The sequence below is a fragment of the Lutra lutra genome, chromosome 2, assembly GCF_902655055.1.
Source record: "Lutra lutra chromosome 2, mLutLut1.2, whole genome shotgun sequence".
Lineage (NCBI taxonomy): Eukaryota > Metazoa > Chordata > Mammalia > Carnivora > Mustelidae > Lutra > Lutra lutra.
In genome coordinates, this window is record NC_062279.1 from 189,251,721 (window position 1) to 189,323,809 (window position 72,089).

Here is a 72,089-nt window from a genome sequence, read left to right on the forward strand (position 1 = left end):
GGAGTTCAAGCAATGTTGTCAAATTTCCATTACTCATTTCATTCATATTCTCTCTTTCTCCTGCATGTAGATTTCATTCTTTAATTATGCTCTTTAGATGCAGTAAGGGAGTTGATTTCAGATGGTCCAAATTCAAATGCAATCTACATTGTAATATATGGGAATGAGAGGGTCTATCTTTCCAACCCTGGGAGGAAAACACATAATTGACTTGGCTTTGGTCAGATATTCTTCTCTGAAATAATTTTGTGACCATAGGGATAATGTGTCCTTTTTGAGAATGATAGAGATGATCATTGACACATCATCTTAGACCATATGGAGTTCAGGAAGGCTGATTCCCTAAAGGAATGGATACTGACCAAGAAACATATGTCCACTAAAATTATGTACGGCAGTGACATGAAAATGCATCTTAAATGACTAAAAGTTAACAGAGCTTTTCCAAATAAAAGAAAAACGTGAGAGCTTCTAACAGGTATTGTGGCATGAATATTTCTACATAATTATAAATCTATTTTCAGCTCTGAGCTATCCCAAGTCTATTCTCCTCCCTAAAAGATAATCTGGAAAAACACTACTTATTACTTCAACAGACAAAACATAATCACAAATTAGTGTGAAACACACAGACAAGAGAAAAACTACTAGAACACAACACAAATAGAAGAGAAAACCACTCTGTGGTGCATAGTAAAATACACTATATAGATATTTGTTCCAGAGGAAGGAAATAAAGACATCTAGTGAATTGATAGAGATTTTTTTAATTTAGAATTTTATCTTTCCCTAATTATAGAGTCTAATTTTCTTGAATTAATATTGAATGTTATGATTTGAGGAATCATAGAGCTGATGTGGGGATGAAAAAGTGATTTGAGAGACACATGAGTAGATGAAATATATTGTCAGAAATGAAACAAAGTGAGATAAGAATGGAAGGTCATACCAATATAAGGAAAACTAATTTAGTCAACCCTCATAAAATATTTTTACCAGCCCCTAAGATAAAAAAGAATTAATAAATACACTCAGATGCCACATTATTCCATTCATCGTAGATTTGTTTCTCAACTTGGCCTGTTTCTGTTATCCTTGATTAACTTTTGCCAACTTGTGATAATACTCTATCTTTGTTCCTACAGAATTTTTTTTTTCCCCTGTCTGGGAATATTTAGACTTTCATCTTGTATCCTAGTGTTCTTAAGTTTCAACATAGTGAAATTAAGTATGAGCCTTTTTTTTTTTCCATTTAAAGAGATACTAATTAGGTCCCTTTAATCTGAAAATTCTAATTGTTTGGCTAAAGGCATCTTTCTTCTATTGATTTTTTAAATTATTATTATCTTCTCCACCCATTCACTTTTTTAGTGTTTTTTTTTTTCCAGAACTTCTACTAAATGGCTATTGAAATGTCTGAAAATATGGTGCTGAGAAAATAAAAATCCAATCAAGATAGAATTATCTCCACAAAACAGGGAAAAGAAAGAAAGCTGTTTTATTACAAAATGGTATGTATCTATAGTGCCATGCACATTGTAGGCAGTCTGCAAAAGAGTCTACAAAGTCTAGACAGAATTTCACACACATTAGTTAGGGAGAACAGGAGAAAGAGCAATTTATACACTTCTTATCTCCTTGTGATAGGCTCCTGGATCTCCTGAGGGACTCTTGAGTTTATTTTAGACATCTGTGTATACATTTCTGTGAGTCAGAAGGCCCTTAAAAACAATAGACCAGGCCTACTATCAAGTCTATTATGCTTCTAAGGAGACATACCAAAGGGGACATGATAAAATGTCATAATTTTACTTTTATAGTATGGATGTTAGCTAACATTTACCAAGCAATCAATATTGTCAAATACCTTTTTAAGGACTTTGCATATATTAACTTTGGAGCCCCATAATATTTCTAAGAAATATCTATACTACTACTACTACTACTACTACTATTAGTATCCTAAAAATGAAAAAGAAGCAGAAAGTCTTTTTAAAAATTACTTGTCAAGGTTCATGTAGTTATTAAGAGAAGCTAGGATTTAATTCCTAACAGTCTCAATCCAAAGTACGCAATCATTCCACTCACTACTTCATCATGTATATTTTTCTCTCTTTTTCATTTCTGATAATTATTTTCTTTCTGTCTTCCTAGATCTTTCTTAGTGCACTCTTCCAACTCAATAATTTACTCTGCAGTTGAGTCCATTCTGGATTTTTGTCCTTTAATTTGACTTTTACTCCTACTATCTAGATTTTTTACTATACTTTTTTTTTACTATATTTATTACATTTACTATACTTATTTTACATTTTATAAAATATTCTAAAATCTCTAAGATATTAGTTATTCTTCTATTTTCTCTTGGCTAAGAGTTTTATTACATTTTATTTTTGTTGCTTCTCTTTCTTGGTATTGTTTCTAACAAGTTTCAGTGAAACTTGATGATAGGCATATACTTGAATTTTCTGACTATTCAAATGATTGTGAAGTATGATGTTCAAAGGGATATACTGGTAGCTTACTTTTAAAAGATGGTGGCACTCTGTAATCCATTGACTTTTTATTGTTATTGTTATCTCTTTGGTCCAAACATCTGGTCTCCCTACTTTAAAAAGAAAATAGCTTGCAGTTAAAAACAAATTGCAGGGCGCCTGGGTGGCTCAGTGGGTTAAGCCGCTGCCTTCGGCTCAGGTCATGATCTCAGGGTCCTGGGGTCGAGTCCCGCATTGGGCTCTCTGCTCAGCAGGGAGCCTGCTTCCCTCTCTCTCTCTCTCTCTGCCTGCCTCTCTGTCTACTTGTGATCTCTCTCTGTCAAATAAATAAATAAAATCTTTAAAAATAAATAAATAAATAAATAAAAACAAATTGCAAAAGGAGTGAGATAAAGTTCAAGCAAAAGTATGGAAATGTAGTGCTAGAAAACAATAAATATCATTAAAGTCAAATATCCTGGTCTGCATATGATGAAAATTAAATTTAGAGATGCAGAGTGACTTCCATAAGAAAATATAGTTCTGGGACGCCTGGGTGGCTCAGTTGGTTAAGCTGCTGCCTTCGGCTCAGGTCATGATCCCAGAGTCCTGGGATCGAGTCCCACATCGGGCTCCTTGTTCTGTGGGGAGCCTGCTTCTCCCTCTGCCTGCTGCTCTGTCTGCCTGTGCTCGCTCTCTCTCTCTCTCTCTGACAAATAAATAAATAAAATCTTAAAAAAAAATAAAAGAAAATATAGTTCATTTAAACATTAATCTAGGAATTAAACACAGTCCTTTTTTATTGACAACCCAGAGTTCTGTCACTTCTTAATATCAAATTTTATCAGTCTTAAAGTTTGTCATAAATATATTCAATTAGGGCTTCAAAACAATTCTGATACACGACATTAAATTAATATTCAAAAGAAATTTTATAACTTATATACACATTTATTTTGCAAGGAACATTCATTTGGAGGAAGGGAAACAGACTTCATGAAACATTTCAGCTAAATTATAATCTCTATTTTTTTTTTTTTTTTTTTTTTTTTTTTTACTAAATACCTAGAGTATTCTTCAAACCAAATTTTGATCTGGGAGGTAGAAGAGTACAGAGTCTATGATCCTGAGTTGGGAAATTTGAAATAATCAAAGCTTTACCATCAACTAGCTCCTTGACTTGAGCAAGCATTCAAACTCTCTGGGTTTCAGGTTCTTTATCTGCACATTTAAAAAGTAGTATGGAGACTCTCTGGGGCCCTTCCATCTGTAAGTCATTAATTCAGTCTTATTTAAACTCTACAGAACCCAGAGCTTCTTATTATTAGCTCATTGAATTTGTGTGCTAACCATGGTACATTTTTGTTTAAACAAACCTTGAGACAATTAGGAGATTTGGAATATATATAAGATTTTTTTTTTTTTTCTGTGAGTGGGTTGAAAGCTTCTATATTCTGAGTTTACTACAAATACATTGGTTCTCAGGCATTCATTTGGGTTTTTATATTCTAGATATTTTTTCTATGTATATCTGTCTTAATGTCTATAAAATTGGGATAGTAACAGCACCTAGTTCAGAGAAGTTATAGTGAGGATGAAATTCATAAAACATGCCAAATGATTAAAATATTACCTTGCACATCTAATTCCAAAATGTTAGCTATTATCCTTCACCTCCCCAATGTGGTCATCTTCTCTCTTTGCATAGAAATATTTATGATGTATTAATATTGTATTTGACAGTTGGTAAATAGATCCTATGGTATAGAATGTCGAATATATAAATTAAAGCACTAAACTAATGTTCTAAAGCTAGAGTTCAGATGGATGTTTATCTTTATTTAAAATATGATATATTGATGAATTTTCTGCCTAATACAGAAAATTTCAAGCTAAATCAAAATTTCTCTCTCTTTTCCCCCATCCCACTCCTGTCTCCCCCTTCCTCATTCCTACCATCTTTCAACTTTTCCCAATACCTTATACTGAGTCAAAACCAGGAAGACTGTCCTTATTGGATTGAAAATTTAAAAAGTAAACAAGCTTCAAAAATAAATAATCATATAAGATATTTTCTAGACAATTTTCCTTCTTTCTGTTTTTTCATCTTTCTGCTCTTGAATTTTTATTTTCTTATTACTGTTTCTCAAATCCCTCTCCTTTGGCAACCTCTTGATCCTCTTTTAGGCTGCTAAATGGTAATGACTCTTGCCTCTCTAAGGAGGGAGAAACTGCTTTCCTATCAAAAGTATGATAAAACTCTTAAACACTCCCATTCATATCTGTGTGATAGAGCCAAACTATAAAAAGTAAAAACTAATGGGAATGCAACTTGCTACAGCCATTCTAGAAAACAGTATGGAGTTTCCTCACAATGTTAAGAATAGAGCTACCCTACAACCCAGCAATTTTAATATTGGGTATTTACCCCAGAGATACAGGCATAGTGAAAAGAAGCGAAACCACTCCAATGTTCATAGCAACAATGTCCACAATAGCCAAACTGTGGCAGGAGCCAAGATGCCTTTCAACAGATCAATGGATAAAGAAGATGTGGTACATAGACACAATGGAATATTATTCAGCCATCAGAAATGATGAGCACCCACCATTTGCATCAACATGGATGGAACTGGAAGGGATTATGTCAAGTGAAGTAAGTCAAAAAGAGAAAGACAATTATATGGTTTCACTCATATGTGGAACATAAGCAATAGCACGGAGGACCATAGGGGAAGGGCAGGAAATCTAAAGGGGGCAGAAATCAGAGAGGGAAATGAACCATGAGAGACTATGGACCCTGAGAAACAATCTGGGGGTTTCAGACGGAAGGAGAGGAGAGGGAGGGTATAACAGGATGAAGGGTATTGAAGAGAGCATGTGCTATGATGAGCACTGGGCGTTATACTTAACTAATGAATCATTGAACACTGCATCAAGGAATAATTAAGTACTATACAGTGACTAACTGAACATATTAAAAAATAAACATAAAAAAAGTCAAACTTTAATAGTAAAACTAGCTAAACTAGCTACAAATTAAAGTTTGGAATTGGTAAGCTTCCAGTAGTATCAATAGATTAAAACCTTGTTCAGAAATAAATTACTTAAATAAACCATAGAAAATTGAGAATAAGGCCTTGAAAAAAAAAATCAACATTTAAGCAGAGGGTGAAGTGGAAGGACAGGGTGGTAGGCAAGAAAAGTCATCCAAATTTGGATAAGGGAAAGAAAACAGGCAATGTTTTCTCCTTTTAGTTTTTGTTTGTTGGTTGGTTGGTTTGTTTTTGTTTTTTTAAGATTTTATTTATTTATTTGAGAGAGAGAGAAAAAAAACAAACAAACAAACAGGGGGAGCAGCAGATGGATAGAGACAAAAGCAGGCTCTCCACTGAGCAGGGAGCCTGATGTGTCCTTAATCTCAGGACCCCAGAATCATGATCTGAGCCAAAGGCAGATGTTTAACTGACTGAGCCACCCAGACTCCCCTTCTTTTAGGGTTTTAAATAATTTTATAAAAAGGAACTCGAAATTTTATCGAAAATCCACTGAATAGTCTACTTTTTGATGTTAAAATATATAAAATGTGAATTCGATACTTCCCAATTTTTGCTTTCATTAAGTAACACATTAAAGAACACACTTGAGTAAGTGGAGTCTTTTCTGAAGCTTTAACATGTGCAGTTTTTGGGGGAGGAGTCAAGATGGCGGAGAAGTAGCAGGCTGAGACTACTTCGGGTAGTGGAGATCAGCTAAATAGCTTATCTAAAGATTGCAAACACCTACAAATCCAACGGGAGATTGAAGAGAAGAAGAACAGCAATTCTAGAAACAGAAAATCAACCACTATCTGAAAGGTAGGACTGGCGGAAAAGTGAATCCAAAGCGACGGGAAGATAGACCGTGGGGGGAGGGGACGGCTCCCGGCGAGCAGCAGAGCAACGGAGCAAAATCAGGACTTTTAAAAGTCTGTTCCGCTGAGGGACATCGCTCCAGAGGCTTAACTGGGGTGAAGCCCAGGCGGGGTCAGCGCGGCCTCAGGTCCCGCAGGGTCGCAGAAGGATTGAGGGTGTCTGAGTGTTGCAGAGCTCACAGGTATTGGAACGGGGAAGCCGGCTACAGAGACAGAGCCGAGGAGTGACTCTCAGCTCGGGGTTGCCTTGGACCGGTCGCAGGCACGGTCAGCTCGTGCGCAGCCGGAGGCCAGGGTGGCGGGAGTCATTGGGCGCTGCTCTCTGGGGGCGCACTGAGGAGTGGGGCCCTGGGCTCTCGGCTCCTCTGGGCTGGAGACCAGGAGGCCGCCATCTTCATTCCCGTCCTCCGGACTCTACGGAAAGCGCTCAGGGAACAAAAGCTCCCGAAAGCAAACCCGAGCGGATTACTCAGCGTGGCCCCGGGTAAGGGCGGGGAAACTCCGCCTGGGGCAAAGACGCTTGAGAATCACTACAACAGGCCCCTCCCCCAGAAGATCAACGGGAAACCCAGCCAGGACCAAGTTCACCTACCGAGGAGTCCAGTTTCAATACCAAGGAGAGCAGCGGAATTCCAGAGGAGAAGAAAGCAAAGCACGGAACTCATGGTTTCTCCCCATGATTTTTCAGCCTTGCAGTTAATTTAATTTTTTTTCTTTTTCAATTTTTTTTTCTTTTTCTCTTCTTCTGCTAAATTTTTTTAACTTTTACCGTTTTCTTTTTTAACGTTTTTTAAATAGTTTATCTAATATATATATATATATATATATATATATATATATATATATATTTTCCACTTTTTATATTTTTTCTTTATCGGCTTTCTTTTTTTAAATAGTTTCTTTTTTTTTTTCTTTTTGAACCCCTTTTTATCCCCTTTCTCCCCCCTCACAATTTGGGATCTCTTCTGATTTGGCTAAAGCATATTTTCCTGGGGTTGTTGCCACCCTTTTAGTATTTTACTTGCTCCTTCATAAACACTTATCTGGACAAAATGACAAGGCGGAAAAATTCACAACAAAAAAAAGAACAAGAGGCAGTACCAAAGGCTAGGGACCTAATCAATACAGACATTGGTACTATGTCAGATATAGAGTTCAGAATGACGATTCTCAAGGTTCTAGCCGGGCTTGAAAAAGGCATGGAAGATATTAAAGCAACCCTCTCAGGAGATATAAAAGCCCTTTCTGGAGAAATAAAAGAATTAAATCTAACCAAGTTGAAATCAAAAAAGCTATTAATGAGGTGCAATCAAAAATGGAGGCTCTCACTGCTAGGATAAATGAGGCAGAAGAAAGAATTAGTGATATAGAAGACAAATGACAGAGAATAAAGAAGCTGAACAAAAGAGGGACAAACAGCTACTGGACCATGAGGGGAGAATTCGAGAGATAAGTGACACCATAAGAGGAAACAACATTAGAATAATTGGGATTCCAGAAGAAGAGGAAACAGAGAGGGGAGCAGAAGGTATATTGGAGAGAATTATTGGAGAAAATTTCCCCAATATGGCAAAGGCAAAAAGCATCAAAATTCAAGAGGTTCAGAGAACCCCCCCTCAAAATCAATAAGAATAGGTCCACACCCCGTCACCTAATAGTAAAATTTACAAGTCTTAGTGACAAAGAAAAGATCCTGAAAGCAGCCTGGGAAAAGAAGTCTGTAACGTACAATGGTAAAACTATTAGATTGGCAGCAGACTTATCCACAGAGACCTGGCAGGCCAGAAAGAGCTGGCATGATATATTCACAGTACTAAATGAGAAAAACATGCAGCCAAGAATACTATATCCAGCTAGGCTATCATTGAAAATCGAAGGAGAGATTAAAAGCTTCCAGGACAAACAAAAACTGAAAGAATTTGCAAATACCAAACCAGCTCTACAGGAAATATTGAAAGGGGTCCTCTAAGCAAAGAGAGACCCTAAAAGTAGTAGATCAGAAAGAAACAGAGACAATATACAATAACAGTCACCTTACAGGCAATACAATGGCACTAAATTCATATCTCTCAATACTTACCCTGAATGTTAATGGGCTAAATGCCCCAATCAAAAGACACAGGGTATCAGAATGGAGAAAAAAACAAAACCCATCTATATGTTGCCTACAAGAAACTCATCTTAAACCTGAAGACACCTCCAGATTTAAAGTGAGGGGGTGGAAAAGAATTTACCATGCTAATGGACATCAGAAGAAAGCAGGAGTGGCAATCCTTATATCAGATCAATTAGATTTTAAGCCAAAGACTATAATAAGAGATGAGGAAGGACACTATATCATACTCAAAGGAACTGTCCAACAAGAAGATCTAACAATTTTAAATATCTATGCCCCTAACGTGGGAGCAGCCAACTATATAAACCAATTAATAACAAAATAAAAGAAACACATCGACAAGAATACAATAATAGTAGGGGATTTTAACACTCCCCTCACTGAAATGGACAGATCATCCAAGCAAAAGATCAACAAGGAAATCAAGGCCTTAAATGACACACTGGACCAGATGTACATCAAGATATATTCAGAACATTTCATCCCAAAGCAACAGAATACACATTCTTCTCTAGTGCACATGGAACATTCTCCAGAATAGATCACATTCTTGGTCTTAAATCAAGTCTCAACCAGTATCAAAAGATTGGGATCATTCCCTGCATATTTTCAGACCACAGTGCTCTAAAGCTAGAAGTCAATAACAAGAGGAAATTTGGAAAGAACCCAAATACATGGAGACTAAACAGCATCCTTCTAAAGAATGAATGGGTCAACCAGGAAATTAAAGAAGAATTGAAAAAATTTATGGAAACAAATGATAATGAAAACACAACGGTTCAGAATCTGTGGGACACAACAAAGGTAGTCCTGAGAGGAAAATATATAGTGGTACAAGCCTTTCTCAAGAAACAAGAAAGGTCTCAGGTACACAACCTAACCCTACACCTAAAGGAGCTGGAGAAAGAACAAGAAAGAAACCCTAAACCCAGCAGGAGAAGAGAAATCATAAAGATTAGAGCAGAAATCAATGAAATAGAAACCAAAAAAACAATAGAACAAATCAACGAAACTAGGAGCTGGTTCTTTGAAAGAATTAATAAGATCGATAAACCCCTGGCCAGACTTATCAAAAAGAAAAGAGAAAGGACCCAAATAAATAAAATCATGAATGAAAGAGGAGAGATCACAACGAACACCAAAGAAATACAGACAATTATAAGAACATACTATGAGCAACTCTACGCCAACAAATTGGACAATCTGGAAGAAATGGATGCATTCCTAGAGACATATAAACTACCACAACTGAACCAGGAAGAAATAGAAAGCCTGAACAGACCCATAAGCAGTAAGGAGATTGAAACAGTCATCAAAAATCTCCAAACAAACAAAAGCCCAGGGCCAGATGGCTTCCCGGGGGAATTCTACCAAACATTTAAAGAAGAACTAATTCCTGGGGCGCCTGGGTGGCTCAGTGGGTTAAGCCGCTGCCTTCGGCTCAGGTCATGATCTCGGAGTCCTGGGATCGAGCCCCGCATCGGGCTGTCTGCTCTCTCGGGGAGCCTGCTTCCTCCTCTCTCTCTGCCTGCCTCTCTGCCTGCTTGTGATCTCTCTGTCAAATTAAAAAAAAAAAATCAAATAAAATGCTGACCTTTATTTAAAAAAAAAAAAAAAGAAGAAGAACTAATTCCTATTCTCCTGAAACTGTTCCAAAAAATAGAAATAGAAGGAAAACTTCCAAACTCATTTTATGAGGCCAGCATCACCTTGATCCCAAAACCAGACAAGGATCCCAACAAAAAAGAGAACTACAGACCAATATCCTTGATGAACACAGATGCAAAAATTCTCGCCAAAATACTAGCCAATAGGATTCAACAGTACATTAAAGGGATTATTCACCACGACCAAGTGGGATTTATTCCAGGGCTGCAAGTTTGGTTCAACATCCGCAAATCAATCAATGTGATACAACACATTAATAAAAGAAAGAACAAGAACCATATGATACTCTCCATAGATGCTGGAAAAGCATTTGACAAAGTACAGCATCCCTTCCTGATCAAAACTCTTCAAAGTGTAGGGATAGACAGCACATACCTCAATATTATCAAAGCCATCTATGAAAAACCCACCACAAATATCATTCTCAATGGAGAAAAACTGAAAGCTTTTCCGCTAAGGTCAGGAACACGGCAGGGATGTCCGTTATCACCACTGCTATTCAACATAGTACTAGAAGTCCTAGCCTCGGCAATCAGACAACAAAAGGAAATTAAAGGCATCCAAATCGGCAAAGAAGAAGTCAAACTATCACTCTTTGCAGATGATATGATACTATATGTGGAAAACCCAAAAGACTCCACTCCAAAACTGCTAGAACTTGTACAGGAATTCAGTAACGTGTCAGGATATAAAATCAATGCACAGAAATCAGTTGCATTTCTCTACACCAACAACAAGACAGAAGAAAGAGAAATTAAGGAGTCCATCCCATTTACAATTGCACCCAAAACTATAAGATACCTAGGAATAAACCTAACCAAAGAGACTAAGAATCTATACTCAGAAAACTATAAAGTACTCATGAAAGAAATTGAGGAAGGCACAAAGAAATGGAAAAATGTTCCATGCTCCTGGATTGGAAGAACAAATATAGTGAAAATGTCTATGCTACCTAAAGCAATCTACACATTTAATGCAATTCCTATCAAAGTACCATCCATTTTTTTCAAGGAAATGGAACAAATAATCCTAAAATTTATATGGAACCAGAAAAGACCTCGAATAGCCAAAGGAATATTGAAAAAGAAAGCCAAAGTTGGTGGCATCACAATTCCGGACTTCAAGCTCTATTACAAAGCTGTCATCATCAAGACAGCATGGTACTGGCACAAAAACAGACACATAGATCAATGGAACAGAATAGAGAGCCCAGAAATGGACCCTCAACCTTATGGTCAACTCATCTTCGACAAAGCAGGAAAGAATGTCCAATGGAAAAAAGACAGCCTCTTCAATAAATGGTGTAGGGAAAATTGGACAGCCACATGCAGAAAAATGAAATTGGATCATTTCCTTACACCACACACGAAAATAGACTCAAAATGGATGAAGGATCTCAATGTGAGAAAGGAATCCATCAAAATCCTCGAGGAGAACACAGGCAGCAACCTCTTCGACCTCACCCACAGCAACTTCTTCCTAGGAACATCGCCAAAGGCAAGGGAAGCAAGGGCAAAAATGAACTATTGGGATTTTATCAAGATCAAAAGCTTTTGCACAGCAAAGGAAACAGTGAACAAAACCAAAAGACAACTGACAGAATGGGAGAAGATATTTGCAAATGACATATCATTTAAAGGGCTAGTGTCCAAAATCTATAAAGAACTTAGCAAACTCAACACCCAAAGAACAAATAATCCAATCAAGAAATGGGCAGAAGACATGAACAGACATTTCTGCAAAGAAGACATCCAGATGGCCAACAGACACATGAAAAAGTGCTCCACATCACTCGGCATCAGGGAAATACAAATCAAAACCACAATGAGATATCACCTCACACCAGTCAGAATGGCTAAAATGAACAAGTCAGGAAATGACAGATGCTGGCGAGGATGTGGAGAAAGGGGAACCCTCCTACACTGTTGGTGGGAATGCAAGCTGGTGCAACCACTCTGGAAAACAGCATGGAGGTTCCTCAAAATGTTGAAAATAGAACTACCCTATTACCCAGCAATTGCACTGCTGGGTATTTACCCTAAAGATACAAACGTAGTGATCCGAAGGGGCACGTGCACCCGAATGTTTATAGCAGCAATGTCTACAATAGCCAAACTATGGAAAGAACCTAGATGTCCATCTACAGACGAATGGATAAAGAAGATGTGGTATATATACACAATGGAATACTATGCAGCCATCAAAAGAAATGAAATCTTGCCATTTGCGACGACGTGGATGGAACTAGAGGGTATCATGCTTAGCGAAATAAGTCAATTGGAGAAAGACAACTATCATATGATCTCCCTGATATGAGGGAGAGGAGATGCAACATGGGTGGTTGATGGGGTAGGAGAAGAGTAAATGAAATAAGATGGGATTGGGAGGGAGACAAACCATAAGTGACTCTTAATCTCACAAAACAAACTGAGGGTTGATGGGGGGAGGGGGTTGGGAGAGGGAGATGGGGTTATGGATATTGGGGAGGGTATGAGCTATGGTGAGTGCTGTGAAGTGTGTAAACCTGGCGATTCGCAGACCTGTACCCCTGGGGATAAAAATAAATGTTTATAAAGCTGTAAAAAAAAGAAAAAAAAAAAAAGAAAGGATGAATACCCAAGTTACCCAAGTTTTGTAGCAACATGGATGGGACTGGAAGAGATTATGCTGAGTGAATTAAGTCAAGCAGAAGAGTCAATTATCATATGGTTTCACTTATTTGTGGAGCATAACAAATAGCATGGAGGACAAGGGGAGATGGAGAGGAGAAGGGAGTTGAGGGAAATTGGAAGGGGAGGTGAACCATGAGAGACTATGGACTCTGAAAAACGATCTGAGAATTTTGAAGGGGTGGGGGGTGGGAGGTTGGGGGCACCAGGTGGTGGGTATTGTAGAGGGCACGGATTGCATGGAGCACTGGGTGTGGTGCAAAAATAATGAATACTGTTATGCTGAAAAAATAAAAAAACTAAAAAAAAAAAAACATGTGCAGTTTTTTATTATTTATAGGTGACTTCATAAGTACATTAACATCTAATGATGAGAAATTAGATGGCATTATGGATCACTTAGCTCATTCTCATAATAATTATTTATCTGCTATGCAGGGATAATTATATTTTGGGATTTTCTTTGCTAGTTTGGGAAGAGGTTTCTTGTACATGACAAGTTCTACTTTCATACCTTATATAGTAACTTATAATTACAATATTATGATAATCTTCTGCCATCCATTGTGGTTAAAGCAAGGTCTGAAATGTGTTTTAAGGAATATATCCCAGGATAGATTTTTCTACCTATCTTTTATCTTTAAGTTAAAAGTCCTTGTCATTAACTTACTTTCTCATTTTAATGGTTTCCTCAACAGTTTTTGCAACTTGTAGCTAGTAAATGAGCAGACTGTGGGATAATTACAAAGCTAACTTAGAGTCAGGACACCAAGTTTCCTTTCATAATCCTGTCACTGATACATTGTAAAACTTTAGGGAAACTATTTAACATGTAGGTGAGTTTACCAACAATCCCTAAAATCTTTTCTAATTTAAAATTCTTTGCCATCTAAAGAACTCCTGTAAGTTGACATTATGAAATGTGTTTGAAAGATGTTTCATATCACTAAAACATGACAAATATATAATCATACATCTCACCATTTTCTCCACATTGTTCTGGAAAAAGATATGGCAGGCAGAGAATTGGTAGATAGTCTTTAAAACTTTATTAAAGTTTAGAGTGGAGTCAGTTGGATAAAAATCCTATTCTTTCTGAAGTGAAATCTCTGTCTTTCCTCACCCTGTCAACTCTAGGGAGAAGTACTGCTTTTGCCAAAAGACAGGAAAGCTGTAACAACAATGGAATTCCCATCACCCTGCTACAATCCCTACTGTAATGCTTATGTCAGATGTGACAAATTTTGAAAAGGTCTGTGCAACTAATAGCTAACATGCACCTCTATTCTCCAGACAATCCTAAAGCAAAGAAAAATAGAGTCTTTGATTTTTCTTTGGTGCTGGGTAATACTGTGATGGTACTAAAAGCACCACTATAAAAAAATGCTAATAGGTATTTGTAAACTATCTGAAGATTATGTGTAAAACTATATTTATTTGATAAATGAAGTAAACAGAATATTCAAGTTATTTATAATCTTTATGCATGTGGTATAATCCCATTGGGCAGATTATTGTCAAATTAAGATAGTGCTACTTTATAGTACCCAAAACAAATCATATGTTATAGTAATATGATTTCAAGAATCACTAAGGTGATCTGAATTCTGAGCTAGAATTCTGAAGTCAAGTTCACTTTTCAATTCATTTTCTTATTATACCGTGTGTGATAATAAGCAAGTAATTCAGCAATTCCTGGGAAATTGTTTTATCTCCTGAACAATGCCTATCTGACAAACCGAGAGAATGAAATATTCATATGGATACTAAATAACATTCTAAATAATTGTGTGAGATTTAATTTCAAATCAAAATGGGGTTCTTTTATTTTATCAGTAGTAGTGAGTTGGTTTTTTTTTAAGATTTTATTAATTTATTTGACAGACAGAGAATCACAAGTAGGCGGAGAGACAGAGAGAGAGAGAGGAGGAAGCAGGCTCCCCGCTAAGCATAGAGCCCAATCCAGGGCTTGATCTCAGGACCCCAGGATCATGACCTGAGCCGAAGGCAGAGGCTTTAACCCACTGAGCCACCCAGGTGCCCCAGTAGTAGTGAGTTTTTATCTAATCCCATTTTGGAGTAATAAAGTTGGAAAAAACTCATTAATTCCTGACTTCTTTAAATGTTTTAAAAATCTTCTTTAAATTCCTGACTTCTTTAAACTTCTTAAAATGTTATTGATGCTTCTCTCATTCATCTAAATTAATTAGTAAAAGGACAAATAAAGTTGAATGAAGGATGAGAACACTCATGGTGAATATACCATAACAAAGTCTTGCTGAGTCACTCTACTGTACTGTACAGCAGTACAGCTGACATTAACGTAATATTGTGTATCAACTATACTCAAATAAAATGAAATTCAAGACATTTTCACCTCATAAAGAGTAAAAAAGAAGAACATAGAATCTCTCCCAACTCCAAACACGCTGAATGATCAGAAAGAAAGGAACTGTACTTCTTGACAAGACCAAATTGTAACCAATTCCTAGGCTTATAAGCAGATGAATGGACACTAGGGATGAGGAAAGGTAAGCCATTGTTGCTTTAAATTCAGACTAGCTCAGTTCTTTTCCCCATTTTAAGTAAACTTCAGCATCTATAATCAGATGGAGTTCAATATTATTCATCTGTTCTTAGGCCTCCTGTCATATCTTTTCTAAGCTCCACCTCTGCACTGACAGATGGTTTTTACATAGTATTACAAATAATTTTTCTAGAAATTCTCTTAGTCCTAACTTATATTTAGATGATGGCAGTTTTTGTCTCATCATCTTAGGTGTTTTACAGAATTTCATTTATATTATTGCTGATTTAGGTAGCTCTCTATATTTTGTACACATCAAGATAATATTAATTTATAAATAACAATTTACCATTCTCTGAATGAGCAGTGAAGTCTTTTAAAATATGAAAAAAAAATCTAATGTTGAGAGTTACAGACATAAAGAATCCCTACTACTAAAATATACAGCCCAAAATAAACACAAGGTACTATGTTTACCATGGTTTTATATATATATGTATAATATACATATATATACATATATAAAACTTAATATATTTATATTTTATATATATAATTACATTTTAATATTTAGTTTTAGTATTGCCAATAATGTTTTATCTGCCTACCTCTGGAGATACTATGGATTTTACCACTATTCTTCCAGAAGGTGAATTGAAGAATTTTCCAAGCTATTATGGTAATGATTTAAAGTATTACATAATTTACTTATATTTCTATCTATGTCTGCCATTTAACTTTCCAATAAATAACTTCAAAGACAACAGATTTAAATTTTTTGGCAATGGGCTATGTGAGGCAATGATATTGAAATCTGGAGATAATTACGGTAGTTTATCATTAAAGGTATATTAATTAGGATAGTACTGAGAGAGAGAGAGACAGAGGGAGAGAGAATTTTTGCAGCTAATAATAAAAATCTACATTGGTTTGAATAGTAATATGAGAAATACAGAAAGAAAGGCAAAGAAATAAAGTTAGAATAGCCTCAACAAAATAAATTATTTTATAATACTATCTGGGATCAAGTTATTTGAATTAAAATATTTACTATAAGTCAGATTGATTGATAATTATCATGTTCCCTAAGTTCCAATGTTTAATAACTAGATTTCTCTCTTTATTCCACTATGTACCTTCCAATTTTTATCCCAATAGTACAAATTTTATTTTATTTTATTTTATTTTTTTTAAAGATTTTATTTATTTATTTGACAGACAGAGATTACAAGTAGGCAGAGAGGCAGTCAGAGAGAGAAGGAAGCAGGCTCCCTGCTGAGCAAAGAGCCCGATGTGGGGCTCGATCCCAGGACCCTGGGATCATGACCTGAGCTGAAGGCAGAGGCTTTAACCACCGAGCCACCCAGGTGCCCCAATAGTACAAATTTTAATTGGATATTTTATTTTAAGTGGAATATTAAAAATATGATCTAGGTAGACTATTTTCTTTTTAATGAAATTAAAAATTTTCTTACATACATATATACATGCATGATAATAGACTGTTGAGAATAATTGGGATCTATCTATATCCGGCCTTTGGTTTCATTTTTTTCTAAACCATTCCAAAGATAAGGGTATATCAAATTTCTTCTGAATAATATATATAAAAAGGTTGAAATAACATGAAAGTGTGTACTAAAATTAAAATGTATATTTTAGAGACATATTTAAGCAAAAACTTTCATCTTTGGTAAAAATAGGCAGTGATTTGGCTTTAATTTCTTCACTTCTCATTCAGAAAACCAACTAGGTCATCAAGGATAACAAAAAAGATTTTCAAAACTACATTTTCAGCTAAATTAGGACACAGAAATGCCTCCAAATTTCATATGTGGTAAAAATGTGGCCAGAAAGCAAAGCCAGCTATCGAGACCACATAGGAAGTCAAGGAAGTACTTTGAGGAGGTAAAGTGTCTTGTGGTTGCATATTTCAGATCTCTCTAGTACATATTCACTTCCAGAAGAAAACAAAAAGCCTCATCCTGATAGGAATCTGTAGTAAGTAAAGTTCTTTTCCTGTGAATTGGGAAGAAAGAAGGTGCAAAAGTGTGTGGGAGTGCCCTGAGGTGACTGATCTCATAGTCTCTACCAAATACATCTTCTAAAAGTGACGGCTTCACATTTGAAGAAAGGACTGTGTCTCTTGGTGACAGCAGACTGTAAAAAAATATCAAAGAAAACCCAACTTATCAGTAGAAGTCCCCATGAAATAAAAAAGGTTCTAAGGGTCACAGGAGGGGTGGCTACACAGAGGTGGCATGAATTACCACTGTAATAACAGATAGAGGGAGACCTGAAACTGTGAAGCCTGAAAATTCCCCTCTTTCTACACTCCACTGAAACCTCCTGCTATCAGTACAGGGAAATTAATTCAGTCCAACACAAGTGCTAGAAAAGGAAAACTCAAAAGTCGACAGAAGTAGGCTTGGGCAATATATTTTAAGAAATCAGTAGAACAATTCTAAAGATGATATAATCTCATTAATAAAAGGCTTCAATAACAACAAAAACATGATAACACATTTCCAACATATTTTTGTTTAAAATGAAGCAGTCAGACTTATGAAGTAGTAAAAACAAAAGGTAAACATCCAGAAACTCAAATAACAGTTAAATTGGAAGTAGAATCTTATGATAGAACAACAGTGGAATGTGAAATGAGTTCTGATAAAATGAAAAGAAAGGAGGAAAAATTGATAAAGAATAAATACAAAGAAACACAAAAGAGAATAGACACAATAGAAAGTACAATGAGAACACAGAAGATAAAAAAATATTGATATAATGATATATATATATACAAAAAGAAAGAAATAATGAATTAAAGTTAACATAGATATAGATCATAGGAAAGGGCAATCTAAAGTATGTATTATTAAGAAAAAAGAAAGAAAGAAATAAAAAAGAAAAGAAAAATAATTGAAAATAAGTTTCCTAAAATAACCTAAATTTTGGGGGATCCTCATCTATAGTACAAATCCCAGCATATATAGGATGACATCCACCTCTCATAACATTGGGGCAAATGGAGAAAAATGTAGTTATTACTGAGAATGAGGATAATAATTTATCCATGCCCCATAAATCTCTTGTCTATTTTCAGGATAATATGAATAAATAAACTTATATTTAAATATTATGAATAATATTTAAAGAATTCACCCTTGTTACTAGAGGGATTTCCACTCTAGATTCATGAGAATTTATAAACACATGTCACCAGACACTTGACAGATGAGAACAACAACAGTTTATTTATTAGTCACATATACTCAAAACTTAAGGATTTATAACAAGGTAGAATGTAATAAAGCTAATAAAAAAGGGTTTCTGAATTCTGGTCCATTATGTAAAGAACCTGGAAGTTCTTGTTCTGTCCTAACAACAAGTAAAAACAAAAACCTCTGTTGGGGGGTGCCTGGGTGGCTCAGTGGGTTAAAGCCTCTGCCTTCGGCTCAGGTCATGATCCCAGGGTCCTGGGATTGAGCCCTGCATCGGGTTCTCTGCTCAGCGGGGAGCCTGCTTCCTCCTCTCTCTCTGCCTGCCTCTCTGCCTACTTGTGATCTCTGTCTGTCAAATAAATAAATAAAATCTTTAAAAAAAACAAAACAAAACAAAAAAACTCTTTTGGAATAATGTTGATATAAGAAAGCCAAACTGTAATTGACTTATTGTGGACAAGTCTCAGAGTTCTCCAGGAAACCCAGTCATGGAGGGGAGGGGTGCCCTCACTTTTGTGAGTTTTATCTCCAGACAATTGATCAGGTTTCCAAAGTGAATATCAGCAAAATCCCCCCCTGCTTCTGGCAGAGGGAGGAGAAAAAGAACCATTTTGAAATACTCCAGAGAATTTTTGTAAAAAGTATTGGCCCCAAGAGAAACTACTTTACTAGAGCCTAAACTATTCAGGCTTTTTCAGAGCCTGACTGACTTCTGAGAAGGGATAAACAGTACTTTAGCCTACTCTAGCCATCCTATCCTAAGGGAGGAAACAAAACAAAACAAAACTGTGAAGCATTTATGAAGTTTGGGATTCAGAGATACTTTTTGAATACCTAGACTGAGACTTAATCATAGGACAATAGAATACATCTCATCACACCTTACCATCATGTTACTAAAAGCCTATTAACCACAGCTCTTTAAAAATAGTATGTCATGTCTGGGTATCAAGAAAAAATTACCAGGCATATCAAAAGGCAAAAATAAATAACAATTAAAAAAGACAGTGTAAGCATCAGAACAAGATATGACAGAAATATTGGGATTTTAAAACTGAGAATTTAAAACAACTATGATTAATATGTTAAGTGTGCTAATGGATAAAGTAGACGACATACAAGAATAGATGGGTAATATAAGCATAGAAATGGGAATTCTAAGGAAGAACTAAAATGAAATGCTAATGACCAAAAACACTAAAAGAAGAGTGAATGAAACAAGGAATGCCTTTAGTGGACTTATGAAGTGATTGTATATGGCTGAAGAAAGACTCTGAGCCTAAGGTTGTAGCAATAGAAATTTTGAAAACTGAAACATAAATAGGAAAAATCCTAAAAAGAAAAGAAAAAGAAAAAAAAATGCCAGAGTTACCAAGAACTGTGGGACAACTACAAAATGTGTATTTTACATCTAATGGGAATACCAGAAACAGAAAAAAAGAGAGAAAAGAATAGAAAAAAATATATTTGAAGCAATGATGACAGAGAATTTCCTTAATGTCAAACATGAAACCATAGATCAAGGAAGCTCAGAGAACACTAAACAGGATAAATAATACAAACAAACAAACAAAAAGCAAAAACAAAATCTATCTCTAGACATATTTTATTTGAATTACAGAAAATCAAAAATTTTGAAAGAAGCCAGGGGGAAGAAAATGTGTTACCTATAGAGAAGCAAAAATAATGATTACTTCTGGGGCACCTGGGTGGCTCATTGGGTTAAAGCCTCTGCCTTCAGCTCAGATCATGTTCCCAGGGTCCTGGGATCGGGCCCTGCATCAGGCTATTTGCTCAGCGGGGAGCCTGCTTCCTCCTCTCTCTCTCTGCCTGCCTCTCTGCCTACTTGTGATCTCTATTTGTCAAATAAATAAATAAAATCTTAAAAAAAAATGATTACTTCTCCTTAGAAGCCATACAAACAAGAAGAGACTGAAGGGGAATATCTTAGGTATTAGGAAGGAAAAAAATAGCAACTTAGAATTCTGTATCCTGCAAAACTATCCTTCAAAAGTAAAGGAGAAATAAAAACTTCCAGAAAAACAAAAATTAAGGAATTTTTTGCTAGTAGAGAGTAGTCCTGACTTGAAAGAAATGTTAAAAAGAGTTACTCAGAGAGAATGAAAATAGTAGAGGCGAAGAACTCATATCTGTATAAAGGAAAAAGAAGCATCAGAAATAGCATAAGAGAAAGAACAATAAAATGGTATTATATATATAGATTTATATCTATACATATATCTATTTATGATAAGAATGACAACAATGGTACAAGGAATGGCATCAAGGAATTAGTATTATTTTGAAATTTCTTGATACACAGACATGTAAAATATATATATATATATATATATACATATACACTCATATATCCATGGTGTAGTGTTATTTGAAAGAGGGCTTGGATTATTTGTATTGTAAATTCTATGGGAACCACTAAAAAAGGAATAAGTAGAAGGAAGAGAAGGGGAAAGTGGGGGAGAAGAAGAGAAAGGGAGGGGAGCAGGAGGAAGAGAAAGATAAAATACAAAAAGTGAGGGAAAAAATATTAAATGTTCAATTATACACCATAAAGCAGATAAACAGTAGAAGACAAATTAGGAACAAAGAGAAAGGGCAACAAGTAGGAAACAGTAACCAATATGAAACATATTAATATAACCATGTGAATAATCACTTTGAACTCAGTAGCCTAAATGTACCATTTAAAAGACAGAGATGTCAGAGTGGATAAAAAAACCCTGACCTAATTATATGTTATCTTCAAAAGACCCACTTTAAATTTAAAAACAACTATGGATTAAAAGAAATGGATAGAGACAGATATATCATACTAGCAATAATCAAAGAAAGTGGGAGAATTTTTGTTCATTTCAGACATAATGGGCTTCAGAGCAAAGAAATTTATCAAGGACAAACTGGGGCATTAGATAATGAGGAAGAGGTCAAGAAGACATAACAATCCTTAGTGTGTATAAATTTAACAACAAAGTGCCAGAATATCTGAAACAAAAGCTTATAGAATTGCCAGAATAGATAAATCTATGATCATAGTCAGAGATTACAATTCTTTGTAAATACTAGTTAGATCCAGTGGGCAGAAAATGAGTGAGGACATAGTTTATCCCAAATGTACCACCAGTCAACTGGATAACAGAGAAAAACAAAAACAAAAACAAAAAAACAAAACACAACCCATCTGGGGCCATAAAGCATAGCTTAACAAATTTTCAAGAATTAGAAATCATACAGTGTCTGCTTCCAGACAAAATGGAATTAAATGAGAAATCAAGGAAGATAGGTAGGAAATCCCCAAATACTTGGAGATTGTATTCATTGGGGTTCTTCAAAGAAACAGACCAGCAGGAGAAATTTATTTAGTTATTATGAGGACTTGGCTAATGTGATTACAGAGGCTGAGAAATCCCACGAGCTAATGTCTGAAAACTGGAAAACCAGTACATCCAGAGGTATAATTCACTCCAAGTCTGAGGTCCTGAGAACCATGAGAGTCAATGGTGTATAATTCCCAGTTCAAGGGCTGGAGAAGATAGGATGAGATGTCCCAGCTCAGTCAGTTAGGCTGGAAAAAGGAGGTGATTTCCACCTTGCCTCAGCTTTTGTTTTCTTCAGGCCTTCAATGGACTGTATGATGCCAATCCCCACGGGGGAGAACAATCTACTGAGTCCACTATTCCAAATGCTAATTTCATCTGGAAGGCTCCCATAGACAAACTAAAAAAACATAATAGTGTGGACCCACCAACACCAGGCAAGTTGACACATAAATTAACTATCGCAGAGATTAATCAACATATTTCTAAATAATACCAGGGTCAAAAATAAATCTCAAGAAAAATTTAGAAATATTCTTTATTATATGAAGATGAAAATAAGCTCCTGCAAATTTGTGGAATACAGGAAAAGTAGTGCTTTGAGTAGTGCTTTCCTACCTTAGGGAGGGAAAAAAAAGAAGACCAAATTATAAGTAAACAGCAGAAAAGAGATAATAATTACAGGAGAAATCAACAAAATTAAAACTGGAAATCAGTAGAGAAAATGAAAAGCAAGAGCTGGTTGTTTGAAAGATTGATAAAATAAACAAATTTCTAGCCAATTCAACCAAGGAATAAAAGACAGAAGAAACGAATTACCAATGTTATATGAAAGAGAGAACACCAGTATGTTTCCCATGGACATTAAAAGGACAATATGTGAATATTATAAAGTACTCTATTTCCACATATTTGATTACCCAGGTGAAATGGACCAGTTCCTTGAAAGATACAATCTGCCAAACTCATAGAGGAAGAAATAGACTTTCTGAATAGGTCTCTATTTATTAAGGAAATTGAATATATAATTAATGACCTTTCAAAACAAAAAGGACCAAGTAAAGATGAGTTTATTGGTGAATTGTACCAAACATTTAAGGAAGAAATTATGCCATTTCTCCATAATATTGTCCATAAGATAAAGATAGTGGGAAGAATTCCTAACTTGTTCTAGAAGACTTGATTATTCCAATACCTAACCTGAATAATGACATTACAAGAAAAGAAAACTACAGATTAATGTCTCTTATGAATGTGTATGTAAAATTTTTAAACAAAATATTAGGAAGTTAGAGCAAATAATATATAATAAAAATTGTCAACCATGACTACCTGGAATTTATTCTGGATATGCAAATCTGGTTCAACCTTCAAAAATCAGTTAATATAATCCATTACATCAATAGACTAAAGAAAGTTCATGTAAGTTGATGCAAAAAAGGCATCTGACAAAATTCCAACACCTATTCATGACAAGAAAAAAATAAAAGCAAATACCTCTTAGTAAACTAAGAATTGAGGGGAATTTTTTCAACTCAATAATGACAATCTATAGGCACACCTGAGTGGCTCAGTCATTAAGCATCTGCCTTTGGCTCAGGTCATGATCCCAGGATCCTGGGATAAGTCCAGCATCAGGGGAAGCCTGCTTTTCACTCTCCCACTCCCCTGTCTTGAGTTCCCTCTCTTGCTGTATCTCTCTCTGTCAAATAAATAAATAAAATCTTAAAAAATAATGACAATCTATAAAAGCCTATAACTAATACCATGCTTAAAGCTGAGAAACTCCGTTTTCTCACTAAGATCAGGAACAAGTGTCCCTTCTCATTATTCCCTTTTAACATCATACTGGAAGTCCTAGGTAATGCAGTAAGTACAAAAAATAGAAAGTTTACTAAATAAGAAAAGAGAACAAAACTGTCTTTGTTTGCAGGTGTCATTATTATCTATATAGAAAATCAAGAATAATTGACTGCAGGAACTAACAAGCAACTATAGCAAAATTGCAGGATGCAAAGTTAATATAAAAAAGTGAATTACATTCCTATATACCAACAATGAACAAGTAGAATTTTAATTTAAAAATTCAGCAAGTGTTACGTAGCCAACAAAAAACATGAAATACTTCAGTATAAATCTAACAAAATGAGTACAAGTACTCAAGTATGAGGAAATGAGCACAAGTATGAGGAAAATTACAAAACCCTAAAGATATCAAAGGAGAACTGAATAAATGGAGAGATATTCCATGTTCGTAGACAAGAAGACTCAATTTCAAGATCCATGTTTTTTCTCAAATTGATTTATAGATTATGCACATAATCCCAATCAAAATCCCAACAAATTTTGGGATCATTTTGTGGGTATCAATAAACTTGATTCTAAAGGTTATTTGGAAAGGCAAAAGACCCAGAATAGCCAACACGATATCAAAGGAAAGGCACAAAGTTGGAAGACTGACACCACCGAACTTCAAGACTTACTATAAAGCTATAGGAAATAAAATAGCATAGTATTAGTGAAAAAAGCAGACAAACAGATCAATAGAACAGAACAGGAAACCTAGTAATAGGCCCATAAACACACAGTCAACTAACATTTGGCAAAAGTGAAAGGCAGTATAATGGAACTAATGGTGCTGGAACAACTGGACATCCAAACACACACAAAATTAAATAAGAATAAGAATCTAGACACGGGGCTATACACCCTTCACAGATGTTAACTTATAATGGAAGAGATTTAAATGAAAACTGCAAAACTCTAAAACTCCTGAAATAAAACAGGAAAAAAATCTAAATGATCTGGGCTATGGCAGCTACTTTTTAGGTGCATCAAAGGGCAATCCATGAAGGAAATAATTGCTAAGCTGTACTTCATTAAAATTGAAACTTTCTCTGCAAAAGAAACTCATTAGACAACTCACAGACTGAATGAAACTATTTGGAAAAAAATACATTTGTAAGATATTTTTAAAAGTTTATTTTATGTGTATTTCATATAATTCTTGCTTTTATTCATTCTGCATGCCTTGACTTAAAAATCTATACAAAATTAACTAATTTCTTAAAAAATATCTTACAATTAACAAAACTAATCTTTAAAAAAATGGAGAGAAATACCATGTTCTATGACAGACTCCACTTAAGAAATATGTTTGTTCCCTCTAAGTATTATAGGTATTTAAAATGTTCCCTTGAGCATTTATATTCATTGATTTAAATTTTTAATTTTAATATTAAAAAGATTAGAGGCACACAGAAAAAACTTTAATATATTTGAGACATAGAAAATAAAAGGGAAAGTCATTATCTATCACTCCCCACCAACTTGGTCCTATATATAACAAATTTAATAGTTTGTTGTGTATCATTACATATATTCATTTTTATATTTTCTCTATTTCATGAATTCTAAAATATACTCATGTTTCTCTTATGTGATATTACATTTTTTTTTTAAGATTTTATTTATTTATTTGACGGAGAGATCAAAAGGAGGCAGAGAGGTAGGCAGAGAGGGAGGGTGAAGCAGCCTCCCTCCTGAGCAGATAGCCTGATGTGGGGTTTGATCCCAGGACCCTGAGATCATGACCGGAGCTGAAGGTAGAGACTTAACACACTGAGCCACCCAAGTGCCCAATATTACATAGTTTTATAAAATTGTACGTCAAAGCAGTTTTGAGTTACTTTGTATATCTTTAACCTTCAATCTTAAAGGAAAATTTTGTGTCATGAATTCACTTTAAAGCCACAATTGCTTATAGACAGAATAAACACAGAAATGTGTTTCTTCTCTTCATTGAGTGATCCGGTGCTTCAATAATACAACATATGTCTTAATCCAAAGAAACCACTGGATTTGTTTATTTCCATTTGAAAAGTCTAATTAATTATAAAGAAAAATGGTACAGGGGCACCTGGGTGGCTCAGTGGGTTAAGCTGCTGCCTTCGGCTTAGGTCATGATCTCAGGGTCCTGGGATCGAGCCCCGCATCCGGCTCTTTGCTCATCAGGGAGCCTGCTTCCTCCTCTCTCTCTACCTGCCTCTCTGCCTGCTTGTGATCTCTCTCTGTCAAATAAATAAATAAAATCTTTAGAAAAAAAAAAAAAAGAAAAATGGTACATATTTTTCAATAACAAAAGTGGTTAGGAGCATAGGCTCTGAGTCAGTGCACATTGGCTTCAAATTAGTTCTATCACTTAATAATGTCATTGAGTAAATTAATAAAATAAAAAAATTGCATATTTAATGACCTTTCAAAGCTACAGCTATTCTACCCATGAAATAGAAATAATTATAATCCCTGCACTTAAGGGTTGTTGTGAGTAATGACTGTACAGTAAACATTTAAAACATTGTTCGCCACTTCTAAAAAAATGGCACCTCTCTAAAATATGTATATATACTTTTTCATGAGTACCTTGATGGAAGTCCAATCAAGAGCAATCAGGCTATGAATAATTAAATAGTAAATTAACCCAAGTAAAAATACAAGTGGGTTGTAGAGAAATTATCAAAATAAATTAACGTGCTTCAAACATTGCTGATTTATTCTTCAGATTTAACAAAGGCATATTTTTTGTTAATTTTTAAAGGAACATATTTCAGAGGGCTAAGGACAGAAGATGATCTGAAAAATATTGGCTGTAAGTACAGTGGGTGGAAGCCCACAGGCTTGGTATGTTTGCCAACACTCAGATATGCTCTGCATATACTTTTGTTCATTTTTTCTCTTCTGTGGACTGGTCCTTTTACAAGCCTATAATTATAATGCAGATAAGAAAGACAATGGTTAAGTATGTATTTCTTTACTATAATTCACTCTTTGAATAATCTTTCCTGTCCTTATTCTGATAAATAATACAAGACTTAGACTGAGACACACACAGATGGAAAGATTTATGTCACTAACAATTCAGTTGATAATACAAAAGAATTTCTTGACACTATTTGCAAAAGTACTATTATAGATGTTTCTAGAAACCAGCAAATGTACTTAGATTCATTTTGAATCTATATGAAGAAAGAAGTGTTTACCAAAGCAGGTAATGTAATAATAGACTACATTAACAACAGTATAAATTTCATAAAAAGGGAGTTGAATCTTCTGTTTCACTTTGTTGACAAAATCACCTCCTGGATTATTTTGTTCCTTTTCCCTTGCTATTGGCAATACATAAATCTTTTAAAGAAAAACTAATGTAGTAGCAAATATTTTGAAATGAAAATATACAAAAAAAGATACAAAAAGATACAAAAGATAAAAAAAGATACAAAAGATTTGTTGCTCACACAAAATCTTTGTCTACTTTGTAAAATCAAGTTGTTGTTGTTTTTTTTTTAAAGTATATATGGTCACAGAAGCTCAAGTAAATATTTATAGGTGAAATTCAAAAGTACTAATATTTTGGTTCAGTATCAGTAAGGACTTTCTAGTGGATTTCATGTCTGCAGTCAGATTTATTACTCTAAGAGTTACTCTCTTGCTACCAGAAGTATTTAATCATAGGCCAAATACAGAATCTTTGAAGATTCCCCAAAATCTATTTAAAAAAATAAGATAAAATTATTACAAATAAGAGCATAAATGTCTTTCTAAACTATATATGTACTCACTAGTAAATGTTTATTAAAGTATGGTTTTACCACCCAAGTAAAGTGTATAATTAGTATCTTAAAACAGAAAGATTATTCCATTGTAATACAAAATTCTAAATTTTTAGAAGCATTGGGAAAATTGAGCAGTATCTTTTCCAATTTCAAGGGAAAGTAACAATTTCCCAATCAAATCCTCCTGTGATTGTGATGTTATGGATAAACTTTCCCTTATATTTATTTTTTTTCTGAATTACAGATAGCATTCTTCAGATTATAATAAATATGAATCATGCTAAACACATTTAAAGTGACAGGTAATTGAATCAGTGAACTTAAATTTTGATTAATATTAATTACAAAACCTGAACAACAGAAAGAAATGCACATTTGAAGACATATATGCAGAGCTTCAGATCTGTGGATAAAATTAAAAAACACACAAATATTTATGTAGTGGGACTCTCAGAGGAAAAGAAAAGGGAAGAAAAAACATATTAGAAGATGTAATGACTGATACAACAAATTTAATTTCTTAAAAAACTATGAATACGTAAGTTCACTGAATCCCAAGTAGGATGGACACAAAATGATTCACTCTAAACACATCATTGCTCAAAGACAAGTAAAACTTTTATAAGGAAAATGGCATCATATTCAAAAGAACAACTATACATTTTATATTTCCATACATGGAAACTATTGTTAAATTAATTCAGAAGGCAAAAGAATAACACATTTTATGTTGTGAAAGAAAATAATTGCTACCCAAGAGTTTTATATCAGTCAAAAAAATCCTTTTGAAATAAAAACAAGATAAATATATTCCCAAAATTAAAAAAAAAAAACACTGAGGGAATTTGTTGCTATGAGATTTGTTATACAATAAGTAATAATGGAATTTCTTCAGTCTAATAGGACATGTCACCAGACAGTAACTCTAATCCATAGGAAAAGATAAAACAACAAAGGGAATGGTAATATATTGGAAAACATAAAAGGGTTCATGTAATATTTTCAAAAATTTAACTTAATGTTTTAAGGTTACAGATGATATAAAGCAAAATAACTATCACACTGTTTTGGTGGGTTTATAATACAAATAAATACTGTGTATAATTATAATAAAACAAAAGTAGGGAAAGAAGTAGTAGTGCATTTGAGCAAGATTGCTGTATTTTTTATTTTATTTTATTTTTTTAAGATTTTATTTATTTATTTGACAGAGATCACAAGTAGGCAGAGAGGCAGGCAGAGAGAGAGAAAGGGAATCAGGCTCCCCGCTGAGCAGAGAGCCCGATGTGGGGCTTGATCCCAGGACCCTGGGATCATTTCCCGAGCTGAAGGCAGAGGCTTTAACCTACTGAGCCATCCAGGTGCCCCCCGATTGCTGTATTTTTAAAAAAAGATTTCTTTATTTATTTGAGAGACAGAGAGTGCGAATGTGTGAGCAGGATGTGGGAGCAGAGAGAGAGAGTGAAGGAGAGGATCTCACGCTGACTCTGTGCTGAGTGCTGAGCCCAATGTGGGGCTCCATCTCATGACCCTGAGATTATGACTTGAGTCAAATGCTCAACCTACTGAGCCACCTAGGGGCCCCAGATTACTGTATTTTTTTAAATTATTTACCTAAATTAGTGATAAATTACGAGGTATATTGTAATTTCTTGAGAAACCACTAAGAAAACAAATAAAAAATATAGGTAAAATGTCAGCAGAATTAGAATTGTATACCACTATATTTGTTTAACACAGTGAATTTAGTATATAAACAGGTGAAACGAAGTAGATATAAACAATATAGCAAAATATCAGGCATAAATACAATCATAGGAATGATTATATTAAATGAGGTTAGACTAAACACTCCCATGAAAACTCAGATATTGTCATATAGAGTAAAAGTAGGATCCAACTATTTTTCCAAATATGTTTAAAAGTATTTTAATGGAAAAAATATGTAACATTTTAAAATGGTAAGTGAGTAGGAGTGGTTATATTAATTGATCATACAAAATAAACTTTAAGATAATGAATACTTCTATCCCTATATTCTAGGGATATAAAGGTATGTTTTACAATAACAAAAAGGTCAATATATTGGGAAGATATAACAAATATAAAGATACATGCACTTGACAATAGAGCTTCACATTACATGAAACAAAAAGTGACATCTTTGAAAGGAAAAAGAACTAAGTGATTGTGGTTGCAATTGTAACTCTGCTCTTGATTCTTGATAGATTAGATAAAATATCCTTAAGTATACTTAAGACTAAAGTAAAACTATCAACTAACTTGATTCAACTAATTTTAGAACACTTATTCCAGTGACACAGGATAAAAATTCATTTCAAACACACATGAAATGTTCTCCATGGCAAACCATAAGAGAGGCCATTAAACAAGTCTTAAAAAAATGTAAAAAGATTGAAATCGTTCAAAATGTTTTAACAAGATACAGTTAATTTAAAAAGAATCAGCACAAATGAAGTGGGGAAAATTCCCAAATATTTGGAAATTAAACCATATAATTAGTATTCTGAGTCAAAGGAGAACTCACAAAAGAAGTTAAGAAAATACTGAAAACTAAATAGGAACTGGCAAACCACCATCAAAATTTATGGGATACAATACTTTCTTTTCTTGCCTATTAGCTACATTCTCCAGTTCTACTTTGAATAGACTATCTCAGAGCAGTTATCCTTGCCTTATATCTGATCTTAGAGGGGCAGCTTTTAGTCTTTCACCATAAAGCATGATTTTAGTTATAAGTTTCTCATAGACACCTTTTATTAGGTTGAGAAAGTTCCTCCACAAGCTTGTTTCTTTGACAATGAAGGTATCAAAATAAGTATGTTTATGTTAAATATACCAGAGGGAAATTAAACTCTCAGTAAAGAAATTATACTCTTTGTAAATTGTGTTTACATGTAGAAAAGAGTATCAATACAAAATATCAGAGAGAAAACAGTATTTCCCATTTCCTAAAATCTTTTCTATGTTTCAAATCTCGATGAATACAGAAGTTAAATTGTTTTTGGCTTAAATTGTTCATCTTGCAGTATCCTTTGATTAAATACATTGCAAATTTGTGTAAAGAGGGAGACCTTCTTCTAAGTGATATTCATTTTTTGTAGTATATGGTGATCACTATTCATCTCTAAAACAAAGAAAATACATATTTCACTTGTCTAGAAACTATATTATTTAATATAGATCAGCTATAAACAATGATGAGGTCATAAAAAGAATAAAATCTTTTGGAACTTATAATTATTTGTATTTTATGGGAGGAAAAAGAACAAAATATTTTGGACTTAAATATCAGAAGATAAGTCAACCTAATTAATATGTACTTTCAGCCAAAGATATAGGTTAATTAAGTTTTTGAAAGCTAAATGGTAATTTACTTGTCACTTAAAATACTTTTCTTTTTTTTTTTTTTAAAGATTTTATTTATTTGACAGAGAGAGAGATCACAAGTAGAGAGAGAGAGAGAGGAGGAGGCAGGCTCCCTGCCTGGCAGAGAGCCTTGATGTGGGACTTGATCCCAGAACCCTGAGATCAGGACCCGAGCTGAAGGCAGAGGCTTAACCCACTGAGCCACCCAGGCAGTCCTAAAATACTTTTCTGATGCAAAATTTTCACCTCTTATAAGAATTCTACCTGATATGAATCATGTTTATAAACATAACATTTAAAATTGAGAATGATGCTTAGATATAATTGGCATATGATTCTATCTTGTGAATATGTTTGATAAACACAGAATCTCATTGAAGTCAATTATTTGAATAGATTGCAGTATAAAGGCAAAGTTTCAACATATGGGAATGCTTAGTATTAATTTAATGAAAACAAGAGACAGTGCTACTTCCGTTTATTTTGATAAACTAAATATTTCATATATTTTTATTTTTACATTTTTGTCCAGTGTATATTTCTATATCTACTTAAGAAAAATAACAGTAGGGGCGCCTGGGTGGCTCAGTGGGTTAAAGCCTCTGCCTTCCGCTCAGGTCATGATCTCGGGGTCTTGGGATAAAGCCCCGCATCGGGCTCTCTGCTCAGCGGGGAGCCTGCTTCCCCTTCTCTCTCTAACTGCCTCTCTGCCTACTTGTGATCTCTCTCTCTCTTTCAAATAAATAAATAAAATCTTAAAAAAAAAGAAAAATAACAGTAATATCCGAGCTAATTTAGAGCAAAAATCTTACTATTTCAAGAAGGAAATAGTAAGATTCTTTAAAAATTGCCTTGTAAATCATTTGCTCTTGTAGGCTTACATAATTAATATTACATCCAGAAGTGAAACAGTTTGCTGAGCATTTATGTAAGTTTGAGAAAAGCTATCATGTATTTTATTCAAGACATGCTTTTCCAATTGTTTGGCTTACTTGAGGAATGCTTCAAAATGGGACTTCAATTGTATATTTCTATCTATTTGCCTTTTTTTTTAATGTTGTGAAGAGAAATTTCTTTGGCAGTCTAGTCAAGAGCAGGGACTGTTTTATGTTGAGTAAATCTCGCCTCAGCAGCTAATGTATGTGTGTGTGTGTATACACACACAAACAAATGAGGAACAAAATTGTTTAGTGATGAGGTGAGATTTATTCAAGATGTATGTTTATATGTGTGTGTTTATATATGCATTTACATATATATGTTTATTGTATTATATATTTATATACATATTTATTATATGTTGTTTATACATACATGTTTTGGTCACATGTGTGTGTTTACACATATATGTGTATACATATATACACACAAAGCTATCTCACACTTAACGTTAACATTTATAAACCCTTCCCATGAAACAAATTCCTACCTTATTTATCTTGTCCATATTAAAATTTTTTTCTCAAGAAAGTTTTCTGTATCTACTGACTTCTGTTATATATCATTCTTCTCCCTTTTACCTTCTAAATAAAGATAAAATTTACACCACACTATTGAAAATGTTCTTGTCGATTTTCCCAAGGATTTATTTTCTTTTTTTTTTTTAAGATTTTATTTATTTATTTGACAGAGAGAGATCACAAGTAGACGGAGAGGTAGGCAGAGAGAGAGAGAGAGAGGGAAGCAGGCTCCCTGCTGAGCAGAGAGCCGGATGCGGGACTCGATCCCAGGACCCTGAGATCATGACCTGAGCCGAAGGCAGCGGCTCAACCCACTGAGCCAACCAGGCGCCCAGATTTATTTTCAAATCCAATGGCAAATTCTATGTCACTGTGTCATGATTTGACTTCTAAAAGATTTTGAACACATTATCCATGACACAATTTCTTTACTTGATTTCTGGGAAAAGCCACTATCCTAATTTTTCTCCGATCTCCCGGGACACTAGAAGTTTCTCTTGGGGGTTTTTTCTCCTACAGATCTCTCAGTATATGAGTAACCCAAGGATTAATCCTTGCTCTCTTCCTGGACAGTGCTCTCTCATTAGTAATAACATTTGATCCCTGGCTTCAAATACTACATATACTGCTAATTTTCAATTCATATGTCAACTCTCATTTTTGCCCCTGAGTCCCAGACTTAATATATCTCTTTATTTAAATTTTTCACTAGAGGATAGCTAAAATGGAGTTTATATATCCTTTTCCCATCCCAACCTCTTTTCTCAGTCTTGCTCATACATGCTTGCTACATATTTGATGAAGCCATGATCATAGAATGAAACTTTATTCTTCACGTTCCATCATCTCTAACTCACAATCCAATGGCAAGTTCTGTTTTGATCTACATTCAAAATGTATCTCTAAAAACTTTTATTTACTTTTCAACACTTTCACTCTTACCTTCCAGTCAGTCCCAGGCTCCCCGGCTCCCCCATCTCTCTCTAGGCCAGACTAACATTATCCCTTCATAAATTGTCTCTCCATTTCCAGTCTTATTCTTCTATGTTTGGTCTCCACTCCACAATTCAAGATGAAGAGAAAAGAAAATTTATCCAGCTTTTCTAGCTCTACTACATTTGCTTTTGTTTGCTCACTGATAATTCATTCTACTTCCAATCTTTCAGAATTCTTCAGTATGTAGATTACATAGGAATTGTGTTCTAGTTATATCTCCTCTACTGAAATAATAATTTAAAAAGATGCACACAAATAATTCTCCAGTTTTAAAAATGGGAGGTTGTTCTTATTTATTCATACCATCTTATTTTCCATCTTCTTAAACGCTCTTCCAAAGGCTTTTTTTGTCAATCTTATCTTATCTTTATTTATGGTTTATGGGTATATTACCCATATATTATGGGTATTATGGGTATATTATGATTTATGGGTGTATATATTACATATATTATGCGTGTATATCAACTTACATTTATACAGGTAAAAAGAAATCAGTAATACTAATTTTAGGAATATGAAGTTTTATATATAATTTATAACACATAATCACATACCAGTTCTTTTTAAACTATTTTTATAAAAGTAAAAACGTATAAAATTACACAGGATATATAGTAATTTAAGTTTCTATGCTTTCATATTCACTATTTGAAATTATTTTCTTGAGGAGGTGCATGAGGCAAAGAAACAAACCTTTGATGTCAAGGCTGATGGAGATGGGGAATATAAAAGGGAATCACCACAACCTTCTTATGAGGTACAGATAAAGTCAAGTAACACGTTCTAGGTCACATATTCAGTGGTAGATGGGTCTGTGAATCCTTATTAGCTTATCTTTGCCAACTGTCTGTACTCTGAGATTGAAAACATCATTGAATACTTAAAACATATCATTATCCCATAGCTATTTTTAATAGAAGAGAAAAATGAGGCTCAGAAAAGAGAGGTCAAAACTCAGAATAACAAGAAAGCAAGTAGCAGAGTAAAAATAATTTTTGAGTTCTAGAAATGTTATCAGGATGTCTTTTATATGATACAGGGTTAAACAAAACAGATGTGATCTTGTCCTTCATAAAGATTAGTTTAGTGAAAATTAATATTATAGTCAACTATATTATTCCAATGAAGCTTAATCTCATAAATTATTTTAAGTGGATCAAGGAAGATGAATAAAGACAGGAAATCATTTTTAATCATATGTTTTCATCACTTTCATTTTTACAGATAGCTATTTCAGATGGTTGTTATGATTGAATCATTAAATATTGTACAGCCTGAAAGATCAATGAAAAATTTAATTATAAAAGGACTGCCTTTGATTATTAACCTTTTCATATTTATTGAAAACTGAAATAGTCTTGGGTGTGTCTCTAGTGACAAACATAGTATCTTAGAATCTAAGCATGTCAGAGTTGGACGTTAACTGCATTATTCAGTGACAGAAACCCAATTCAACTGAAGAAAGAATGATTTAAACACACACACACAATTTATTTGAAGAGCACTGGATAACTCAGAGAATTAAGGACAGAGCTTCAGGAAGTGGGGCAGCCTTAAGACAGTCAGGGATTGAATACTTGGATTATTATTGGAAATTTTTTCCTGATTTTTAATTCTTGATATTCATGACTTTTGTGTATATATTTTTTGGCAGAGTTCCTGGGAGTTGTTGAATTATTATTTTGATGCTTTTTATCAGAGAGAAAGAATACTTTCTTGGGTATCTAAGGAAGGAAATAAGAAAATTCTATGGATAAACTCCTTTTGTCATCACTCAAGGTACAGGCACATCTTTGATCATTTTGTCCTGGGCCTTGGATGCTATGATTTTCCCAAACTGATCACATTACAAACTCTAAGTGGTCAGGAGAGTAAGTTCTATGAATAGAAACTGGTGGATAGAGATGCTGGCAGAGAAAAAAGTAGTCACATATTACTTCTTGGTTGCACAACTCATATGACCAACATACATAAACATATTTTTCTCTTACTATATTTTTAAAGAAGATCATCCCCCCACTTTCAATGAAACTAACTAATATACAGTCATGAATGAGCCCCAAAGATAGGCTTTCACAGTAATATTTAACAAATGTATTGAAGACCAAAATAACAATATATCTGTTCTATATGAATTCCTTCCAGTTCTATCTAGAAGTGGCCCTATCATGTTATTATAGCCTATGTCAAAAATACATGTATGCAAATATATTTTAGAAACTGTAATATATATATTATATATATATAATATATATAGCTCTATACATATATAAATATATAAATAAAATATATAAAATATATTATTATATATATAATAATAATATATAAATCTGTTTAGATAGAACAAGAAAAGATCCTATTTTATAGTTTTTATCAATCAAAAAATATATATAGCTTGTTGAACAAGATTTTGTGTTTCATATATTGTTGAGTGAGAGACCCCTGGTCAGGCTTTGTGACTGCAGAGATTCCCTTTCCATGGGGTTCTCAGTGGACACATGAAAGTGGGCACTGGGGAGCATTTCCCTAATGGATACTATACAGCTTTAGCAGCCAATATTACTTTTGTCATGTTTATGACAGCCTGAAATTTGCTCTAATAAGAGTAATAATAAAGTTTATTTTTACATTTTTTATGGTTTCTATGGCAATGCAACACCATAAAAATGGTTGTCTGTTGATTGTTTGAACCTAAGTCCTACCTATGGGATTTCTATTTCAGAAAGCAGTTGGGGTTCTCTACAATCCCTGGACTTTAGTGACAGGATTCTGTTTTCACCTCTGCCATGAAGCAAAGTGAAACTATAAGCAAACCCAACTGATTGGAAGATCTACTTTGCCTTTGTCATGGCTATATTTCCATGAATATGCTTTTCAGGGAATAGTATTCCCAATGATTTTTTTTTTTTTTTTATTGGAAGATCTACTTTGCCTTTGTCATGGCTATATTTCCATGAATATGCTTTTCAGGGAATAGTATTCCCAATGATTTTTTTTTTTTTTTTATTGGAAGATCTACTTTGCCTTTGTCATGGCTATATTTCCATGAATATGCTTTTCAGGGAATAGTATTCCCAATGATTTTTTTTTTTTTTTTTTGGAGGGGGTCTTGATTGTCTAGAGTATTAGTTTGAAAGGGCAGGAATATTCAGGCTAGTTCTATTTCTGTGGGTCTTCCTGAATGCTCATCTTACATCCTACTGAGTTTTCTACCTCTCTGCCTTGTCTCATTCTGATCTTACCAGGAAGCACTGGCTTTAGCTTTTATAATCCAAAGAGGTAGGATTCTTTCACCCCTGCATTCATAAATAACTGGTTTCAGCAGAAATGGCATTTTTTAGTGGAGTCAAATACATGAATGGTTCCCTTTGTTCTTCCTATTTGTTCTCAGGTATGCCAGTGAGGAAAGCAGCCCTTTTGTAGAAAAATCTTGTAGAACGTATACGAAGCAGGCAAGCATTCCAGTATCCTAATATTTTTCTATCAGGTTTCTATAGCAAAGTTCTCCAACAGTGTTCTGGAATTAGGACATGTATGCTGAGATGTGTATTCCCTCAGTCCTCAGGTGGCATGGAACTGTGGAATCTCTGGGCCAGTCTCTGGCCCAGATATTAATTTAGTGACATAAACAAATATAATTTTAGGATATTAATTTAGTGAAATAAGCAAATATAATTTTATTTATACATATATAAATTTATATATATATAAATAATACATATTTATATATATTCATTTCATCATAAATCAAGAAAATTGTATTTGCTTATGTCACTAAATTAATATATGTATATGTGTATAACTGTACACATGTATATATGTATATATATACACACATATATATATTTATATATATATATATGTACAATATAACAAGCACAATTGTCTTCCTATCTACAGATGGAGAAATCCTCCTTATTTATCTACCTCCACCCACTCAGTTTGGTTGGTTTTCCATTTAAGAGTCTTTCATAAAAACACTTTATATGAAATGGCAATTTTTACATTAGCTCGAGTTGCAATGATTGTAGACAGCAGAAACTGATATTAGCTAACAATAAACATGGGATTTATTTTAAGTATATGGGATGATTCTCCGAGTAGTGGGAAAAGGTGCAGAAATTTGAGAAGTTTGGGTGATTATAAGGGTCTGAAATCTGGGACCTGCTACTAGATCATAAGGGAGTCACGAGTCTGACTGATTTGAGGAACACAAATAAAGACAGGATATTACCAAAGAAGACTTAGAACAAAATAAAAACGAAGACCAGATTAAGGCCAGATTAGGTGGACTCTTCGGGTGATATACTAAGTAAAATTTGAGGACATTCCTACATGAGAGAAAAAGCTATTGTTTCACCTAATTTGAAGTCAATTTTTTCTTATAACCTGTCTGTAGGATAGGTTATATTTCAGGTTTTCACAAGTGTCTCCCTATGTCCGAGTGTGTCACACATTGAATGGCAGCTTGTTAGGGATGAGAAAAATGATGACATTATTAGAATTAAGGGCTTTTGAAACTTTTGCATTCTAACACTCAGATGAAATTGAAATGGGGCTGCTGAGTAAAGTTATAACCAGGAAGTGGCAAAGGAGAATAATAAATTATCTTCAATCTAGTTCTCAGGCCTCTATTCTTTATACTGCCCCATAGAGACACATTTTGTTAATAAATTACTTAGCGAACATGAAACTGAACATAAAAACTTGAAATTATGAGTGCTTATTACCTTTAACCTGATTTTCTAGTTAATTTTTTCTTAGGAATCTTATGACAAAAATTTGTATTTATCTTCTCCAAAGTTCTTTGTGGATTGGAAGTGAATAGCACTTCAGCTAGCACTCACCACTCTGAGCAAACACAGAGACATAGAGACCCTCTGTAGTGCAGATAAATCCTATGGTGTACATACTTGAAGTAATAGAAGTTCCCAAAGATTGCATGGGTAAGACTGAAAAAGGTTTTTCTCTTCAAACTCTGCACATTAACAGAAACAGAAAATTCTCTCTTCATAGCAGGAAGCTGGGAGTTTCTTAAATATACTGGACTGGAGCCCTAAAAGGATTTAAGCTGGAGAGATAATTCTGAAGTGGCTGCTTTGTGGCACTAGCAAATGACAAAGAAAGCAAAGCTTCTGAACAGACAGAAATATGGGTGAGAAAGAATTATCCTCTTTTACAAAAAAAATCCTTGCCAACTGGAATTCAAACAAACTCTTATCAGGCAAGCCAGCTGAGGGAGCTGTAATAATCTTATCTTAATGTGACAAGAGTGTTGATAAACATTTCAAAGTCAGATCGAGATTAACAAATAAATAAAATACTACTTGACCAAACTGTATCTCTTTAATAGGAAAGTAGATAGAACTCCACTAAAAACCCATCACTTCTAAAAAATATACTGATGGAGGTCCTTTCATTTTAGGAATAGAAAAATGGGCATTTTAAAAATGCTTGCATTATTTTTAAATATTTGCATTTTTAGAATATTTTGGAGACAATATAAATAGCTATAATACAGATGAATAAAAACTAAACATTTAAGGTTCATGAAAATCAAGAAAGAGTATTCAAGACATTTTTGAAAATGGGGAAAATAATTTAATGCAAGGAGGCTTCCCAGAATTGGTGGGGGGGGAAATCAAGGTATCATTTACAAGACCTACAGCGTGAATGTTCAGGTATTCAAATTTTATAACTATAACTTGGTGATATATTGAAGATCTTTGTACAATAAAATAAGCATTCTATTTTTGAATTATAGAGTCGGTGTTAATCTGTGGAAAATACTGATGTACATTCTTATATAAGGGATTTGAAAGCATTATTAATTTCAAAATGTTCACCTAATTTCTAAAATTTTAGTGGCATATATCAGGATAATAAAATCAAGTTGAAATTACATAATCAATGGATTTGGGGTGAAGGTACGTTTCAATAGTAATTTGGAATCTTTAGTCTTGTCAGTCTGTGCTAAGTCAGGGCTGAGCAATCAACATGAACTGTTAGCAATTACTTTTTTTCCTTGTCTTCTATTTTCCATGTGACTTTTAAATATGGAACTACAACATTTGGATAATGGGTTTTTGTTATATAAAGTTACTGAATTTGCCTATAATTGTCATCTGCTTAATAGTTTGCTTTTTCTGTTATGCTTGCTTTTTCAGAAATATACACTTTCCTCAATTGTTGAGGGCAATATCCACCAATAAACATAAGTATCATGAGAACTCAAATCTTTAGTACAACAAAGATATATGTCAATATATGCATCATGGAAATGAACAAGAGCTACCTGGATCACAAACTGATAACAGGTAAAAAGCAGGGCTGGGCATTGCACAAGGACTTGCAGAATCCTCTAGTTTGTTGATGTCTTCTTATTCTTAAAAAGGTTTATTTATGGCACAGATAAAAAATATATATATTTACTTCTCAGATAACAATCTATATTTTTCATTGAAGGTATCCTGGCAGAATAAGAACCCTAGACCTAAACTAATGAGACCGTATATCCTGGTTTCACCCCAACAGTTTGATTCACTTTTTATACTGTGTAATTATTGAGAGGACCTCTTCACTCCAAAAGTGCTCCGGTTTGTACAATAATGTACACAATCATCTCACCTTCCAGTGTGACTGATTCTTCAACATCGACCTCCATCAAGATTATGGTTACTTTCCCGACATTGTAGTGTATTTCATACAAGACATCTTTGGACTGGCTTAGGTAATCTCTGTAACTTGTTCTTGGCTAAAAGTTATATATATCATAACATACTATCATTGTTCAGTTCACATTATTGTGATAGATCCTGTATATGTTAGAAATTCTTGAGGCTCCATGTAACAAAATAACTATGGGATCACTAATAAAGTATATTTTTAATTAGCTCACATTGCAGGATATATCGAGGTAGATAGTCTCTGGTTTGGCATCAGCTTTATGATACCATCAATAATCCAAACTCCTTCAATTCTGCTATGCATTCCTTTTCCTTTTTCTGGTTCTATGATTGTTATCTCATGTTTGGAAGATGGGTGTCATGGCTTTGGCTTCACGTCCATGTGTGAGACAGTAAGAAAGACAAAATGGGATGTCAACAATGCCTTTCTCCTTTTCTTTTGTTCCTGAGAAATCCCATTGATGCTTATAGGCCATCTTTCTTGTGTGTCTTATCATACTGAACTAGAACATAGGACCATGTGTAACTGTATTGATGGCCTCAAATGAAAATTTCTGACTGACATTTAACTTATATAACACGAGGTAGGAAATCTAAACTGGAATACTATTTTATTCTTATATGTATATTATATATATATTTGTGTGTGTGTGTGTGTGTGTGTGTAGTCATATATATAAATTTTAAGAGAATAAACTTATTCAATTATAAGTCCTAAGGGATTCAACTTATAATGGAACTTTAGACAAATGTTTCACTTTATTTACTTATAAAAATAACATTTATCATCTAATAAGTCAACAAATATTTATGTAATTCACAGTGATAGGTAAAACAGATAGACAAATATAAAATGTGGTCAGATAGATCATATATCACATTCTATTACTAACTTAATATATTTTCATTATTAATTGTTTGAAAATCATATTTATTCATATACTTTCATTCTAAATTTTTTTTTAAAGATTTCATTTATTTATTTGACAGAGAGAAATCACAAGTAGGCAGAGAGGCAGACAAAGAGAGGAGGAAGCAGGCTCCCTGCCGAGCAGAAAGCCCGATGCGGGGCTCGAACCCAGGACCTGGGATCATGACCTGAGCTGAAGGCAGCGGCTTAGCCCACTGAGCCACCCAGGCGCCCCTCATTCTAAATTTTTGACAGCCAAATGTAGTTATTAATATAGTCATTTTATCAGTCAGAAATACATGAATTACTTGGTTTTCTGAAACTCACAGAACTAATTGTTGGCTTTAATTCCTTGTGTTTCTTCTTTTTCCCTTTAAAGTAACAGTAACAAGTCTCAAGTATAAAACCATCGTCGAGGTTTAGAAGCGAGAGCTCATGTGTGCTCTGGTGAAATTAAGAGAAGCTTCAGAGAAACCAGGAATGAAATGCCTATTGAGTAAGAGATAGGTCAGTTAAGAGTAGACACTATCGGACAGATATTTCATTATCAGAATCTATATGCAAAGGAGAATGGGTTGGAAATTTTAGGGACAAAGAAACGATAAATCAGGGGCTCTCCAGTGGCTCAATTATTAGGTGTCTGCCTTTGGCTCAGGTCAAGATCCCAGGGTCCTGGGCTCAAGCCCTGCATCAGGCTCTCCACTCAGTGGGAAGATTGCTTCTCCCTCTCTCACTCCCCCTCTGTGTGTTCCCTCTCTTGCTGTCAAATAAATAAAATCATTAAAAAAAAGATAAATCAGACTAGAAGTTTATTATGATAAAAGAAAAGAAAAGAGTATACCAGGTTGGAAGAAGGCTTTAAGTGATAATAAAGGCATATTGTGGTACTTTCTTGGTTTAGTTATTGTGACTTTAAAACATTTAATTTTACAAAATGTTATAATTTTATTGTTATAAGATGGAAAATCTTCATTACAATTAAAATGTAATTAGAGGGGGACGTGGTGGCTCAGTTGGTTAAGCATTGGGCTTTTGATTTTGGCTCAGGTCATGATCTCAGGGTTGTGAGATTAAGCCCCATGTGGGGCTCCCTGCTCAGCTAGGAGGCTGCTTGAGATTCTCCCTTTGCCCTACCTGCTAGCTGTGCCCTCTCTCTCTCTCTCAAATAAATACATCCTTAAAAAATATATACATAATTAGAATTTTGATTTCTTATAATCAAAATATTAGGAGTGAGAAAAATGGCTTTATTCATATAGGTCATGTGATACAAGTTCAACTCTTTCTGTAGACATTGTGACACTGAACTTTTATGTAAGTGTTCGAAGGTCTGAGTGACTGTCCTAAAGGAAAAACAATTGCAAAAGCAAACAAACAAAAAACACACAGTTTCAACTTTTCAAACAATTTCGAAAAAATATAAAATAGATAACACATAAAACAGATTGTAGAAGAGAGATGTGATTCATAATATACACAACATAATACTATAAGATATTATAAGCCAAGTAGCCCTAACAGGTTTCTTATTGAACACTCTTCAACATTAATAAACTAGACATTCTTTTCAAGTGCACATGGAACATTCTCCAGGGTGGGTGTCATTTTAGGTCATAAAGTATATTTCAGCAACTTGGAAGTATTGAAATTGTACAAAGTATCTTATTCTATCTCAACAGAATAAAATTAGAAATTAATAATAAAAAGAAATTTGGGGGGTCCACAATAATGTGGCAATTAACTTAAATAATCAATTGGCCCAGGAAGAAATCATGAAGAAAATTAGAAAATACTTTGAGGTGAATTAAAATGAAAGTACAACATAGCAAAACTATTGGGATACAGCAAAAGCAATACTTAGCAGGATATTTTTATCTGTAAACACCTCTATTAAAGAAGAAAGATATCAAATTAATAATCTGTAATCCCCATGAGTATAGGACTATGTTTGAATGTCCTTTCACAGTAGTTGCTCCCAGAATTATTTTCTCCTCTGTCTTCAGACAGTAGCTGCAGTAGTTACAGTTGACTGTTGTATGACTGGCAGTTTACCATTAAAAAAGAATGGATTGGGGCACCTGCGTAGCTCAGTAAGTTAAGTGGCTTCCTTCCGCTCAGGTCATGATCCCAGGGTCCCGGGATAGAGTCCTGCCTTTGGCTCTCTGCTCAGTGGGGAGCCTGCTTCTCCCTCTCCCTCTGCCTGACGCTCTGCCTACTTGTGTTCTTTCCATCTCTCGGCCAAATAAATAAAAAAAAATTCTTTAAAAAAATAAAATAAAATAAAATAAAAAAGAATGTATGAGTTTTGCTCATTTTTATAAAGCCTAAGCTAAGTTGAACACTAGGGATTGTCTCAACTTCTCTGACTGACAGTTTTGTTTTCCTTGTCAGGATTATGTGATGTGTTTTTGTGAAGAGTACTTTTGCTTTTAAATAAAACACACTTAAAGGTGAGGATGCATGATGAACATCAAAGTATCCCCTTGAGACTATAATGTGACATGCCTTGCTTTTTGTTTGCTTGCTTTTTAATAGTCTTCACCTTTTAAGAGTTATGTCTTGCTCTTTCATAACATTTTAGTCCACGTAGGTATGGTGATTGCCTTGACTTTCCCTGAGAATAGCCAGTATTGAGCAAAACTTGCCATAATTTTTGTGGAGCTATTTTAAAGCTCTTCTGCCTTCAAGAGTTTTGCACACTAAGTAGTATTTAATAGTGTGCTTTTTCATTTTATAATTGAAATATAGCTGCATCTCACAAATGATGAAAATATGAGTAACCGTAAATCAATATTTTACATTATAAGTAAGGAGTAATGGAAAAAAAATAAGTAAGGAGTTCTGTTTTTAATAAATGACCAATGTGTTGCAGATACCCATGCATGTGTCTTAAATTAAATTTTGTTTCCATGTGAAGAGGATTTTAGAAAGAGTGTGAGCTTTGGACATCTTCTTGAAGGCTTATGTTCTCTTTTGACATAGATTTTTTAAAGGATTACTCTAAACAATTTCTAAATCAATAAGTAATTATCATGGTTCTTTCCAATCAGATAAATATTGACTTAGGCGAAGACATATGCTTTTTCTCTATTTCTGGGAAAGAATGCTGTGATTGCTGTATGCCATCATTTCATGTTAAATAAACTCAGATATTTGTTAAATGAAGTGATACAAAACATTTAAAAGAGACAGACACTGACTATATTGTTTTGTAAGGAGCTATACGAACCTATCCTGGCTTTTTTTCCGCCTGGTCTTTGCATATCAGTTTGTAAGAGATATAGTCAGACAATATATTAGTGTTTTTATTTGAGGCTTTAATAGCAAAGCCTGACAGCATTATCTCTACTGTTTATTTCACTGTAAAATTGGTTTATAGTGATACAATTAGTAATGTTAAGCCTAGATATTATAAGAAGTAGTACTGATTGTTCCACAGTAAAGTTCACTTTATAGTGACATTAATGAACAGTATTTGTGCCATAATGTTTTATGGCATCAAGTAATTTCACTGTAGGAAAATAACACTTATCTTGAATACTCTAATCTCACAGCTAAAGTTTGCATTCAGGGTATATTTTAATTCAATGTCACAGTGACTCACATGCTTTTCTGACCCCCTAAAGTTGTGAGGATTTTTTTTTTAAGCAAAGATATTGCTAGTTATGAACTTTGAAATATTTTGTATTATTAGAATTAGTTTTTTAAAGTTTCTTTTTTCACAATCTTTTGGAATATTTTATGTTCTGCTAATACTGCAAACAAACAAACAAACAAAAAACAAGATATGTTATATAAAAGCCTCAATGCAATGCTTTGATATTCATGCATTTCCAGCTTTAAAGCATGTTTTATGTAAAACGCAAGTACCCTTCACAAAAACATATGATGATACTGACAAATAAGTCAAAATTGTCAGTAAAAGTTGAGAAACACAGTTTTTCCATTTTACTTATGGATTTTTTTCTGTATAAATCACCTTGTGATGATTTCATAACTTGTATTTTATATATCTATTTACTTATTTATAAATATGGTTCTCTTTTTTCAAAATTTTTCAATTTAATTTAATTTAATTTTTTCAGTGTTCTGAAATTCATTATTTGTGCATCACACCCAGTGCTCCATGCAATACGTGCCCTCCTTAATACCCACCACCAGGCTCACCCAACCCCCATCCCCTCCCCTCCAAAATCCTCAGTTTGTTTCTCAGAGTCTACAGTCTTTCATGGTTTGTTTCCCCCTCCAATCCCCCCAACTCACTTCTCCTCTCCATCTCCCAATGTCCTCCATGTTATTCCTTATGCTCCACAAGTAAGTGAAACCATATGGTAATTAACTCTCTCTGCTTGACTTATTTCACTCAGCATAATCTCCTCCAGTCCAGTCCATGTTGATACAAAAGTTGGGTATTCATCCTTTCTGATGGAGGCATAATACTCCATTGTATATATGGACCAAATCTTCTTTATCAATTCATCTGACTTTGGAAAACAGTGTGCAGATTCCTTAAGAAATTTTTTTTCAATTTTAAGTAAACCCCACACCACATGTAGGGCTTGAACTCACAACCTGAGGTCAAAAGTTGCATGCTCTACCAACTGAACCAGACAGGAGCCCCATAGCTTGTATTTTAAATGAATATATTTAAAATATAAGTTTAATTTTAACACATAATATATCTGTACCATCACACATAATATAATAATATACCCAAAGATATATAATGACATTGTTATAAATTGATTTATAGTTACCATACCATAATGTTGACTAAGTGACAAATGAGTTGAATTACTCTTTGTCTGTTATATTTATCAGGATAAGTTAGAATATAGCTTGTTATATAACAGTTCAAAAATCTCAGCTATAGCACACTGAAGACTGCTTCTCACTCATGAAATTCTAGGCAAACTCCTAGATACTTATCTTCCATGTAACAATGATGGAACCTAGGAAAGCTTTCATTATCCTATCACCGAATCAAGTTCCATTCAGTGTGACAGATTACAGAATTCCAGAAGGCATTCAACTGACAATTAAATACTTTGTCTAAGAGACAATAAACATGACCTCTGATCACAACCCACTGGCCAACACTAGTTACACTGCAACTTTCAACTGCATGAAATTGGGAAATAGTTTTCATGTACCCCAAACATGTAGAAAAATGATGTTATAGTTATAAATATCAAAAATCATGGCTAGATGTAACAATTAGAATCAGAGTCAGATATTATAGCTTGAAATACTAGAAATTGTTATTGCCCATCAAAGCATCGGTCTGTGATTAGTTATATTGAATATATATATTCCTTATAATTACTTGTTCTTAAATAAAAACCTATAAACTATTGAATAATTTCCCTTGAAAAGTGGACACTTTCAAATATTTTTCAATTCTTTCTAGACATAAAGATATCATTATATATAGTGCATGATCCATTAGGGAATGGAACATTCTTGTAATCAACTCACTATAAAAGGGCTCAGGATATTCATAAAGATATCACATACCTGGTGGCATGTGGCTTGTTACATTAAATTATATTAAACTGATTTTTAACCTATCAAAAGAAATTATACATCTTAAATTTTGTTATTGGTTAATATCTCTCAGTATTTTACTTGGAAACAATGATTACAATTTGAATCATATATTAGTTACACTAATTTATTTGTGTTGCTGATTCAACTCTTTATCATTACTTTCTTTTGGTAAATGATATTGCTCATAAGCTCATTTGTTCCAAATACATAATTTATTTAGTTTATTTTGATGTAGTTGAGGGATGAGTATATTGAAAGCTCAAAGAGACTTTGGTCTGAAGCTAAGTGGATAGAGTAATATCTAAGCATTGGACAGGATTGCATAAGCACCAGAAGAACTCTTTCTTATATGGAATCAAAGAAAATTTATGACCAAAATACATAGTATTTTGCTGGGTGATATACCTGGGCAAAAAAATAACCAGGAGAGATTTATATATGCCCTTTCAGAGTAAATGATCTGACATAGATCAGAAAATAATTGTGGGCAGGACACAAAGAGCAGAATTTCTCTGATGCTCATAACAAGCCTCAGAAACATTTACCTCTATTTTGTAAGCTGTACAGCTAGGTTAAAACTGATGCGAGAATAAATAACCTGTTTTTCAACTTTCTTCGTTTTATGCCTGGTCTTTGGAGATTGTGTCTCAATTCTGTGGGAAAGTTACAAGAAATGAAAAAGTTTAAATTTAGAATTTTTTCTTTCTCAATAATTAAAGCAATGACTAGTATGCCTTTTCATTTATCCCTTCTGATTTTTTTGACCCAAGAAGCAATTTGTTCAAGTTGTACAAAATGTTCCACTTGTTCATTAAGATTCCTGTGTGATCCTAAATGGTTTTCTTACTGAGTTTTTCTTATGATAATCTTCATTTTTCAAAAGTTAATTTTTGATATTACTCTCTCTGGTTCTGTTAGCTTAAATTTCTGCAGTGGATAGAGCTGTCCTGAGGAGTAAAATGTATTCATGAGTATGAAATGGTTTGCTGACGTTAATGCTAAATCATCTAAGTTACTTAGTGGGTTAAAAGGTATTAAGAATTCTGGAGTATTTTTTTTAAATGTTTTTGTTCAAATTTTATAGAGCTAAAAGCCAATTTCCCATAATAATTTTAATATAATTTAATGCATAGGAACTCACTCATTCCATTTCATATTTGTGTTACTCTTTAAGTGATAAATATTAATTAATTGAAATGTTATCTTCCTGATTTTTTTTACTTTTTCGTTTGAAAATTACTCATTTTTCCTTTTAAATTTTGTTTTTAATAAAAACTATATATATATATATATATATATATATATTTAAGGATATAACATGTTGATTTGATATACATATACATAGTGAAATGAAAACTGCAGTCAAGCTAATTAACATATCCTCTCCCCACATTTAGTCATTTTTTCTGTGTGATGAGAGTACCTGAATATGCTCTGTAGTAAATTTCTAGTATTCAGTGCAGTATTATTAACTATAGTCATTGTGCTACATTAGATCTCAACAGGTATTTGTTTTATATAACTGCAATTTTATACCTTTGATCAAGCACCATTTCCTATTTCTCCCCACCCCTGGTAACCACCATACTACTCTTTGCTTCTACATATTTGGCTTCTTTAGACTCTCACAAATAAGGGAGATCATGTAGTTTTTTGCTATGTTTGGCTTACATCACTTAGTATAATGTCCTCCAGATTCATGCATGTTGTAGATGGTAGGATCTCTTTCTTTTTTTAAGGCTGAATAATATCCTATTGTATATATAAACCAAAATTTCATTATCCATTCATCTGTTGACAGTCACTGAATTGTTCCTTTATCTTGGCTGTTGTGAATAATGTTGCAATAAATATGGGAGCATAGCTATTTCTTTGAGGACCTGATTTCATTTCATTTTGGTATACACCAGGAAAGAGATTGCTGGATTATATGGTAGATATATTTTTAGGTTTTTCAAAGGAACTTCTATACTGTTTTCCTAATGGCTATACTAATTTACATTCCCACCAATGGTACACAGGGTTCCCTTTCTCTACCTCCTGGATAATTCTTATTTTTTGTCTTTTTTTTAATAATAATCATCCTGACCATTGTGAGGTGATATCACATTATGCTTTGATTTACATTTTCCTAAGTAATTATATTGAACACCATTTTATATATCATTTGACCATTTGTATGTCTTCTTTGGAAAAAAGTCTATTCAGACCTTTACTCACTTTTAATTGGGTTGTTTGTTTGCTTTTGAGTTGTATGCATTCCTTTTACATTTTGGATACTAACCCTTTGTCAGATACATGGTTCACACACACATATATATATTTTTCTTTTTCTGTAGGTTGCTTTTTCATTTTTTCTTTTTAAGATTTTATTTACTTATTTGAGATCAAGAAGATAAAAGAGGGAGAGGGACATGTAGGCCCTGTGTGGAGTGCAGAGCCCAAGGTGGGGCTTGATCCCACAACCCTAAGACCATGACCTGAGTCAAAATCAAGTGTCAGGTGCTTAGCTGACTGAGCCACCCAGGCACTCCAGTTGCCTTTTCATTTTGTGGATTTGTCTCCTTTCCTGTGTAGAATCTTGTTAGTTTGATAATCTTACTCATTTATTTGCGCTTTTGTTACCTGTACTTTTGGTGTGATATACAAAAAACCATTGCCAAGACTGATGCCAAGGAGTTTTTTGCCTGTGTGTTCTTCTGGGAATTTTATAGTTGCAAATCTTACATTTAATTTACTTTCACTTGACAGAGGGAGTTCTATAGTTGCAAGTCTTAAATTTAATTCACTTTTTCACTTGAAAGAGGGAGTTTTATAGTTACAAGTCTTACATTTAATTCACTTTCAGTTGATATTTGTGTGTCATGTAAGATATTGGTCCAGTTTCTTTCTTTTTATTTAATTAAGTTATTTATTTATTTGTCTATTTATTTATTTTTTAGGCAGGCTCCACACACAGCATGGAGCTTAATGCAGGCCTAGAACTCATGACCCTGAGATCATGACTTGAGGTGAGATCAAGAGTTGAATGTTTAACAGACTGAGCCATCCAGGCACCCTGATCCAATTACATTCTTAATTCCCTTTTTCTCTTCCTTTAAGTTTCTAGATGACGCTAGAGAGAAATTCTGCTCTTTATGGCTGCTCATAGTTATTTTCTGGTCTCTGTCGTATCATTTATAGGAAGAATAGAATATAAATTCTCCATTTTTTTGGTGAGTTTTCATCTATTAGATGACTTATGTATGAAACTGAGATGCTTATAAATATGCAGGATATTTATTGGTTCTGTATAGGCTACAAATAAAACTGATGTTCTAATGAATATATATAGCTAGAAGCCTGGGTTCCATACAATTGTGTCAATAACTAGCTATAAGTGTTGGAGATTGCACATACCCTCAATAGAATTCATCATCATTATTGGATGATAATTTTCAAGAGTTCTTATATCTAATATAAGAGTTCCATTATTTAATTCAGTTTCCAGGGAATGGGCATTTGTCATTAAGACATCTCTAAAAATTAAGCATTCATTACACTAGATTAGAAGAATGCTATAGGGATGAGTCAGCATAGTTATCAGCTACATGCTACTGAAATAAGTAATCATAGAGTGAATTTATAATATCCACCTTAGATGACACTAGAGAGAATATTAATATATTCTTAAAGAAAGAATAAAACAGAATATAAAACAAAGCTTAAATATAATTCTCACTTTTTAAAAAATATATCACTTTTTTTTCTTATGTTGTTGACATCATTTATTATTAATTCCTTATGACTAATACTTTTAATATATATATACTTTGAAAGTTGTAAAGACTATGTAGCTGTGCCTAGTAAGTGTTATACTTGGTCATAAAGCAACCTTCAACTGATTGGAAAGAATTTAAATCTGCATATGAACTCTCATCAGAGTAGAATGATGGAAGTTGGTTGTACTAGAAGCTTTTTCTTTTGCCTGGGAATGACTCAAATGTCATATTCAGGCAAAGACATATAACTCTCTTGATTCTCAATACACTTATTAGATTATTATAATTATATATTTAACTATTTTGCACATATTTTATTATGATATATAATTATATACTATCATAATATAGTATATATAATATATTATATAACATATAATGATAATATATTACAAAATAATATATACACACACACATACATAGACTATAATAATGTAATATAATACACTTACACATATATATAGGCTTTTAAAAGCAGTCAGGGGGTGCCTGGGTAGCAGTCAGTTTAGTGGTCAACTCTTGAGTTCTGGCAGAGCTCTGATATCAGGGTGATGAGATCAAGCCCCACATGGAGCTCCGTGTGAGCTCCAAGCTCAGCATGGACTCAGTTGAGTTTCTCTCTTCCTCTCCCCCTACCTCTCCCCTGTGCGTTCTCTCTCTCTCATTGAAATAAACAAATATCAAAAAAAATTTTTTTTAAAGCAGTCAGTAGTGGAACAATTCAGCAATTTTTTTCACTTAAATTCACTTCCTTGTGGTGATAAGATCACTAAATTGATGGATACAAGCGAGGCTGTAAACGTTTCATAGATGTTATGTATGTATTTTTATGGGGAAGTTTGAAAAATCCATCATTAGTTTCCCCACTGAGGATGTGCTTACTTGTGAGAAAGCTACAAAGATTCTACAGTGCATGTTCATAAACTAAGTGCTTTCCTCCTTTGACGTTCCACAACAAACAGATTTCTCTGCTGGTTAAGGCTGAGGTATAAACTTCACCCATAATGCTCATTTATTTAAAAAACTTACCATTAGAAAGATAAATTCTTTCACTGCAAAATAAATTGGCATCAACTAAAGACTGGCTCCAAATCTCTCTTTCTGGCATTTTACTCTGGAAATACCTGTTTGACCATCTCTGCTCCCAGGGACCCCATGAAGGAAGCAACATTTTCACCCTGCACTTTCAGCTTCAGCCCAAAGCATAGCTTTTATGTTTATATTGTTTTGAATTTTTCATTTTGCATATGCCAGCCATCATTTATTTTTATTACTTCTTTTGTGATTATTAGATTTTTATTAGATATGATTATTTTGTTTTTGAATCAAGATATTTTGCAAATTTAAACTTCAGACAAATCATTGTAGGGACCCCTGGATAGTTCAGTCAGTTGCCTTTGGCTCAGGTCATGATCCCGGGGTCCTGGGATTGAGCCCGGCATTGGGGTTCCTGCTCAGAGGGAAGCCTGATTCTCCCTCTTCCTCTCCTTGCCACTCCCCCTGCTTGTGCTCTCTCTCTCTCTCCCTGACAAATAAATAAATTTAAAAAAATAATTAAAAAATCAATGTAGTTTTATCTTTACACCTTTTTTTTTTTTCTCTCTGATTTCATTTTTAAATAATCTCCACATTCAACGTGGGGCTCAAACTTACGACTGAGATCAAGAGTCACATGCTCTACTGCATGAGCCAGACAGGCACCCCCTTTAAATCTTAATTTGGTTAATGATACAATATGAAGGTTCTTTTTTTTTTTTAAGATTTTATTTATTTATTTGACAGAGACAGAGAGATCACAAGTAGGCAGAGAGGCAGGCTGGGAGAGAGGAGGAAGCAGGCTCCCTGCTGAGCAGAGAGCCCGATGCGGGTCTCTATCCCAGGACCCTGGGATCATGACCTGAGCTGAAGGCAGAGGCTTTAAACCACTGAGCCACCCAGGCACCCCAATATGAAGGTTCTTAACATTTGCTTTGACATTTTACATCATTATTATTCTCTTATAATGTTGAATTTTTAGACTGTTTTATTACTATTACTTTTAATACACTTTAAAATTTTTTCAAGTTTTTATTTAAATTCCAACTAGTGGGGTGCCTGGGTGGCTCAGTTGGTTAAAGCCTCTGCCTTCGGCTGGGGTCATGATCCCAGGGTCCTGGGATCAAGCCCCACATCGGGCTCTCTGCTCAGCAGGGAGCCTGCTTCCTCCTCTCTCTCTGCCTGCCTCTCTGCCTACTTGTGATCTCTCTCTGTCAAATAAGTAAATAAAAAAAAAAATAAATTCCAACTAGTTAACATACAGTGTAACATTATTTTCAGAAACAGAATTTAGTGATTATCACTTACATACAATACCCAGTGCTCATCTCAACAACTGCCTTCCTTAATACCCATCACTAATTTTTAGGACAGTTTTGGATTTACAGAAAATTTATAAAAACAGTACAGGAAGTTTCTAGGTCTTCTCCATAGTTTCTCCTATGAACATTTTCTATCAGTATGGTGTATTTGTTACAAGTAATGAACCAGTAAGGACATATGTTATTAACTAAAGTCTGTATTTCATTTATTTTTTCCTTACTCTTTCCTTGATCTCCTTTTTGTGTTCTAGGATCCCATTCCAGGTAACATAATATGTTTAGTTATTATATCTCTATAGGGTTCTCTTGGCTATAGCAGTTTCTCAGACTTTCCTTTTTTGTTGGTTTTTGTTTTTTGAGTTTTGTTTTGTATTGTTTTTTGGATGGCCTTGACAGTTTTGAGGAGTTCTTGTCAGGTATTTTGTAGAATGTCCCTTCACTTGCACTTACCTGATGTTTTTCTCATGATTTGTTTGGTGTTGCCAGTTTGGGGGAGGAAGACCACAGAGTATAGTTCCTCAAAACTTCTCAGAAGGCAAATTCTCCCAATCTGAAATAAAATCACTTTTTAAAATAATGGCACACAATAGACATATCCATATACTTGTTAGCCAATATTAATATGACTGAGCCTTTAACTTAAAAAGAAGAATGAGGACATGTGAGATTATGAAAATAATGCAAATGATCCAACTATGGAGTGAAGAGACTTAGGCTATAGAGCCAACCACAGAACAAGTGACCTTCACTTCTGAGAGTATGGGAAAGCTAAACTGGTTCTATTAAGAGAAAAAAAAAAGTAACTGGAAAGCCAAAGCAAAAACATTAAAAGGTAGTTCTCATAAAATTGAAATCTGGCCATCCAAATGCATGAAAATTGGAGAATCCCAAGAAGTATACACACATGTGTCCTTATTACTGCTCTGAGGAGCAGATCATAAAATGCAACTAGTTAAAATTCTGCTATAGGCATTCTGTGTGTGAATTCTAAGAAGAGGGAAGATGTTGAGGAAGAAAAGATTTGAAGATTAGCATTTCCCTTAGTGAAAATTATTATGTTACTGTATCTGCCTTTATATTCTTACTATATTCCCATTTGTTTGTTTTCTGTGGAGAAATTTAATAGCTTATTTTGCATCCTTAGCAGCATCTAATTTTATACTGAGGAATTCACAAGATTAAGGAAAGATACTAATGCTTGTATAATTAAAGAAAACAGTGTGCAACTTTAGTAAGATGAAACTGGTTATAGTCTCATTTTATCATGAAGCATTCTTTATTAACTGACATCTCTACACTACTGTACTGGGGAAGAAATCTGATTTTCATGATAATGGTTCTAGTGTTCTGTAAACTTTGGGTATTTAGTAGGTTTCCTCTTTTTGAAGTTTTGTTTTCCATACTTGCAGTTACTTACAGCCAACTGTGATTCAGAAGCAGAGGATCCTCCTTCTGATGTATTGTCAGAAGGTCAACAGTAGCCCAACACTACATTACAATGCTTATTAAATCATTCACTTCACTTCATTTCATCCCATAGGCATTTAATCATCTTATATCATCACAAGAAGGGTGAATAACACATGGTAACAATTTTTGAAAGAGAGAAAGAGACCGCATTCATATAACTTTTATTATAGTATATTATAGTATATTGTTATAATTACTCTATTTTATTATTAATGATTGTTAATCTCTTACTGTGCCTAATTTATAAATTAAACTTTATGTTAGGTATGCATGTATAGGGAAAAAGAAAAACAGTATATATAGGGCTGGGTACTATCCATAGCTTCAGGTATCTATTGGGAGTCTTAGAATGTATCCCCTATCAATAAGAGTCACTACATTTTATTAAAAGTACACTTTGAAAGCTTGCAGTTACTTACAGAAAAAGAAGATTTATTCAAAGATAAAGCAAACAGACATAAACAGCATTTCTTTAGTTTAGATATCATCATTGGTATTTTTCTAGATTAGATATCAGCATTTTGAAACAATGGAATGACTTCTCAAGAGACATATGTGGATTAGTGAGATGGAGAGGTCATATTTCCAAACAAATTATAATAATATACTGGAAATAATGTCCAGCTTGCATAAAAAATTCCCCATATGAATTATCACATTAAGTGCTCTTTATATTTATATTATTAAATATCTTTTATCATCTTTTAACTTGTAAATATTCAAATATAAAAATATGATAATTTCATGTGTGAAATACTTGATTTACTAGAATAACTGTTTCTTCAATCTGATAATAAATTATAGAATCTGGGATTGATCATCATGGATAGCACAAAAAAATCATAATAAAATTTTGGTATGTGACAATGTGCTATACATGCCCTGCATATCAGTCCTAAGAATATCTTGACTGACTTATGGAGAGCCGCTCCCTGTGTTCCCTTGAGGTTTTATTAGTACATCATAGAGCTAATTCCACAAATTCTCAGAAGTGAAGTAAAGCCCTTTCTCTACTTCTCACAGGCTCTACAATTCACTTCTGAAGGGAGTTTGAAAACTACGTAAATAATATAGAAGCTTTTAATACTAGTAGACCAATGCAGTAATAAATAGAACTTAGAAGGTCTTTTTACACTGCTCATCCTGATCCTTAATCTTCACATATATTGCTTAGAATTTCACATGACTTATCATAGTACACTTTAAGTTCTTACAGTGGAGATTTGTTGCAATAAAAAAACCTAGTATCTATTCAATTTCTCTGCAAATGGTACTTGATTTCCTCCTTGAGATCATCATTTCCTTTTTTATTGATGTATAATTAACATATAGTATTATATTAGTTTCAGGTGTCTAATATAATGATTAAACAGTTCTATACATTTCTCAGTGCTGATCGTGATAAGTGTACTCTTAATCCCTTTTATCTATTTCACCTATCCCCTACCCATATCTTCTCTGCAAACCACCATTCCATTCCCTGAATTTAAGAGTCAGTCTTTTTTCTGCATTTGTTCATTTGTTTTGTTTCTAAAATTTTATACATCAGTGAGATCATATGGTGTTTGTCTCTAACTTATTTTGCTTAGTGTTATACCCTAAACATTCAACAGTGTTGTTGCAAATGACAAGATCTTATTCTTTTTAAATCTTATTAAATATTACTGAAGTATATACATCTTCTATATCCATTCATCTATGGATGGACACTTGAGTTGCTTTAATATCTTGGCTATTATAAATAATGCTTCAATAAACCTAGGGTGCATATATCTTTTTAAATTGGTGTTTGCATATTCTTTGGGTAAATACCCAGTAGTGGAATTACTGAATCATATGGCATGTCTATTTTTAAATTTTTGAAGAATCTTCATACTGTTTTCCATAGTAGATGCGCCAATTTGTATTTCTCCCTAGAGTGCCTAGAGTTCTTTTTTTCTTCACTTCCTCACCAACACTTGTTACTTATTTTCTTTTTTCTTCTAGACATTCTGAAATTGTGGTTTTGATTTCTATTTCCCTGATGATTACTGATGTTGAGCATCTTTTCATGTGTCTGTTGGCTATCTGTATGTCCTCTTTGGGAAAATATCTATTCAGGTCCTCTGCTCATTTTAATGAGATTATTTTGTTTGTTTGCTTGTTTTTGAGTTTGGTCTTTTTTTTTTATTAACATATAATATATTATTTGTTTCACGGGTATAGGTCTGTGAATCATCAGTCTTACACAATTCACAGCACTCACCATAGCACATACCTTCCCCAATGTCCACCACCCAGCCTCCCTGTCCCTCCGACCCCCCTCCCTTCCAGCAACCTGCAGTTTGTTTCCTGAGATTAAGAGTCTCTTATGGTTTGTCTCCCTTTCTGGTTCCATCTTGTTTCATTTTTCCCTCCCTTCCCCCCACAACCTCCTGTCTTGCCTCTCACAGTCCTTATGTCAGAGAGATCCTGTGATAATTGTCTTTCTCTGCTTGACTTATTTCACTTAGTGTAATACCCTCTAGTTCCATCCATGTCATAGCAAATGGCAAGATTTTGTGGATTTTTTGATGGCTGCATAGTATTCCATTGTATATATATACCACCTTTCTTTATCCATTCATCTGTTGATGGACATATAGGCTCTTTCTGTAGTTTAGCTATTGTGGACAATGCTGCTATAAACATTTGGGGGCATAAGCCCCTTTGTATAACTACATTTGTATCTTTAGGATAAATATATTTTGGGGTTTTTTGGCATCGAGTTGTATAAGATCTTTCTGTATGAAAACTAACCTCTTCTTGAATATATAATTTGCAAATATGTTCTCCCATTCAGTAGTTTACCTTTTAGTTTCATCAACAGTTTTGTTCACTGTACAAAAGCTTTTTTATTTTGGTGTAAATCCAATAGTTTATTTTTGCTTTTGTTTCCCTTGCCAGAGGAGACATATCTAGAAAAATGTTTCTATGGCTGATGTCAAAGAAATTACTACCTATATTTTCTTCTAGGGGTTTTATGGTTTCAGGTCTCACATTTAGATCTTTATTCATTTTGAGTTTACTTTTGTGTATGAGGTAAGAAAGTATTCCAGTTTTACTCTTCTGTATAAAGCTGTTTAGTTTTTCCAGCACCATTTTTTGAAGAGACTGCCTTTTCCCCATTATATATTCTTGCCTTCTTTGTTGGGGATTAAGTGACCACTTAAGTGTGGGCTCTCTATTCTATACCAATTTCTGGGCTCTCTATTCTATACCAATGATCTATATGTCTATTCTATGCTGGTGTTTTGATTACTACAGTTTTGTAATATATCTTGAAATCTGGAATTTGATACCTGCAGCTTTGTTCTTCTTTCTCAAGACTCTTTGGCTATTTGGGGTCTTTTGTGCAAGACCATGATTTCTTCAATTAGTTAATTCATGTGATTCATTAAGTATTAACACCTTCCCTCCACAAACACACATATGTTCATGTTTGGGTACATGACATAACTCTCTATCATTAAGATTTTTGTTTTCATTTCAAAGGTTGTGGCAATTGGGTCAAATAGGACCAATGTCCAAGGTTGTCAGGATGAATATATGTGGAGAATATGTGTCAACAATGAGAAAAAGATGTTCTCATTCTCTAATAATGAGTTTGCTAACTGTAAAGAAAATATAAGTCCACAGTTGCCAAAAGTCCTCAAATGTCTGATAATCAAACCAACACAGATGAAAGTAGCGACCAAGAAAATTATTTCTGATGATACTGAACTTCTGGATCTCAAGCAACGTCTGAGGCAGCCATCTCTTTAAACTGTGCTTCTACATCTTCAACCAGAGGGATCCCAATACTAGGTAGTGAAAGGTGAAGATGTCATTGACAACTTTCTATATGTGGACTTGTCTAAATTAGGTAGGTAGAAGACAGTGTAAGTCCAGAGATTCCAAATTGTGAGTATGACAGTATATTTTACATGGGAGCAAACTGGCAGAGTAACCTTTTGTACCTGTTGTATCCAGGACCTCATATTCTTAAGGTATTTATCAAGTAAATATTAGATTGCTGAAGTTTCTTTGCCAATTGTATTTAAGTGACCTTCAGCAGAATACAGAAAAACTTTTGAGCCTGGCACATGTGAAAGCAGAAGGAAAACAAACAGCTTTACAAATGTTCCACTGGCAATCTCAGTGTAATTCATTGGAATAGAGTCTTCTAATGAATTTTACAGCATTTCAGTCTAAAAATGGATGGAAAGGGGAGTCTGAATGGCTCAGTCAGAAGAACATAAGACTCTTGGTCTCAGGGTTGTGAGTCTGAGTTCACAATGGAAGAAGAGATTACTTAGAAATATATAAAAATTAAAATATAAAAATGGATGGAGAAAAAATAAATATGTTAAGAAAAAATATGTGATAAAATGAAAGCTGGGCTAAACCCGGCCATACCATAAATATTTTTTCACTCCCCTTCTAGAGAGACAGTTACTTTCTGACAGAAAGTAACTCTTAAGTTCCTTAAAGTGGCCATACCCCTGAGAAAGATTTCCATTCCTAGGTTACTGCTTCTCATTATCCTGAGGTAGGGGCCAAAAAAGAGTACATTACATCTGGCTGCCAAAAGTCCACTGTCAGCTTTTGGGTTTGAATTATGTAGTCATGCATGTGGGCCCATACATTGGATCTTTCTCATCTGTGTTCTGACTGCAATCCTGCCTCAATTGTATGACTGCCCAAAGAAGCAAAGATGGTGAAAGGCCATGTTGATTCTGCAAGTCTTCTACTGTTGACACCCAGAAAAATTACGCCAATCCTTTAATAGACTCTACACTCATTCAAGTCATATCTGTTTCCTCGGAGGACTTTCAAGAACATAGCTTTCCAAAGCCAATGAACCTTTTGCTTGATGTTTGCTTGATGTTTGCTTTTGATTCATGCAGTGATGGTGAACTATCCTGGGAGGATCTCCATTTATGCTGAGTAAGTGGACATGCTGAGGAAACAGGACTGTTCTTTTTACATTTTCCAACAATCTCCTCACTTATTTTCCTAAGTGGTGATAGAATTATGATTCTACCAATATTGAGAAATTATATCATCTCTATATAATGCTGTGATTACAGTCTAAGGATTTCAAGAGAAAAAATGGTTAGAAGATGTGCTATTCTACATTTGTGATTTAAAAAAATCTGAATAGTAGATATACATAAACAGAAAATAATCATACATATTTTCCTGCATACTCTGGGTAAGATTTGAATTTGTGCTTATCATCAACAAAGAACAGTAACAACCCTTGAGAGACTCAGTGGAAGGCAGAACTCATAGGTGGCACTCTGATTGATGCAGCATGCAAATAATTACATAACAAGCATTAAATGGTACTCCTTAGGGAACAGGGACAAGGTCTATATAGTTTCAATGCAAATAAGTACCAAAGAGCCACAAAATTATTAATAGAAATTTATTGTTTCTTTTTCATTATGGAGGGCTACATGAAGTTAGCCAGGAACCTGTGGTAATTTTTATTCTCCAATAAATATCCAGAAGAGAAGCTATCTCAACATGATAAAGAATCGTCACCTTCATTGATCAGACAACAGTTAAATACATAAGAATGTCTCCCCCTCCAATTATTCTAAATTTTCACTGATTAATCACTCTACTCTACATAAGCCCATGGATGTAGAAAGACATTTTTGGAAAAAAAAAAAATGTTCCTGACCTCTTAACATTCTATGGTTGGCTGCACAGAGAGAAATAGAGCAAGAGAGCATGGGAGTAAGGGAGGGGGAAAGAGAGAGAAAGGAAGAAAGAAAAAGGGGGAGTAGGGAGAACAAGAAGTGTGAAACACAATGAATTAGTTTATTTCATAATTTATAATTAATAACATATTTGTGTGCTAGGGTAAAGAGACTGATGTTATAGAGCTGTTATGAATTCTAAGTACCCTTTAAGATATACCCCCCTGAAACCCTTAGATGAACTGAAGATTATTTCTTCCTTTGAGGCCTGATTTTATTTCTTACTGTGGGTTACTGAAAAACCTAACTGTATTGTCAAAAATTATTTCTAAATAGTTATAAAATGTCTTATTACATGAGAATGCCTCCCTTCCCCAAGTCCAAAATAATTTAAAAAACATAATGGTGATTAGTAAATTACAAGGGACTCCCCTTCTGACCCACACAATTTCTAGTACTTTCCTCTATGATATAGTGGTTTTTTGGAGCTAGCCTTGATCATAGGATGGAGACATTGTAACTCTGGCTTAAATATAAAATTCTTACTTCTCAGAGAAATGCAATCTAGATGGATGGTTTCCAATTGGCTGATATGAAAGTGATATATGATATGAATATATGATATTATTGATTTGATACTTCCTTTGACAGGGTACTTATTCTTAACATGGCAAACAAGAGTGGTAATATTTTGGCTCTATTTCAAAACTGGCAAGAGACCATGAGTGTTCATTCTACCACTCATCTCTCTTTAAACTCCTGCTGAGCTAAATGGGAGTTTTGTACTTTAGCAAGCAGTGAATTAGGTTTCCAGTGATGTGAAGAGAAGAGGGCAGACAGTTCCAGATGGCTAGTGCCATAGAAACTAAGGGTCAATGTTTGCAGAGGAAGGAGTGGGCACAATATACAATCTCAATTATTAAAAGTCAGTAGACAGGAAAACAACCAAAACGGTAACAGATGAATGAAATGACTCTGTTGGCATGAACATATACTATAAACTTTTTCAACGCTCCCAAGGGCAAATGCATTATTAGTAGATTTGTATCTATTAGGAGCATGCCATGGGATTAAGCTATTATGGGTTTATCTTTATTTTTTTTCATCTTCTATTTTTAAAAAGTTGAAGAGCAGAGCTTCATAGTTAACACACCTTTCATTATTTGAAAATAATGGTTCTATAAGAACATTGGTTTTCCGTTCACTTGAATATAATTACTTACCTTTCTGTTTTTTTTTTTCCTAATTATACTATACTGCATTAATATAGTTAGAATAGAGCCAATACATTTTTCTTTCCAGAGAAACTGAAATTATCATACATTGCTTGCAGCCTTTTTTTCCCCTTTGAATGGTTATAGTGCAGTGGTATCAGCTTTGTTTCCTGCATTCTATTGTTAATGTCTCATGCAGGATTCATGCCTGATTATCTCAATTTAGTGTTTTTAATTTAATACAAACATTAGCAAAAGAACAATTTACCAAACCTAATGACTGGTCATAATGCAATACAATAAAATGTTACTTTTTAGACCATTTTTAATACTGAATTCATCTCAAACATATTTCAAAGCTAAATGACATCATTGTAGAGTTAAGTATCATCTCATTATATCATTTACTAATAAATAAGAGAAATTAACATATCTGCAAATCAGTGAAAAGAAAGGTTTATGGGAGATGTACTTCAGGGGGTGGGGAGAGACTCCAGAGGAAGCAAAAAGAATACGATCCTTGAGAAGTCTGGGAGCCATGGCTGGGAGCTTTATGAGAAAGGTTTTAGTGTGTGTTATTTGCTTCATGCACTCTGAATTGCTTTGTGAACTTGGGTAAGATACTTAATTATCTGTAACCTAGGTTTGCCTAGCCATTAAATTAGGACAGAGCACAGGTTTAGGAAAGATGACTACCTCTATTAAAAGGAAGTGAATTGCTATGTTTTGGGAAGAATGGTTTTTACCTTTTCCTGGGCACTAAGTCTCAAGTAGGAATAATTATAGTCAAAACTTTAAAAAAAAAGATTAATGTCCATAAAAAGGAACAGCATAATCCTTCATCTGCAAAACTAAACAAAATACAAAACCTGAGTTCTAGATCTCATTGATATATTCCTGGACATGAAGCAAGCTTTTAAAAAAATTAATTTCATTGATCATTAAACACTAGAATAATTTACTTCTCCTTATGTTAATATTAGAAATCTTTGTGAATTTTAGAAATTCAGAATGTCATTCTACTGCTCATTAAATTATTTGAATGCAATTGGCACTTGTGCCCAGGCCAAGGCAATTCACGATATTAAAAAAAAAAAAAAGGTGAATGACAATGTTGGGAAGATTTATTTATTTTTTTAAATATAGTTTATGTGTTAGAATAATTAACAAAAGACACTGCTTATATTTTTCAAGCTGTCATAATGGGGGAAATCACCGTGCCCAGTGCAAAAATAAATTAACTCCAAAGACTTCTTTCCTAGCCATCCTCTATCTCCACCATCTTCTGTGAACTCACCTGTCTCTAATCACAATTAAACTCTACTTTCTCACCTGTGGAATTAAAAGAATGGTCTGAATAGGAGTCACAGATTCAAATACCCATAGGGATCCAACAGGTAATTTAAGTTAATTAAGTGTACCAGATAACTATTTCAGCAAACTGAAGAGTGACTATCCCTTCTAAAAATAATTTTCTGTAATTATGTCCATGCAGGAATTTGGGCCAGTACAGCAAGTTTTCCATTTTTTTCACATGTGTCTAGTAACTTTTTTTTTCTAAATTTTTGTAATATTGGAATAATATAAATAACTTGAAATTTTCATGTTAAATGAGGATATGTGGAGTGTAGCCCTTATATAAAGATAAATTATTGGGCAAGCTTTGTGCAAAATATAATTATGAAATACAGGAACGTATTTGTTCTCTCATTTTTTTTCTCATTTTAACATCCCTCCCCCTTCCCAATCAGGTATAAAGTGGCTACTAAAGTGTTAGTTAATGTTGATTCTGGTAATGACTACATTACCCCCACCTCACCCTCACAAACCAGAGAATGGTGTCCTAAGTGGAATAGAGATATTGAAATCAGAGGGAACATCTCACCTGGAAAAAGGCAGCTTTGCCCAAAGGATGGCCAAAATTCCAGGGTCTGTTCTTTATCATTGCAAGCCTGGACAATCAGTGGTTATTTCACCCAGAGAAAAATAAGCATCTCAAGGCCTTAATGGTCGGTATATTTAATAGAAACAGATATATTTAAAATATGAATGTCATATTTCTTATTTAAAAAGAAGGATAATAAGCACATAAGACACTTGTGCTCCTATTAGCATTTCCTGTTATATTCCAGTCTAACTGCTTAGCCAATTATAATCAGAATTTTTCTCAGTGATGATTGAAATAGCTTCAAAGTGGCTTGATGGGTTGAGTCATAAATCTAACGTGGACTGATATGTTCATCTTCAATGTAGTGATCTTTCTCCCACAGTGATCAAACACAACACATCACGAGCTCTCACCTAAATCACTCTGTGGTATGTTATCAATGTGAGCTTGTCTCTCTTTGCCTTGGATATATAAACTCTCTTTAAAAATCGTAAAGCCATAGATGCAAAATGCTGAACCAAACTAAACCTCAGGTTATCGGCTATCATTTGTGCAAAGACTCTCATTTATTCACTTAAAAATTTTGTTTTGTTTCTTCAGTCCATAGACCCAATTCCATCCCCATCCACATATAACCTATTTTAGTCTATTTAAGATATGGCCTAGATATTTAAATATCTTCTAAGATGTAGTATTGAATTACATTTTAATTTCATAACCAGTATTATATTATGAATCATATTTTGCTTATATTTAACACTAAATTTGCTCTTTATTTTTCTATGCACATCTAGTTAGTTGTTTTTGGTTGTTGAAAGGATATTCCATTTTACTTACCCAGAACACTACTTTATCCTTACTTCTGTTGATAAACGTGGTATGTTCTCTTCAAATTCTTGCTAACTGTTTCAATGCTGTGATAAACATTTCAATAGGAGGTAAGTTTCTAAGTTTCTTCAGGATATAAGTGCAATTTAACGCAGCTAGAATGTGTAGAATTCATAATAATGTCAATAGATATTTCCAAATTTATCTGCAGGTGATTCTACTCACATCAGGAAAGGAAAAGTATTCTCAAATATCCAACTCATTGCAGATATTTAGAATTACCAAACTTTATTCTAATCTTATGGAACTGAAATTCTATTTGTGTTGCTTTAAATTGTATTTTTTATAACTTTAAGAACACTATTAAATAATTTTTCTTATAATCATCTTCCATATATTGGCCACTCATATCTTTTGCTCATTTTTCTAATATATTTCCTATCTTTTTAAAATTTATTTTCAGGATTAAATGTGTATTATATTAATGTATTGTTATTTTGGATATTGCAATTCTTATTTCCCAGACCATTACCAGTTATTGTTATAACAACATAACAAATTTTCCGTGTTAAATAATTAATCTTTTCCCCTATGGTTTCACTAGTTTGTACATCATAGTTTATTAATTAACACTACAGATAATGTTTTTGAGTGCTATCCTGACTAGGCTCAATGTTAAGAATTTAAGTAAAAGAGATGAATAGATGAACAAACAAACAAACAAAAAATAATCAACCCCTGTTTTCAGTGGAACTTACATATTTGTGGAGATATGGACAATCATCAAACATATAAACTTAAAATATGCAAGGTGTTTATGAGTTCTAAGAATGAAATATGCATGGTAGTTACATAAAGAGCTGTAGTAGAGAGTGCCACTTTATAAAGGGAGATCAAAGAAAGTGATATTTAAGCAGAAAACCAAAAATAGAGAAGATATACTTCACCTGACAATCCAGCAGAAAATAATTCCAAACCAAAGGAAAAATAGAAGAAAAGCTCACAGTTGCATTTTTGAACAACTAGAAATTCTTCCTTTTCAGGTTTTATTTAATGTAAGTAAATGTTATAGATATATTTTCACAAAATAATGAGCTACTTTTCCCCTTTTTACTATAATATTTCTTTCTCTCTTCAATAATCTATAAACATATCCCTGCTGTAAATCAGAATCCCATTTCCACACAAGTGTATTCTGTAATCTCTATGCTCCTTGGATGTTTCTACTTTAATAGTGCATTATATTTATTCCTAAAACTTTGGTATCTTTTTATCTGGTATTGTTAAGTTTTCTAGCTTTGCTCCTTTATTTAGAAAAAAAAAAAAAACTTAGCTATTTAGTTCCATTCAAGTTTCTTATAAGCTTATCACCAAGTTCTACCATAGATTTTAAAGTTGTACATATTTCTGAATAGATAGCTTAATTTGGTGAAAAGTACTTGTTATAATATGATATTGTCTTATTTTGAATTCTCATTACATATCTTCATATAATCCAATATTTTAAAAAATCAATAGAGATTTCAAATATAATGTATGAGCATCCAGTGCTTACATTGGAAAAGAAGAAAGGTCGCAAATAAATGATACAGACTTACACAGTAAGATGCTATAAAGAAAGGGACAAGTTAAACTCAACAAAACCAGAAGGAAATAAGTGAAAGAGAGCAGAAACCAAGGCAATTAAAATCAGAGAAAATTTTTTGAAAGTTAATAAAACAGTGACAATTTTTTTTAAAGATTTTATTTATTTATTTGACAGAGAGAGATCACAAGTAGATGGAGAGGCAGGCAGAGAGAGAGAGAGAGAGGGAAGCAGGCTTCTTGCTGAGCAGAGAGCCAGATGTGGGACTCGATCCCAGGACCCTGAGATCATGACCTGAGCCGAAGGCAGCGGCTTAACCCACTGAGCCACCCAGGCGCCCCAGTGACAATTTTTTAAAAGGTTTAATTTATTTATTTGACAGACAGAGATTACAAGTAGGCAGAGAGGCAGTCAGAGAGAGATAGAGGAGGAAGCAGTCTCCCTGGGATCATGACCTGAGCTGAGGCAGAGGCTTTAACCCACTGAGCCACCCAGGTGCCCCTGACTTAATTTTTTAAATGATAAAATAATAATAGAATGACCAAGGGAAAATGAAAAAGATATATATTATCACTCCCTAAAATGAAACCAAGAACATCACTGAAAATCCTACAGACATTATCAGGATAATAACAGAATATTAAAAATGACTTAATGGTCATAAATGTAAGACTTATGTGAAATGGACACAATTCTTTAAAGACACAAACTACCAATGATTATTTTAGAAATTAGATAAGCTGAATATTCCTATATGTATTTTAAAAATAAATTTGTATTTAGATGTCTTCCAAATAAGAAACTTAGGCCCAGATGCTCATGTCCCAAACACTTAAGATATAATACCAATTCTAGAAAAAACTCATCTAGAACACTTTTATTTTATGAGCATTTCTCTAATACTTAATGCAGATTGATATTTTAAATTAATATAAACGTAAAAATCCTCAACACAATATTTATAATAATTCCAACAATTTGTTAAAAGGATAAATCATCACAGATTATACTGAGATTGCAAGGTTGGTTTAACATTTGAAAACCAGTTAAGGTAATTCACCATATCAACACACTAAAAAAGAATAATGATGTTAACATCTCCATAAATACAAAAAGTACATTTGATAAATTTTAAATTCTTACATTCACATGCACACACATACACAATCTCTCAGCAAACAGAAAATAGAGTAGAACTTCCTCAGTTTAATAAAAGGCACTTACAATAAGCCTATGTTTAACAAAGAGGGAAATCTTTCTGTATAGGAACCAAAGATTGTACTATTAAATATTGTACTAAGGGTCCTAGCCAGGGCAGTGGGTAAGAAAAATCAACAAAAGTTATATGGATTTGAAGGAAGAAATAAAATTGTCTCTACTTGCATATTATTTGATTGTCTTTGTAAAAAATATCAAAAATGACTAAATTATTATTAGAGTTAATAAATGAATTTAGTAGGTTTGTAGGATAAAAAGTAAATATATATGCATAGAGCACTGGGTGTGGTGCATCAACAATGAATCTTGGAACACTGAAAAAATAAAACTAAATTAAAAAATAAATAAGTAAATAAATACATGCAAAAAAGTAAATATATAAAATGTTATAAAATATACTTGGAATTTGATTTGTATTTTATAGTGCATTTATATAAATTGAATTTTTTAGGTTAATAAAATTTAAAGTACCATTTAATATGGGGTTAAAATATTAAATATAATACACAAGACCTCTGTGGTCCAAAATATAAAACATAAATAAAAGAAATTAAAGAATAGAAATAAATTGAGAGATACATTAGTTTCATGTATCAAAATAGTAAATACTGCTAATAAAACAGTTCTTTCTGATCAACCCATACATTCAATACAATTCCCAAAAAGAGTATTTAGAAATTAGCAATTTGATTCTTAAATTTATCTCGAAAGGCAAATTTTTCCAGAAGAGAAGAACAAAATGGGAAGACACATTCCTTTATTTAAGACTCACTATAAACCTGAAGTAATCGCAATGTGGTATCTGCAGAAGGATAGACATAGAACAACTGAACAGAATAGAGTCTAGAGATAGAACTACATATATTTGGCCAATTGATTTTTAACAGAGTTGTATAGACAACTCAATGAAAAACAGGTAACCTTTTCAATAAACAGTGCTCAGACCTTCAGACACCCACATGTAAATTAAAGTTTGACTTTATTTTTATTTATTTTGTTTATGTGTTACTTAAATACAAAAATTAATTCAAAAAAAGTCATAGATGTAAATATAAATTTAAAATTAAATGAGGAGGAAGTAAAAGAGGAACTAGAGAAGAGGGAAAAAAGTGGCAGAGGGAGAGGGAAAGAGAAGGGGAAAAAGAAAGAGAAAGAGGAAAATGATCAGAAGCATGTGCAAGAGAAGAAAGAGAAGAAAATATAGGAGAAAAATCTATGTAATCTTTCTATGAGCAAATATGTCTTAGATGATATCAAAAGCATACTCTACAAATGATAAAATCACTTGGTCTTCAAGCAACATTCTTAAGAGGTTGAAGATATACCATATATTGGGAAAGACAAATTTGCAAAATATATATCTGGTAGAATATTTGTCTTTCAGATAAATAAAAAACCCTAAAATACTCAATATAGAGAAAAGAAACAACCAATTTTTTCTTCAATTTTTTTTTCTTTTATCTTTTGTAATTCCAATTAGTTAACATACAGTGTAATATTAGTTTCAGGTGTATAGTATAGTGATTCAGTACTTCCATACATCACCCAGGGGTCATAAAAACAAATGCACTCCTTAATCCCCATCACCTATTTCATCCACCCTCCCACAACCTCCCCTCTGGTAACCATCTGTTTGTTCTCTATAATTAGGAGCCTATCTTCTGATTTGTCTCTTTCTCTCTTTTCCTCCCTTTTCTTGTTTGTTTTGTTTCTTAGATTCACATAGAAGTGAAATAATACGGCATTTGTCTTTTTCTGATTGACTTATTTCACTTAGCATTTATACTCTCTAGTTCCATCCATGTTGTTGCAAATAGCAAGATTTCATTCTTCTTTATGGCCAAATAATATTCCAGTGTGTGTGTGTATGTGTTTATTCTTTATCCATTCATCACTCAATGGATACTTGGGCTGCTTCTGTATCTTGGCTATTGTAAACCAAAAATTTTTTGAAGATTTATTTATTTTAAAGAGAGAGAGAGAGAGTGCATGTACATGAGTGTGAGAAAGAGACAGAGGGAGAAGGAGAGAAGCAGGATCCCCCTGAGTATGGAGCCCAGCACAGCGATGTGGGGCTAGATCTCATAACCCTAATATCATGAGTCAAGCTCAAGAATTGGATGCTTAACTGACTGAGCCACCCAGGCACCCCTGTAAACCATATTTTTAAAATTGCCAAAAAAAAAATGATTGGACACATCACCAAGGGAATTATATTGGTGGCAAATAAGCCTATATAAAGAAATGGGGATAGGCAAATTGAAGCCACAATGAGATACCACTACACATTTATTACAAGGTTTCAAAACCAAAATTAAAATGACAGTAGTAGTAGTAGTAATAGTAGTAGTAGTAGTAGTAGTAAACCACATGCTGTGAGGATGCAGAGAAACTGACCCTTCTTGCATTGCTGGTAGACATGCCAAATGGTACAGCTCCAGTTTGCCAGTTTCTTAAAAATGTAATCATAAATTGACCATGCTAATCCCAATCCTAAGTATTGTCCAAGAAAAATGAAAATTTATGTAACTATAAAACCCTGTATATTATTATCTATAGGGTTTCATTAAGTACCATCAAAACTGGAAACAGGGGCACCTGGGTGGCTCAGTCAGTTAAACATCTGCCTTTAACTCAGGTCATGATTCCAGGATCATGGGATTGAGCCCCACATCAGGTTCCCTGATCAGTGGGGAACCTGATTTTCTTCTTCCTCTGCTGCATCCCCTACTTGTGCTCTCTCTGTCAAATAAACAGATTACATATATATAGAGATAGATAGATAGATAGATAGATAGATATAGAACAAACCTGGAGTTTTATTTCAATCTATTGCAAAATTCCTATTACCCAAATTTGAGAACTGATATGATACTACCCTTTCATCTTTACTTGAAATTGGTATGATTTTTTCTGATTTTCTAATCTTTAATAGATATGGGATAGACAATGATTCAAGTGAATGAAGAAAAAAAAGATAATGACTCATAACTAAATAATTCTTTTAAAGTGTATCTAATAGTTTGTCTTTGTTTTTTGTTTCTTCTCCTTAGTCTGACATTCATCTGCCCTTGATTTCTCTCTCTCTCTCTCTCACACACACACACACAGACACACACACGCACCCACACACTGTAGCTACACTACAAATACATACACTTGACCTTTTGTCTCTCTTCATCGTGTCACAGCTTTTGAATCCTATCTAGGTTGGATTTTTGTGCCTGAATATCTGACAATATATTTTTATATCTAAATTGGCTATTAAGTTATGGTATGGCTGTGAGCCCAGAAAAATGTTTTGAATGGAAAGACTGGGTTGAAGTTTCATCTCTGAATTTATCCATATAACCTCATTATGTAGGAATATAAATACAATTAAGTAAGAAGATGAATTCAAGGACACTTTATTAACTATCATACTATTAGTGGTATTACTAATGGGGACTTTTCTAACATTACATACATAATGAATATATTTAAATTTGTCTTTCAACTTTAATTTATCTTTCAACCTTACCTTTCAAATACCACAAGAAAATAGTTTTGTTAATATCTACATTCAGAAAAAGATCTACATTCAGAAAATATATTTTATGTGACGGATTTGTGACAAGGAAACCAGGAACTGAAACAATATGCATTTAACATGTGGATAATATGACATCTTTGGATTTTGAAAGAGATGTAGAAAATATACCAAGACCCAGTGTTCAGAAATCTTTTTTATCTCAAAAAAAATTTATTCACAACATAATTTCAATGATTTAAGCATGCAGATATTCCTAAATGTTTTCTTTTTCTTTCTTTCTTTTTTTTTAAGATTTTTATTTATTTATTTGGCAGACAGAGATCACAAGTGGGCAGAGAGGCAGACAGAGAGAGAGATGGAGAAGCAGGCTCCCTGGCAAGCAGAGAGCCCGATGTGGGGCTCGATCCCAGGACCCTGGGATCATGACCTGAGCTGAAGGCAGAGGTTTTAACCCACTGAGCCACCCAGGCGCCCCCCTAAATGTTTTCTTAAAAATGTTTTTATTTAAGGGATTCCTGGGTGGCTCAGTTAGTTAAGTGTCTGCCTTTGGCTCAGGTCATGATCCTAGGGTCCTAGGATTGAGTCCCTCACTGGGCTCCTCCCTCAGTGGTGAACGTATTTCTCCCTCTGCCTGCTGCTCCTACTGCTTGTGCTCTCTCTCACTCTCTCTAACAAATAAATAAAAAAAATCTTAAAAAATAAATAAAAAGTAAAAAAAAAGTTTTTATTTTAATTCCAGTTAGCATACAGTATTATACTAGTGTCAAGTGTACAACATAGTGATTTAATACTTTCATACAACACCCAGTGCTCATCACAAGTGCACTCCTTAATCCTCATCACATATTACACCCATCCCCCACCACCTCCCCTCTGGTAACCATCAGTTTGTTCTCTAGAGTTAAGAGTCTGATTCTTGGTCTCTCTATCTCTCTCTCCTTTTTCCCTTTCCCTTTGCTTGTTTGACTTCTGTCCTATTTTTTTGTTGCCATAAATTCCTATGCCCAAAGACATACTCCACAAGCAAGCATTTTAGTATTCTTTTACTTCTAAAATCTTGGGTAGATTTTCTACCTTACATGAATGATAGAGTTTAAAGTTTCCTTCTATTCACACAGCAGAGCCTAATCAGCACTTTACCTCCTCCTTTCAAAGGACACAGTTTAATATTTTGACTTTGTATTTTAATACTCCACTGCTAAAATAGGGGGAAAGGAAGGGCACTCCAAGAATTGCCAAAGAACATAATTTCTCTCTAAATCTGAGAGAAAATCTGTTTACAGCATTGCAGCCAAGCCATCCCAGGGCAAGATTAGGGTGGTAGATGCTGGGCGATTTTATAACTACAACATTAGTGAATAAACCCATCCTAGTATGTCACCTAGACTCAACAGTTTGAAACCCCTTTCTTCTGTACACCAGAAGCTATCACCTTCAGTTAATAATGTCCTTATCACTGATCATAACCCTTATTGGTTCTTCTCCTTAGTGATATCATGAGTTGGGGCAAAGTGTAATTGGGAAGGATATGAAGGTGTAGGATCTAAATGTCAGCGAGTGGCCAAAGATTATGTTATGGGGTACAAAATTTAATTTTCCCTCTGTGTGGAAAAAAATTGACATATTTACTCAGGGAATTTATTGATTACACTGCTTTTATCAAATAACATTATAAGATAGGAATAGCACCTGGGCTTTCAGAATTCTCATTAGCCTAAGGGGTCTTCTTTTAGTAATAGCAGTAAAAATAAAGAATTTAAAAGCATATTACAAATTTCTAATTACTTAAAAGAATATTCAAGTATTAAACAAATGTTTTTTAAAGAAATGCATATATTTAAGATGAGCTACTGTCATAAATATTAAGAATATATACTTACACTTTTTTTTTTATATCAGTGGTTGATATTGTGTCCCACTAAGATTGGCTCACTTTGTTTCTTATCCTGTCCTACTTACTTGGCAATGATGTCACTCATGATTGGACTAGTG